The sequence below is a fragment of the Triturus cristatus genome, chromosome 2_1 (assembly GCF_964204655.1).
Source record: "Triturus cristatus chromosome 2_1, aTriCri1.1, whole genome shotgun sequence".
Taxonomy (NCBI): Eukaryota; Metazoa; Chordata; class Amphibia; order Caudata; family Salamandridae; genus Triturus; species Triturus cristatus.
The window spans coordinates 816,573,856-816,645,944 of NC_140581.1; positions in this window are offsets into that span (position 1 = coordinate 816,573,856).

The window sequence follows — 72,089 nt, forward strand, 5'->3', positions numbered from 1 at the left end:
GATCAGCTAGACTCTGCTCCTGGGAAAGCTCTTCTTCCGAATGTGTCTAAAGCGTGCATCCTGCAATATTAAAACCACTCGACTTTCAGGTATTTGCAGCTGCGTGCGTGTTATGGCTAAATAGTGGGCCGATCAACCTGAACCCAACAACATGCACCGTCTAGCGACCCAGACTGTTTCTTTACACAATGTTCAGACCAAGGTCGCTGCTCACTGTTAGGGATGTGAACAACAGACAGTTCTCATGTGAAGCAAAGGCGAGCAAGCATTTCTCAATTAATAACATGTAACAACAGTGTTGTGTGCAAAAGCAGCAAAAGTGTCAAGATGGCTTCCTAACATCTAACGCGGTTGTGCTAACTTAGCATCATACGTATATAAATAGCAGTCTTCACTACAGCCCAGCACTCCTGCCACCCCCATCCATAGGGGACCTGTTGCCCATCACCCCTGCCACCCCCACCCATAGGATGGGTGATGCGCCACACATCCATCATACTCCAACATTAGGTATGTCAGCAAAATACATCCCCCCTAACATCATGACAACAGTGTGTAGTCTGTGACAAATGCCCACAACAGTGATTATGACTTCGAACATACAATGTAACTAACAGCACATGTGTGACCAACAAATGAGTGTGCCCTACACAAGGCAAGCATCACTATAGCACTGTGTCAATGTAAAAAAAAACACCCCCTCACTGTGTAGAACAAAAATTAAGTGTGGGCTTCCAAACTGCAGCAGATGTTGAGCATTGTGGTGATGGGGTCTAAACCCCCCCTCATCACAGTGACCAAAAGGTAAGTGTCATTATGGTCAAAGCTGCAAATAACAAACAGCATGTATGATCCCTGCTCCCAACACATTAAACACTTCTGGGGCGAAGTAGTGGTTGTGTCGCATTCCCACAGAGATGTGGTGAGGCTAACAGTGCTGTGAAAACACACTCTCTGCAATGTGCAGACAAGCACCACACATGGGGGCTGACAATGCATACAGTGTACAATGACACAAGAGTAGAAGTGACCATCACAAAGCATACACACATCTCAAAAATAGGCACACTAATCAAAACAACCTGTGTAGACTGTAGGTGTCAGCTCACAAACTCCCATTCCATGCCAGCAATGGCACCTAACAACCAGGATGAATGTGCACAATGATGTGATATGACTCACAGGGACAGCAGGGAAAATCACAGAAACAGCATCCAGACAAAGGCCCACAACAGCAATACCAATGCACTGATGCAGATGCATAATCACACACAGGTAAACTCACACTGCACATCTGACACAACATGTGTGTGTGTGTCTCAGTATCCCCAGGCAACTACACAACACATGAGGGGGGCTGAACCACAGTGACACAGATGTGGACACAGTGCCATACAAAAGTAAACCATCATTGGGACACCCTTAGTGGGCAATCAGGCATTGTGAGATGAGAGGGCGCACAACAGACATATGTGACACAAGCTTGAATGAACACCAACTAACACAGCAAGAGACTGACACACAACAGCACTACCCCCAGGGACCAGACATTGGGGTGACACAAGCATGCATGACACCTCCACTGTGATGACAAAGGCAGATGTCGTACAAACTGGGAAACCCAGACATGTGTCCTGTTCCACAAACACAAATCACTCAGCATGGCCCCTCATACATGGACAAACGGGAGCTAGGGAACCATCCATGCAAACATTTCCATCAGCCCACCCTCAACACCACACACCCTGAACTGCAGCAATGTGCATCTGGGAAGCCCACATGGACAGGTGACATTGCACATGCACCCATGACAAACGCAGGAATGTTGGGAGGAACTAAGGTGCACAGACTCATCACACAAGGACAGTTTACAACCCTGGGGAATGACAGACATACTGCACAGTATGTAGTACAAGGCCATGACGTCAAAGCTCACGTAACCTTCAGAATACCTGCCACAGTCCCAGGACAATGCAGAAGCCAAGGAGAACCACAAGGCACACATGCTGACACCTGCCAACATTGCAGCCCTGAACCCGACAAGTGGGAGCAGTCACACACACATACACATGTCTCAATCACTGAAAGGTACCACCTAGGGACAACTACATGAAATTGCCTATAAAGTGCCTTGGGGAACCCTGACTGTGTCCCATCTGTGTCTGACAACATCATCACCACTGACAAATCCCAATGATGATACACCAATTAACAGTAGTGTGTCATGCACCCACACATATGGTAGCCCAGGGCAAAGTAGTGGGATGAACACAGTACCACTCAGCAAGCATCAGCAACAGGAAGAAATCTAGGGAACACTGCCTGTGTATGAAAAGGGATGTGGACACACACACATGCTCATACAACACACACCATGGGCCCAGGCTATGTCACGGGACAACACACTTACTTCAGGGGACCCAACTCCTGTGGAAGCCCAGCTGTGCCAAACATATTCACAGCACGTCTCACTCATGTCAGCAGAACACTTGGTCAGTCAGCCATCAGTTACCACACAATGAAGGCTCTGGTTACAACAGCCTGGGTACGTGAGTCTCCCCTAAGTCATCTGCACATACTCAAAACATATGTCTAGCAAGTTGCACAGAGGACCCAGTTGCTCCTATACCAATGATGCCCACACCTGTAGGTCCAGTGGTGATGCGCACAAAGTCTGTGAAATTGACAAATTGGACAATGGGAAGCACCTCATATGTGCACGGGTGCAAGCCATAGATGTGACCATGCAAATGAAATGTACACAGAGATGTCCACAAATAGTTGATCATGACACACCCAGGTAGCTGCAAAGGATGACATGATACCCACCAGAATAGGATACATATCTAATGGACCACATGGAGTACCTCACATCAACACATCAGTATTCAACATTGGAAACCAAGCATTACAGGTGCAAGGGCATGTTAAACATCATCAACATAATGTACAGCTAAATCAAGTTCACAGGGATAAAGAAAAAAGCTTTATTCAGCATATTAAAATTTAAACGTCCGTTCAAACAAAAGGCCAATGGCCAGTCCATGTCCAAATGCCAAGGAGTGAACTAGAGTGACAACTGTCACACGTTGCTTGCCTGCACTGCTAAGGACCGGGGTCATCGCCTCGGAGGGGCATACATGGGGCAGCCCAGGCACCGCAGGGACAGGATCAGGGCGCAGCAGAAGGAGGCAGTGAAGAGGTGGTGGATGCAGGTAAGACACTTGCAACTGCAGTGGAGCTGACTGAAGTGGTGGGTGCAGTAACAACTGTGGGGCACAAGTCAGATGGGGTGGGTGCCGGCACAACTCCAGTGGGCAGGTCAGATGGAGTGGATTGGGTCGCCAATGCAGTGCCCAAGTCAGACGGGGTGGTCGTGGACTCCACTGCAGTGCCTACATCCATGGGAGCGAAATGGGGTGCAGGTGAGGTCTGCAGGATAGTGGGGGGGACACGGTTCCCACATCAGTGGCACTAACCGTCTGACCAGGTGTGGAGGAACAAGTGGTGGGGGAGGGCCTTAGCATTTTAGGGATGGTGTATCTGTGGGTGGGGTGGGGGAACCTGGGGAGGGAGTGGCGGGGGAACCTCTGGAGTGGTGGCCTGGGAGATGGAGGACGGAGATTTTGCCTTGGAGCTGCGTGGTGCGTGGGGGTGGGGGGGTCTTGCTCTTCCGGCTCCGGGGGGGCTTGCGGGCCAGGGTCTCAGTCTGACTGTGCCTGGGGGAGGGTGTCCGGGTGTGAGGGGCACTCCCCTCTGTGTGTGGGGACTTCCTCTTCCCCTTGTAATCAGGATCTGCTGGGTCGGTGGGGAAGAGGCCAAGGTCACAGAGGAAGAGATTCTGGAGAGATGGGGTTGCAGGTGAGGCAAGGGAAGGGGGCTGGGAGGGAGAGGTTTTGGAGGACTGCGGAGTGGTTGTGGATGACTGTGTGTGTGTGTGTCTGCAAACCAGCCCCTGTGAGTGTGGTATCAATCCCCTGCGCTTGCTTGTGTGCACGTCTAGATCTTGGTTTGGGTGTTTGTGTGCTTGGGACAGGTAGGCTGGAAAGAATCGTGGGTGGTGCAGGGGTAGGAGGGGTGCAGGACTGTTGGAGGAGGGACACTGCTGCCGTCAGGGAAGAGGCCATGGACTGATTGGTCCTCTGTGAAATGCCCTCCATGAAGCACACCAGTTGCGTCAACAGACTTGTGTGTGCATGGAGGACCTTCAGCATCGACGTCTGCCCTACATGGATCTGTCTAAGTAAGTCCACAGACTCTACACTCAGGGCAGCAGGGGACACAGGGGTAGGGGGTGCGGTGCCTGGCACAAAGGAGACATGCTCACGAACGCGGGAGCCTACAGGGACCTCTGGGATGGGAGCCGATGGGAGGGTGGTGATGGTGGTGGTGGTGGTGGTGGTGGTGGCGGGGACAGCCTCACTAGCTGGGGTTTGGTGGCTGCTGACACCCGCCTCCACAAGGGAGTCATCCTCAGAGCTGCTGTGGCCCTCAGCTGGGGGTGATGGTGCTGACGACTCCTCTGTGTGGCTCCACTCACCCTCCATGCCACTGGGTCCCCCCAACTCCTCTCCTTCTGTCCCTGTCAGGCTCTGTGGCTCCTCCTGGTCCGTGGAGCTGTCCCCTCCTGTGGCCGTGGATGTATCTGGATAGGAATAGGCAGTAAGAGAACAACATCAGTCACCTGCACTGACTGCACACACCACAGTGAGTACATCACATCACAGGGCAAGCCCTGGCATCATCAGCTGAACACAGCTCAAAGTGCCAACACTGTCCAACACTGTTTAGAATAACCAAATTGTCATTCTCAACATCAACCATGGCACACATATCCCTCCTTGACTTGCACACATATGTCTGTTGCATGTTTATTTATTTCTTTATTTGAAGGTTTTATATCGCGAACAAGACCCTTGCGAGTATCAGGGTGCTTTACAAGTAACATGTAGAAAACAAGGAGTAACCATAGCAAACAAACGTACAATACTCATAAAAGTAATAAAGCAGCTAACGATAGCAGAGAGAAGAAAGAATGGAGCATAAAAACGGAACGGGGAGAACAAAAATACAGTAATAAGTCAGTAAATTCACGTGAATTTCGCCATGAGGATCGCTTTCACTTCTTTTTTGAAGAAGGCAGTGGAGGGGTTAATTCTTGTTTCAATGGGCAACGCGTTCCAGATCCTAGGAGCCATACCAGAGAAGGATCGGTTGTAGGTTTTTTTCTTGGCAAATCGTTGTGGTTTCAGAAGAAGAGTCTTGGCACTCCTTGAGGCTCTGAAGCTGGCTGAGAGCACCAGTTTCTGATTCTGAGCTAGGTAGTACGGGGAGTTATGGTGAAGGGCCTTGTGTGTCATGCACGCGATTTTCAGATGAATTCTTGCTTCAAATGGTAGCCAGTTGAGGTCTCTCAGGACTGGGGAGATGTGAGAGGCTCTCTTAGAGCCCGTGATGAGTCTTGCAGCGGAGTTGATGGTGGCTCTTAGCGGGGCTATTGACGACCTTGGGAGGCCGCATAAGGGTACCGCCCCATATTCCACTCTAGGGATTACTAGGGCTTGACCTGCTTGTTTGAAATCGAAGGATGGCAGAAAGGGTGTTTGGATGCTAATACCCAAATGTGCCGACAAGCACCACCCACACATTAGTTGGACATGCAAGTGAACATGTAGGAGTATGTCACTATAAACACAGCACATCTCTTGCTACTGACTCAGTACAGGTGTCTGGATGAAGGGATGGGCAGACACTCATTTCACATGTTTGTGATGCATGCCAGCAACACACACTATGATGTTCTCATGTCCTGATGGGCAATGCCACAATGGGGTGCATGGTGCACACTTGAACACAATGCAGGATCACTCATAGCAAGTTAAATGCCATGGCACTGGCATGCCTGGAAAGTCAGTCAACACCGTCTCCTGTCACAGGGGCAGGGCATCCAGACAACAAAAATATGCACTGACTCACAATCCTAGCTCAGGGGTAAAGCTAACTATGCTTGCCCATCCCTTGCAAACAACATATCCAGGACCCAGAAGACCCCACATCATGCAAATCTGACATATGAGTCTCTGCAAACACAACTCCCTGTACATTAACACATCACAGTCTGCCATGCATGTAACCCAGCTGCATGAAGGACACAGTTGCATACACTATTGTGCGCTGTCAGATGATCACACACCTATATGTCACACATGTCTTGTCTCTCACAGTCACATCTCAGATGTCCTGCTGACCCTCTGAATCATGGACACCCCAGTTGTACGTAACAACAAGCCACACCATAATGACACCTGAGAGCACATGTCACCAAGCACAACCTGTAATTTAATACACAGGAGTGGGATTACAGAGTGTTTCTAAATGCCCTTGAGGAGGCATGACTGCCCAGGTCTACATGAAACAGTGTTTGGCCCTGGATAGTAGTCAGGTGGCTAAGCAAGTGTGACATACTTGATAAACATCCTCCTCAGGCCCCAAAATTGGAGTCCCCTCTGCATGGGTTTGTTTGGAATACCCCAGCCACATGTGGAGAGTCAGACCAGCAATTGGAACACATCTCAAGGGCACACACAGATCACATGTCAGATCTCAGGCATTGGGCAAACAATTTAACCACCCATGAAACACACAACAGAGTCACGGGAACAGATGCTGTCCGGTAGATGAAGCATAGCTGACTGCAGGGACACAGTGCCCTAGTGTCACAAGAAACAGACTGTAGGGGCCACACCTGTGGAACAGATGAGGAGGGTGCATCACACAATTGAAGGACCTGAGTATTGCACTACAAGACCTACGTAATGTGGAAGTGTGACCAGGCCAAAAGACTGCAATTAGCATGTCAGACATAGTACACAGATTAGGCATGGACTTACCCCCTTCCTGCTGCTGTCTGGCCTTCAGCTGCCTATCCAGGTCCGGGAAGACCACAGCCAGTATCCGGAGCATGTGGGGGGTCAGGGTCCGGTGTCCGCCCCTCCTGCGTGGAGGTGACAGTTCCAGTTGAACTTTAGCTATCCTCCGGGTCCAGCCCCGAAGGTCCTGCCACCTCTTCTGGCAGTTGCGGATCCGGCGCTTGTAGACCCCCACCGAACGAACTGCCTGGGCGATGGTCAGCCAGATCTCCTGCTTCTGGTGGGCATCAACCTGTGAGGATGACAAAGTTAAAAGTCCATTAACACACATGCCCCAGATTTGTGCTGCACACATTTGGATATACATATCATCATCACAAAGGGAAATGAGTTACACAGGTAGTGCAGCCATGGGGAAGGACAAATCACCTGCATGTCTGACATGTTAACAATGCCTGGATAGTTTAAGCTTGCACTAATGCTCTTTAGCAGCAGAACACCTGTTCATTACATGTACCTACACACTTTGGGGGATGAAAGTAGTCAGTGAGAATGCTTGCCACTGGTGTACACACTGCTAGTCCTGCTAGTCAGACAACATGCATAATTAGGAAGGCAGTGGACTGCACACCCACCTGCTCCCCTGGTTTCCCATAGAGCTTGCTGTACTGTGGAAGGAGCCCGTCCAGCAGGGCCTGGTTCTCCTCCTCTCCAGAGTACGTGCCATAGCAGGAGCCAGAGGATGCAGAGACAGCAGCAGTGGTAGCAGGGATGTGGTCCAGTAGCATGTAGTGCAGACAAGTGAGCTCCCTGGGGTCCTGCCAGCCTTATATCTGTGCTGCAGAGGCAGAATCTGTGCCATGTGTCCCAAGTGATAGGTCCAACACGGTTGCATTCTATGAATCTGGCCAATCCATGGAATCATATAACTCGTACACGCCTTCCGCATCGTTCAAATCTTCACCTTCATGAAACACTTGAAATTGCAACATTGTTGTAGGCATCCAACTGAATTTCCAGTGCACAACTCGTACAAGTTTTGAATCCGCGGCTGTCTCCATGACAGTCCAGAGCCAATGGGTGTGCCCGGTTCGGTCAACTGACTGTACAACGCGTATCTTGAAAATACACATGCACACGTCTCCATACGATTCAATGGCCAAGACGTACGCCTGTTTCGGACCATACCTGCCCGATGCGTATGCATGATAATCACCCGCGTCGGACCTCATTGCATTCAATGGCAAAGCATACGCACGGCTTGGTCATGAACCGTGCAATGCGTACGCTTTGTCACCCGAGTCGGACCTCATTGCATTCAATGGCAAAGCGTACGCACGGCTCGGTCATGAACCGTGCAATGCGTACGCATTGTCACCCGCGTCGGACCTCATTGCATTCAATGGAAAAGCGTACGCACTGCTCGGTCATGAACCGTGCAATGCGTACGCATTATCAACCACGTCAGACCTCATTGGTGTGACTATTCTACGGATTCAACACACAATTACTAGCCAGGGACACCTGTGCACACCTACCACACTACAGCATTGGCCACACAGTGCCCCATGGCATGTAAGGCTGCATTCCCAGGGTGCTTGGGGGGGGGGCACATTTGGTTTGTTGGGTGGCACTTTTGTGCAGCCACTGCCAGGCTGTGCATGTGTACATGGGGCAGAATCCTTTGTGTGTCGTGCACATTACCACTGTGATGTGCAATTGTACAGTAATGGGCATGAGTCACGGACACAGTTTCATGTTGGATATGTTTGGGGCATGTCACATACACCCTGAGTCCAGGGGTGATGGCATGTACGTCACAATGAGACCTGTAGCCACAATGCTGATGTGCACCTACAGTCTGTGTGCATGTTGTGTCTCAGATGTGTATGATCAAATGTGCCCAATGGGTGACAGTCTCCACATCCATGTGGTATATGCATCAACCTTGATGGTGTGTGTGTGTCTAAGAGACGTACATGTAGGGCCTGCAGGAACAACAGTGGCCACTACCTGTGGGACTTACGCTTGCCTTGTGGTGTTTATGTGATACGCTATGTCCATGCCAGTGTCGATGTGGCAATACAGGTACCCTGGGTTTCTGCATGGCAAAGATCTGTGATGCCTGCGAGACATCAGGCCTCACTTGTCACTGTGGTGTGTGTTTGGAACGTCACAGCAGTACATAGGTTGGGTGACACAGCCAGATGATTGGCCATTGCACTACATGGGACTCATGTGGACATGTGGAATTGAGATGTGAGGTGATGGTCATGTAGGTGACATATGTGTCCATGCCCAACAGCACACACCTCAGTTCATTGTGTAATGTCATGGTCTATCATGTGATATTGAGTCTGGTCATGGCCACATGGGTGGATGAACTGACAATCTTCCTTTGTGCATCTCTGTACTGCAGGGCACCAGCTGTCCATAGACCATTCCCAGACCTTGCGACCATGCAGGAACACGACTGCATCAGACGGTACCGCGTCACCAGGCCACTGATTGAGGAGTTGGCGGAGCAGTTGGCGCCACATCTGCTACCTGGCCGGACATACCCTACAGCACTGAACCCAAAGGTGAAGGTGATGGCAGCCCTACACTTCTTTGCTACTGGTACCTTCCAGTACACTGTGGCTACTGCTGGTGGTATATCGCAAACGATGTTTAGTCGGGTGCTACGCGATGTCTTGGAGGGGATGTTGCATTTCCTAGACCTGTACATCAAGTTCCCTAGCCCAGCTGAACTCCCTGAAATAAAGGATGCCTTTTATACACTGGGGAGGATGCCGAACATCATTGGTTCTAATGATGGGACACATGTGGCCCTGATACCACCACAGGCACATGAGCAGGCATACCGGAAGAGGAAGCACTACCACTCCATCCGTGCTCTGGTGGTATAACTTGCTGACATGTCTATCACACATGTGTGTGCACGGTTCCCTGGTTCTGTGTACGATGCCTACATAATGAGGAGTAGTCGCATTGCAACGCTGATGTCACAGATGCTAGCTCAGCATGCATGGCTTGTCAGTGTGTACTGACTGTTTCTCATTGTGTGTGTTTGTCAATGTTGTATTACGCACCCCTACAAAACTCAGCTACTTGTTCATTTTTGTGTGTGTAGGTGACTACGGATACCCCAACATGCCGTGGTTGCTGACACCCCTCCGGAACCCTGTGACACCAGCCGAGATGCGCTACAATGAGGCACATGGTCGGAGCAGGAGGGTGATTGAGCAGACATTCGGCCTCCTGAAAAGCCGCTTTCGCTGACTGGATAAGACTGGAGGGGCCATCCCATATGAGCCTGCAAAGGTGTGCAAAATTATCCTTTTATGCTGCATGCTACACAACATGGCAGTGCGGAAGGAGGTGCCTCTCATCCAGGATGACGATGACCTACCTCCGGCTCCTGTGGAGGATCTCGGCCTGGGCGAAGATGCCAGTGATGATGAGGATGAGGGTGACGTCCGCTCACAGCTCATCAACAACTTCTTCACCTGAATGTGAGTTTCCAGGGTTGTTATGTCAATGTATGGAGTTAGCCTGGAATGTGTTGTTGCTGCTCTGTTGCTGTCGGAGTGTGTCTGTGTGCCACTTGACTGGATGCGTGCAGTGATGTGTCCATTCAGGTGTTGTGTACTCCACAATAGGTAAGTACTGCTAACTTGTGTTTGTGTAGGTTTCTTGCGACATGTTTTGTGCATGTGTATTGCATTTCTCTCCTGTTCTGCTGCGCTTTTGACTGTGTCTTGTGTCTGTCCTTCCAACGGTACTTTGCCTGTTGTTTGGTCAACATTGACGCCCAACACCCAGAATTCAACACCAGTGTGGAAGTTGTCAATTCCCATCAACTGATGTACCACACATCCCTGGACATCAATTCTCCAACACTTTGTGAGCGTTTGTCCACTGTTACGTAGAATTACCATGCAACTATTGTGGAATAAACATGTTGCTGATGTGTAATGAACCTGTGCTACGCTTTTTTATGTGCGTTTTCTGTCTTCCCACATCTGACTGACATCTGCTTACCTCACCTGTGGACTTGTTACCACTGACTGTGCTTGGTGTTTTGTCTGTGCATGCCAATGTGTTTCAGGTCAACATCATTGTGTGTGATGAGTAACAGGGCCATGGTGAGTATGTGTTGTCGTCCCATAGTGGTGTGTTTCCCTCACATGTGTCACATCACTATGACTCACCTTACGTTGGTCCCATTGTTGCAGTATTTGGCATGCACTGTGTTGTGTAGTGGATCGACATCTCCATGACACATGACAAGTTAGAATCACAACAGAGGCAAGTATGGTGTACTGGTGAGTTTATTTTTAAACATGTGTGAGGAAAGTGCACAGGATGGTGGGTGCTGTACATTGGTTTTGGAATCCAAAGTTCACATTAGAGTTGGATGTGCTGGTAGCTGAAATGTCCAAAGTAAAGTCCACAGTCATCTGCTACATTGACCCAACATGAACCCTCCATGTCATGTGGCGAGTTGTGTGTGATTGGACAAGATGAACAGGATGTGCACAAAGAACATTGTCCAGAACAGGTTTAGAGGCCCTGGGGGATGTGCTGGGATATCTGCTCTCACATGTCCTTCTTCGGACGACCCCTCTTCTTCCTGGGGGGGATCCTCAGGTGCAGGCCTCTGCGGTGCAGGGAACTCTCCACCAGAGTCCTCCTCCCTCCCTGTGGCGCTGGCAGATGGTGTTGCAACAGATGTTGTGGCCACACAGGGAGGTGTGGACAGGTTTGTGTTGATCTGGCGGAGGCATTGGAGTATGTCCCGATGCACCGCAGTAAGGGCATCCCACTTGGCCTCCATGCGGGCATGGTGGGCAGCCTGCTCCTGTTGCATGTCCTTGAGGAGCCCCACTACCTGGCCAAATCCTCCGGTGCTATCCTGGTACGCATCTATGATGCGTGCCAGGTGGGAGTCACCATGCAGTCCAGACCCCTCTACAAGGCGCGCCCTCTGCCTCCCACCCCTCCCAGCACCCCTATCCACATGGGCAGGACCAGCGGCAGGACGCACAGGTGACACTGGGACCCCTTGGGTGGCGTTGCTGGTGGTGTTTGCTGTAGCTTCCGGGGGGTCCTGTGTCCCTGTGCTGTGGGTGTTCAGTGATCAGAAGAGGACAGAGACAGAGTCAAACCAGAGAGCTCAGTGTCCGCCAAAGTCTGGGACTGGGAATCCTCTTCATTTGGTGCTGGGTTACCAGCACCACCTGTGTTTGGAAGAGACACACGATGTGAGTTATGTTTCTACATGCATCAATGGTTCACAAACATGACATTTTCTACTTTACGAACAGATGCCTGCCTGTACACTGCTTTTTCCCAGCTTGTCATGGACAGAGTCTGATATTGTTGTTGCCCATTTCCCACCATGGCCTTGTGCTCCCCACAACAGAGCCCAGTGTCAGACATCTTGTCAGTCTTTTCCCACTCCCTGTGGGGCGAGTATGGTTCAGTTAAAACTTGCTGGGCCATGTGGACGGGTGTAGATTGTCTGTGACTGCGACTCCCATCATATTCTTGGCTACACCCCCCTTCCCAGCATGCCCATACTTCCTTCCTCTTGACTCTGCTTCCCTGTGAGGGGGGAGTGACAGCAAGGGCAAGATGGCTGACTGTGAAATACTGGTATTTGTTTGGCTACAAGTCCAAAAAGAGCCCCTGTGCTTCACACAGCAGCACCCAGTATGGTGTATCTTTTGCTGATATTTCACAGAGGTGTGGGTCAATGCATTCTACCCGGTGAGTTGTGTGGAGTTTGTGTTGAGGGGTATGTGTGTCTCCACATGCTGGTAAGTATGGTCAGAGCTGTCAGTCCTCCTTGCCACCTGGCCAGACATCCCACCATGAAACGTGCTTCCATTGTGGGGCGTGCAAGTTGTCTTTCAGGATGTCAGCCAGTGGTGTCCTGCTTCTGATATGCGCACATGCCCTAGCAGGGCCTTGTGCTCCTCACAGTGGGAGCCAGTGTCAGCCATCTTGTCAGTCATTTTCCACTCCCTGTGATGTGGGCATGTTTCAGAGAGGTCTTGATGGATAAATCAGGAGGTGGAGCATTATCTTTGACTACAGGCCCCATCATGCTTTTGGATACACTCACTTCACCTGCATCCCCACAATTCCTTCCTGTCAGTCAGCTGCACTGTGAGGTAGTGTGTTTTTGGTGGCAAACTCTCTGGCAGTGTCTATTTAGCTTTCTGCCACTGCCTTACTCTATTTGTTTGTAGGTCGGTGCATGTCATGACACAGTTCCAAGTCACTATGAGATGGCAGGTATTGTGTTTGTCTTACTGGCATACACATCTTGGTATGATTATCTATTGGTTACTGTAGCTTTGCTTGCGGTGCATGGTTTCACTGTCCCCTTACCACACAATCTTGAATATGTCTGTTAGGCCATGGACGCTCTCTGGTGGTAGGATGTCCCGCACCTTCTCCTCCCAGGTCCTGAAGTAGACTGGTTTGACAGGAGGGCCACCGCCGGTGCACTGACTCAGGGCGTGATCTTTTTCGATGACTTTCTTGACCCTCCTGCGCACGTCATACCACCTGTTCTGGATATCGTCCTTTGTGCACCTTGCTGGTGCTTGTGCGTTCACCTTGTCCACAATCCTCGCCCACATCTTGGTTTTCTGTGACATGGGGGTCCTTTGGACCAATGTACCAAACAAATGTGGCTCTACTCTGATGATCTCGTCTACCAGCACTTCTAACTCACTATCTGTGAACTTTGGATTCTTCTTTGGGGGCATGGTGATGGGTGGTGGTGGTGAGGGATGTGTGTGTGAAGGTGCAAGTGAAGGTGGGTTGGTGTTGGTTTTTCTGGGTGTATGTGTGTGTGCTTTTGGATATGGTGCTGATGGTGTGTGGGTTGTGTGATGGATGAGATGTGAGTGTATCTGTGGTTGCTGTGTAATGGTGTTTGCTGCTGACTGTGTCTCCTGTTTGCAAGGGATGATGGTAGTGATTGTAGTCCTTTATATAGTTGGAATTGTGGGTGTGCCCTTGTCCCAGTTTTTTTGTATTTGCTTTTTATTGGCTTTGTCATTGCTTGTTTGATCCTTTTTTTGTCTTTTTTCCTTTGGGTTTTGTAGGCATGAAGGAGACGTTCATCTGACGGAAACGGACGCTGATGTTGGCTTGTGCGGGCTTCTCCTCCTCATTCACGCTGCCTATCTTCTGTGTTTCATACACGTCGGTCGCAAAGGTCTCTATTGCTTGTGGGCCCGGTTGTCTGTGCCTGTCGGTCGTGCGGCTTGGTCTCCGTGTGAGTCGGTCTGGTTTTACACGCATTGAATCGTACTGCCCGGATCGGACATCGTGGGTACGGGTCGGTCGGGTTCATTCCGGGTTCGTGTCCGACGGTGAAATTTGCGTCGGTTTTCCAGCCAGTTCACTATTTTCCCTACGGCTCCGTCGTACGGCTTGTATTCCGTACGTGTCGGTTGTAATTCACACGCGTTGCATCGTACTGCACGGGTCGTACGGCGCCGGTCCGTGTCGGTCGGTATCCGGTCCGGGTCCTTGTCGGTCGGTTCGTTTTGCGGCCGGAAACGGAATCGGCCCCATCGTAATAAAAAGCAAGCATTCCAGCATACTGTTTGATACTGGCTGCTTTTTCTGTGGGAAGAGATCTTATTGTGGCAGTGAATGGGGCTTAAACAGTTTGAACAGCTTTAGTGGAAGTATCATAAATTATTGCAGCCAGGTGAAGTTAACAAAAAAGGAAAAGTTCCACACAAAAGTGAATGAACACAGTAATTTGGCATTAGAAATTGATAAGAGCCCCCTTCTATGATATATTAAATACAAGAGATTTCACAAGTACAGCGCAAACGCTGTGCAAGCAAACCCTAAAAAGTGCTGGGCGGACTTGTGCAAAGTGCTTATCTGTAAACAATGGTATGATAAAAGACCTCAGGCTTCTGTAAAAAGTGCAAAACATAATAATGTTCATTGTTGTCCTGAGATGAAGAATTAATGCAAGTACCAGGTCTGGGGTAGATCCATAGGAGCTGCCACGGGTAACTGCTAGTATATGATGTATTAGATGCAATTAAAAATGTGTCAAAACAAATCTATGGTAGTCAAACATGTTATACATGAGGTACGGTTTGATTAAAAGTGCGGTCTGAAGTAGTAAATAAAATCTAACTGCTGATTTGCTGATGACCCGTGATGCTCTCCATGCCGCAAAAGCTTTCTTGGTCCAGAAATAATCCTCCGCAACTAAAGCCTCAGGGTGATTAAACATTTATGATGACCCAGCCTAGTAAAACAAGCTTAATGTAACTGATCCACGGAATACTAGTCGCTTTGATATAGAGCAATTAAAGTTCTTAATGGGGTGCACCCACACCAAGATCCAGAGGAATAAGGGATGTGCCATCAGTATGTCCTCTAGTTAACCAATCCCTAGTTCCTCATGGATAATTACGAAGGATATACTTTGGGAGAGAGAAAGGAGCTTTCTTAAAAATGTATTTTCAAGGACTTGCAGTGAAGAGCACCCGTGTCATAAATAAATCAAGGATTAAGGTGTAGCCTCACAGAAGTAGATGGTGCTCTGCATGCGTATGTACCTACCACATAATTTTGGGGACTGAAGACAACCTCCTAAAAATTACAACAGGTGCTTCCTGTTCCTGAGCACCAAATGTCAAACAGTGAGGATTGAATAACATCCTCTGTAGGGTGCATTGTCCTATTATACCCTCAGAAATGAAGATGTATTTACCAGTGGTTTGCCTGTTCGTTGCACAGGAACAACAGCTGTCTCAAATCAATTCTATCCTGCCTCCATTTCTATGTTCCACAATCTTCCATCCATGAGTCACTCACTTTCATCCACTCCATCTTTCACTCACTATTACTCCATACTTAATCAATAATTCCTTCCATCACCCATCCCTGTCTGTGGCACGGCCCTAGTCATTCTCACTTCTCTCTGTCAATCTGTTCTGCACTTCCTCAAACATGCCTTGATCTGTCAACCACTCACTTACTCACTCTCACTCACTCGATTTTAGCTAACAATCATCACCCTTAGTCTATCAGGCCTACGCTCTCTAAATCATTCCTGCGCTATATCAGTCCTTTCGTCTATCAACCCCTCTCACCATCCATCACTCACTCTATCCATCAAATCATCCATCCATCAGATGCTCTATTCCTCCACAGCTCCCTATTTTGGCCTACAGAGACCAATGACACCTTGATTCGGGGCATAACCTGTGAGGGAAAATCAAGTCTGCAAAGTCCACAAACATATCTGTAAAGCTTATGGGTCATCCAGGTGTCACGTGGGTCCATTAGGCCCGGTTAAGAAGTGCCATATTTACTTACTCATGTTCTTAAGGTACCTTCTTTCACTAAACGCAATGACATTTGACACACATTCATTTGCATGCATTATTAGAATGATATTCTTCGAACTCAGTTTTGCTTGCACTACCATTTCGTAGGCAATCTATCAGAACACCTTGACCATTCTGTACAAGAGCTAAGTTAATCACACAAGATGCTGATATTTGTGTTGGCCGCTCACTGACCAGGCTATCAGAATAAACAATATCGGCCTCATTTGGGCTTTGGCATAGTAACATTGAGGGGGTTATTATGTATGACACCAGGCCTTTGTTTAAACAGAGGAGCATTTCACTGACACTAAGAGGTCGCTGCATGCCGTAATTCCAGCCCAGCTGATTCCTGTTTACCTCTACAAGGGAAGTCCTAATCTACACCAAGACGAACAGCCTGATGATACTTACCCATAGTAATAGGGAGTTAGACCACTTTACAGTGATTTAGCAGATCACCCATCTTAGATATACTAGGTTAGAAAGCGCTAGGTAGGAGTACAATATAATACAGTACCTATATGCCCACATATGTTCACTGTTTTAGGACAATGGATGAGTTTTTCATTTTCTTCACCATTCTTAAAATGCTAATGACGGTATGCATCAGTAACCGAACAAAAAGGTTCTAGATCTGTTACCACGATTGCCTTCTACCACCCCTTTCTGGCTGCAGAAACAAGACATTTGTGACAATAGAGCTCATGAAACCCCAGTATGTGGCCGGTTCTACACAGTAGGCCAAGAGGAATCCTTAGTAGTTACCTGTCTCTTCTCACTAATCTACAGGAAGTCACTATGGAAGCTCTGACCAGTGATAAAGCTTCTTTTCCTCTGCTGGGGACAGCTAACAATGAAGTATCCCATCTACCTGTTGCATCAACAACTACCATACAATAAACTTGTGTGAAAACACATATTTCACTTCTGAAAACTGACAAAGAGGGTCTCTACCATAATTTGCCACCCTTTCAGTCTTCTCTCAGTTCTACACAACCACCAAAGCTGCCAAAAATAGATCAAACAGCCTCTGGAAACTTCATTGACTTTGATGACTTCTCGTCGGAGTCATCTGCTCCACCATCACTATCACCGTAAATGCTTTAAAGTAGCACTTTAAAACCTGTCTCAGGCCTCAGGCCTGTGTGCAGCTTTGAACTGCCAATTCAGTCTGGCAAAATAACCCTTTCCTCAAGCATGCACCTTCCTTTTTAATTCCTACATGTCACCCCGAAAGTTGGCCCTAAAAAACCCACATGGTGGGGTGCATTGGATTTAAACTGTATGACATGTGTATAGTTGTACATGTCCTGGTAGTCAAAAACCCCTGGATTCATTTTTCACTACAGTAAAGGTTACCTGTTCCATAGGATTACAATATGTTACCTTAATACATGTAAAAAGTGCTAGAATTTGATTGAGAACCAGTAGCAATGTCATGTTTGGTCTCAAATGAATTTCAATTTAAAATTCACATTAATGGTGTTAAAAAAAGATTCATTTTTCATTAAAATGTGGCCTTAGAATAAGGGTGGGCGGACAACTCCGTTCCGCCCACTGAATGTGCGGAGATTTACTCTTCCACCTTCTGCGATAATAGGCGGAGAAACAGGGCAAATCTCAGCACACTCGGGGCATAACGGAAGTTGGCCGCCCGCCTCCCGCCCATCTTAAATACATTACAAAAGCAATTGTTAAGTTACCTTACCTTATCGCCAGCGTCCCCCGGCTTCGATCCTTCTCCAGCGCGTCTTCTTCTGGGAACTGTGAATGCGCGGGAGCCTGTGCATGCGCATTCCTTGGCAGGAATGCGCATGCGCGGGCTCCCGCGCAGTTCCCAGATGAAGACATGCTGGAGAAGGATCGAATCTCGGGGACACCGCCGATAAGGTAAGGTTACTTAACAATTGCTTTTGTAATGTTTTTTAAGACTACGGGCGGGAGGCGGGCTGGAGGCAGGTGGGAGGCGGGATGTGCGTAAGGAAACTATGCAGAAAGTGCGGAGATTGGTTTCATCTCCATGCCTCTCCGTGTAGGTCCCTTATGCACATTACGCCCACCACTAACTTAGAACTCATAGATGGAGGGGACCTGCCTGCTCACTGATCATCTCAAGGTGCATCGCCAGTTGGCATGACTCTGCGGTAATTCCCACTATGTCCTGCTTCACAGCAGCAGATCGCATTCAGCGGGACCTCTCACTGAAGCTATCCAGCCTTGCTGAGCCCATGTCAGCTGAAGCTTGCAACTTTGACCCGCAGAAGATTTTTGAGTTAAAGAAAAAATTATGAAGTCCGAAAGTAGAAATCTTCACAGCATTTCAATCCAGCAGTTCCCCAACTACGGCCCTTCCTCCACCTCGGACACATCCAGCTACCTTGCCCCACTAAACTTTACCTCCTCAGGGACTTTTCCTCAACATTTCTTCTGGGTCTGAAGGTAAACTGAGGCTGGGCCCAATCCACCTTGTGTAGCCGAAACGTGTTCCATCACGATCGGCCTTAACTTTGGACTCTACCCAGGGTCTTGTGCATCCAGATATCCACGGTTGGCGCTCTGATCTTTTTGGTGCTATTTTTTCACTTCACAATATGAAAAACCTATAATTCTGGTTCTACAGCTTTTAGTTCAGCGCCGGGACACCCCCGTCGGGGGTAGCTGAGCGCTTTATAAATTTCTAAATAAAATAAATAAATACAATTTTACTTGTTTTGTTGTCATTTATATATTGAAGTTTCATTATTTTTCTAAATTGGTGAGAGATTTTTCTTATGTTGTGTTTTCACTTTATTACTGTTTAAGTGCTGCATAAGTACTTTTCACATTGCCTCTAAGTTAAGCCTGACTGCTATTGTTCTAAGCTACCAGAGTGTTAGGCACAGGCTAATTTAGTGATTAAATTAGAATGGTTCACTGCCCCCTCAACCAAAAACCAGTTGCTAACAGTAGGCTTCTGGCAGTCCTTAAACGTAGTTAATCATGCTGTGACAGTTGTTCTTTAAATAGAGTACCTCAGGTAAGGGTGAAATAACCTTATAACTGGGACCTGATGGATATCCGGAAGGAGGGATGACACCAAGTGCCCATCCGTTCCTCCCATAACCATTTAATTTTACCTCATGTGTCACTCGAGGGTAAACATGGCAAATTCTATTGCAATATTTATTTGTCACACCATTTGTGCATCCTTTGTACAACTGAAATTATATCTATAAGAGTTTAAACAGTTGGACACTTTGAAATCTGCCCATTCCTTTTACAATAGATTAAAATGTGCATGTGTGCATATTAATGACCCTTGCTTTAGCACCTGAAGCCAAAGAACTGATTGCTGTATTCAGAAAATACATTTGATTGATTAAGTTATCATAAAAAAACAATTGCACTGAATTGGAATAGGTTGCTCATATTATTTTCTCATGAATTAAAAATATAGTTCTGCAATTGATGAAGTTCACTCGCGTTTAGCAACCATGCAGCTTTTCTTCATTTCATGCCAATTCTTCTGAAAATCTCAAGGCCATTAGCAATAGTAGTCAGGTCGGTTTTAAAACATGGAAGTCTGGATTTCTTTGAGGAAGAAAGTTTTGCCCAATTTATTTACAGCCGAGCGTAAACCCAGTATCACTCCAGATTTCCTCCAGGTGAAGCCCGCCTATCATAAAACTGAATCTGTGCGCAAGATTTGTAGGCGGGCCTCGTGCAAAAGCTGGCTTGGGGTTCAAAGCGGCAGTGTTGATGGACGGCAGCACCTTCACTGTCACTGATGGTATCTCACTCCTAGCCTTCCTCCGGGCTTCGAGTGGAGATCGTAGTGTGGGCCTTGTAAAGATGAGTAAAACGATATATAACAGTTAACAGTTCTTTATTGGCAACCTCGTACAGGCCTCTATTGTGTTTGCTGTTTAGGTCCTTGTTGGTTACCTCAGAGCACTGACTGGCCTGGGTGGGAACACATGTTCCCCCATCTCCCTCCTCACCTGAATCACCCTTATGCCATACTTGAGTTCATCCCTCCTCCCTCCATGTCCCTGTAGCGCGAAACTGAAGCTGTGCGCTAGCGAAGGGGGTGGGGGGTGTTGGGAAGAGGGTGAATGTGTGTGGGGGCAGAGCAGGAGAGTAAGGGGAACAGAGGACGCCGAGGAAAGAAACAATGACATTTACGGAAAGCCTCGAAAGAATGAGCGGGTGCTGGTGGCCTGGAATAAAATAATTGGTTATCAGCAAATGTTAGGTCTGCAACCTCTGAATCTAGGCTCCATGGACCCGTCTCCAGCTCGCCCATACCTCAGGCCAGTCATGCCCCTCTCAGAACAAGTGACTTGCAGGTAGAGCATGTTGTTGGAGTTTTGCGGTCTACTCACATTGTCATAGTTGTAATGGTTTCAGCATATATAAATTACCCTTATGCTGAACTGCCATGATCGAATGCCTGTGTGTTTTACAGCTTTACATTGGAAAGAAAGCAGAATTAAACAAATCGTGGATGTACTTGAAATACTTTCAGCACGACAATATAGACAATGACACGACTTCTGCATCAAATGTTCAAATTGAGGAGGAGAAGGACCTGGCTGCAACAGAAACCCTCTTTGCTGTCAGATAACATATTTCTAGGGATTTCCATAGCAGAATTTTTGTGATAGATGACGATCCAGAGTGTATGCAACTGGTGACCTTGAGGCCTATTCCCAAAAGTATTTTGTGCCCTAAACATGTGTTTCTGGCTAAAAATACCTCCATTCGTGTCTGCTAGCAATTCTCAAAGGGATTCTTGGCTGGCATAATTGCATTTGCTACTAGGGATTTATCTGCAAAAAGTCAGAAATTGTGCAGTAGAAACCCCAACTCAAGGGTTGGGAAGTGGCCTCTAAGACATGTACATTCATGGACATTCCCAAACTCCAACCTGACTGCTTGCTATCTTGAAAATCGAAGTAAAACATGACGCTTGTTCTTACTGTACTGTTAGTGATGCAGGGTATCAGGAGTTGAGAGCAACATATGGAATGATTAGGTTCTTGAGCAGAGGAGGAGAAATAGTGAGGGGTGTGTGCCTGTGTGTATGTGCATATGTGTGTGGGTCTGTGAAACCGTATGCCTGTACTGTGGTGTATAGCTGGACATCTCTTTGTGAAAGATTAATGAATGCGCATGTTTGTGAACTTGTATGATTCAGTTCTTGTCAGATGCCTTCATGTCTACCTGTATTTATACCTGTCATTCTCATTAAACTTAGGTGTTCGGCTGTGTGCCTTTCTGAGTGGCTACATTAGTCAATTTTCTTCTGTACATTTCTTTGCATCCTCGCCTGTGTATATCTATCTGTGTGTCTGAAAGTGCCGGTCTCTTTGTGTCTGCTCGTGTATTTCTCTCCTTAAGGATGCCTTACAAGTTTGTGCATTTCTTAATGGCTTTTGTCAAAACAGGAAATTACATCAATTTTTTGAGTTATGGTAACTTGATAAATAAGTCAATTATTGCAATATTGGGAGAACTAGCCAAAAAATCGTATTTTTATTTATGTGAAAACTGGGCATATCTCTTAAAAATTAAAAGTTTGTATCATTGGACAAATTGTATATTTTTTGATTTTGGAAAACTGTAGCTTTTATTAACATTTAATGCCCATATGTGAGTGGTATTTTTCTAATTCGTGGATATATAATAGTTCGTGATGGTATCAATATTAGGAAGCTAGAGGGCACTTGCATACTTGCCGTGGTGATTATTTTAATGTCTGAAATAATTAAATGGATGGTCCTTCAGAATTTCTCATAAAACCTAAGGCTTTGTGGCCATGTCTTTTAAAAATTGTGCTCTGTTATATAAAAATGAGCTCTGTTAATTTGAAAAACTTTCTTGCAGATAACTTCTGCAGGTCTTACCAGGGCGTATGGACTATTTGTTTTGTGCTATAACAGACACATCATTGTCCACTACCAGTGCAACTCTCATGACGTTTATGATCTTATGATTACACAGGTTACTTGCCTGGCAGAAGCGACTCAGTGCACTGGACCCGATCTAATATTGGTTTACTTAGTCTGGAAGAGGTTTAAGGCAACATGGCTGCTTACTTATTGTAACTGCATTTGCCAGCGTTTACTGCTCTATGAGAAAGCATGTGCATAGTCATGATTCTCTTATGCAGAAAATTCTAATGCCCTGCATAGCAGAAACACCCTGTGATGTCATCCTTGGGATCTAAGAGCTAGTGCTTGGGTCAAGGAGAATGTATAACAAAAGATGTTCAGGTAGAGCTGAAGAAGAGTGAAAAACGACTGGAATTCATGAGACGGTAGTGCAGGAATAGGAAGCTACATAGCGCCAACTACTAAATAGGTTAGGGAAATGTAATGGTTCTGTTGCGTAAGCTTAGTCTTTGGCTTAGCTCTACAAGATTTCAGTTTCTCACTCACCAGTGCCTGAACTTAGGGGCCGATTATGTTGGTGGGCGGATCACCACCGCCCGCATGGCAGTGGCGATCCACCCCACACAATGCAGAGTAGATGTGGTTTTTCTCTTAGCTACTAACAGTCCCTTAACAAGCATTGGCATAGCTAATAGGTCTCGCTTTTGGGACCTTATAAGTATTTAGTTATGCAGCACATTATCCTTGGTGCAACAACATCAACTGTTGCATGGCTAAACACTTAGAAGGTCCCAAAGGCGAGACCTATTGGCTATGCCAAAGCTTGTTATGTTAGCGCCTTAGGAGGACTTTTAGGTCATAGGCTGCATCCTATCTCACCCTCCTCCCAGTCGTAGTTATTTTGTTTACTCCAAGAATTTGTGGTCATAAAAAGTGTATTAAAATATATTATAAATGTGGTGAAATCTTTACTTTATTCCTTTAGTGACTTATTGTAAAACCATTACTGCATAATTTAAACTACTCTGGTAACATGGACAATTTGCTATAATTGTCTCCTGATACTTGTGCTTTCCAGAGCCTATAACAAACACGGGTCTCACCCATGTTTTAACCCTCAAATTACTTTCTTTCATTTGTCATGGGAAAACTGTCAAAGAGAGAAAGTGAGAGAAAGAAAGGGTGGCAAATACATTCTTACTATAAAGTGTACCCCGACTGGTCCCGGATTAATAAGACAAAAAATAATAATTAAACATGAAAACACGTTAACTTCAAAATACATATTTCAGAATAAGAAACTTACTACAGCATACAACAATATGTACAGCTATAGTGACAGCACTATGGCACTCAGCTAGACGCATGCTGCACCCCAGTCATAGACGTTATGCTCAGTCACTTCGCGCCTATGGGAAATGCACATTCCTACAACCCCCCTGTTGGGCCCCATAGCTTGTTGAAGCACTTCCGAGCTATGGAGCTGCAGGGGAGCTCCCAGCGCGATGGCCAAGGACTGCCCTTTCTGATGACATTGCAAAGGGGCGGAGCACTTAAAATGACACTGACACTGGTGGTGCAGCAGAATTACCGTTCATATGAAGTATGGGAAATCTTATATAGAGAACTGAGTAAAATGGTGTCTGAGGTTTATACCGTGCGTATAACTCAGCAGTGTACTAGATTTTCATGACAATTGGGCAGAATTCCCCTTTTGGTAAATGGAATCCCTACAACAGCGATAATATATGGACCACAGGTTGCAAGGTGGCCCAGGTCACAGACAGCAAAAATAACTTATCTTGCAGGGCAACAGGAAGCCAGCGACAGATTCTGGAAAGTATTCCAAGAGATACATAACAGCGAATGATAGTTTCTCAGTCTTACTTGCCTGAACGCAGAAGGGGATTCATTGTGGCTAAACCCCTAACTTGGCCTGACAGTACAGCAGTGAGAAATACAAATACATGTCTAATTCAAAGAAAGATGCCATATAGCTATGAATACCTCAAAGTAGATCTGTGCACCATGCTGAGGAAGGGCAAAGGAGAGGCAGACTCTTAGATAAACAATTATAAACAATTTGTTTTCAGTAAAAATAAATAGTGGTATGAGTCATGGTATATCTTGATGATGATGATGATGAGTCATGGTATATAAATGTTGAAACAAAAATACACACACCTTGGCCGCGCGGCCCTAAAAGTAACGCCGCGCGGCCGTGAAATCGAAAGTCATCGCGATCGCGGTGAAAGCAAAAGTGATCGTGATCACGATGACACGCTCTGTGCAAAGCTCGCGAGGGATGCGCGCACAGCAGTTAGAGGCGGAGTGTGGCACGCACGCTTGTGCACGTGATCGCAAGCTGGTGGCTTCTTTGGTAGCACTTCAAAAAGCCGCTTACTAAATGTCGCGCCAGTGCAGCGCATGCGCTGGCTCAGGCGAGACCTAAAAAGGGGACAGGATGCAGTGGTAATTCAAACCCAATTTCGTTCTTTGGAATATCACACATAAGTTCTGCACTAAGAGAAAATACACTTTACATGTAAACATGTTTTATTTCAGTAGGCACATCCTGTTGCTTAGCAAGTGTTCTGACATACCCTCTATGCATCAATAAGCTACTATTGAGGTCACACTAGTATGAAGTCACACTAGTATAGACCCGTATGTAAAAAATATGCCAATTCAGACTACTTTAGTTATGTTATATTTATTATCTGGCTTTGAAATAGAGATCAGAAGGCACTTGTACCAGACCGATTTTGCATTATGTGTCTTGATGTCATTGTCTTGATGACATGATACTTTCACAGAACTTGAAAAGATAAGGACAGGCAGCATAGCATCTACACCATAGACATACTGATGATAAGGCAGAAAATTGAGTCTTGACCTGCTCAAAAGAAAGTCTCGCCCTAGGGTTTTTACCTCAGTTCTGCATAGTAATAACTGACATCAAGAATGGGTTTGGTTTCAGTCGCAGATATACTTCATTGCAGTAGTGAGTGAAAGGAAAATATTATTCTGAATAAGAGATTTGCGCAAATATGTAGCAATTGTTCAGATTCTAAATCTGCTTAGCATTGCAGTAAAGACCTTATAGGTACGTTTCACCTGATTGATGATATCATTTGGTTTACTTCCAAATGTGCGTAAAGTGATTATGGAATTCAGGACAGAATGCAGGAGTCCAAGAAGGACTAAAGCTTATGGTAGTATGAGCAAGTGATCCTAGTGTGCGTTAAGGTCACGCAGGGTATTTAACAAAATCTGATATTTAGGGGTCTATTAGGATGCAGGGCGGATCGCCACCGCCCGCATGGCGGTGGCGATCCACCCTACATCTTTCCCTGCCCGCCACCCATTTCCCCCGCCATATTAGTAAGGCGGGGGGGACCCAGGCGGAAAAGAGGCTATATATGGTGGCGGTGTCTGCTAGATACCACGATCCATATTAGCATGGGCAGCGGAGCATGGCTTTCCATGGCGGAGACTCTGCCATGGAAAGCCATGCGGAGAAAGGGTGGGTGGGTCGAAAGTTATGGTACCGGTAAGTTGTCTAAATATCAAATTTTATATATCGATATACAGAAATATCGAGTTTTATATATTGAGAGGATTAAATCTCAATGTTTTGTATGTTGATGTTAAAAATATAGTTTTTAAGTATAATCAAAAATATCGAATGAAAAAATATTGTAATGTAAAAATATCATCAAAGTATGATATTTGTGGTTTTTTAATGTGTTTGTAGTACTATATTATATAAAAAATGTTGAAAAAAGGTATATGTATAATATTTTTTAGGAGCGGGATGTAGGGTTTATAGGGGATAAGGGTGGGGTGTGTTTTAAAAATATGGGTAAAAATCCACCTGACCTTATCCCCCACCTGCCTTCCATTTCCCCCCGCGATATTATGATGGCAGGGGGTACCGCGGTGGACGGGAAGACCGTCTGCTGCTTTTCCGCCCAGTCGACATGTCGACTGGGCGGAAAAGGGTTGAATATGGTGGCGGTGTCTGGTAGACACCGCCATCCATATTACGATGTCAGCGGGAAGTGAATTCCTCAGTTGGGCTACTAGGATGTTAGGGGGCACATGGGGGGTACCATATGGATGACGTGACAGACACCGCGCGGTGCCTGCCACGTTGTGCATGCAAATGCACAAATGGCTTTTTTGTATTGCAGCGGGTGCTGCTGACAGCACCGCCCGCCGCAATGCAAAAAATGCAGAATGCGCCCGCCAGGGTATTTAACAAAATCTGATATTTAGGGGTCTATTAGGATGCAGGGTGGATCGCCACCGCCCGCATGGCGGTGGTGATCCACCCTACATCCTTCCCTGCCCGCCACCCATTTCCCCCGCCATATTAGTATGGCGGGGGGGGCCCAGGCGGAAAAGAGTCTATATATGGTGGCGGTGTCTGCTAGATACCACGATCCATATTAGCATGGGCAGCGGTGCATGGCTTTCCATGGCGGAGACTCTGCCATGGAAAGCCATGCGGAGTCTGCTTTCGGGGGCTGTTGCGGGCCCCCAGGGTATTAGGGGGTTGGGGGGTGCACATGGGGGGTACTTATGGTACCCCCTGCATTGTCATGGACATGGTGGCAGGCACCTCACGGTGCCTGTCACCTTGTGCATGACAATGCACACAGTGCATTCCCAGCATTGTGGTGGGCGGTGCTCTGAGCACCGCCCGCCACAATGCTGGGAATGGAAGATGCCACCGCCACGGTGGCATCCTAATTGCAGATGCGGGACCGCCGCACCACTGGCGGCAGGTCCCAGCACCGCTAGGGTGGGGGGCGGACTTTAGTCCTCCCGCCATCCTAATCAGCGCCTTAGTTCTGTACTTTTAAATTTTAATAAAATAAAAGGTTTTACACCTGGAGCACAGTGTTTAGTTCCAGAAAGGGTGGGTCGAAAGTTAGGTACCGGTAAGTTGTCTAAATATCAAATTTTATATATCGATATACAGAAATATCGAGTTTTATATATTGAGAAGATTAAATCTCAATGTTTTGTATGTTGATGTTAAAAATATCGTTTTTAAGTATAATCAAAAATATCGAATGAAAAAATATTGTTATGTAAAAATATCATCAAAGTATGATTTTTGTGTTTTTTTAATGTGCTTGTAGTACTATATTATCTAAAAAATGTTGAAAAAAGGTATATGTATAATATTTTTTAGGAGCGGGATGTAGGGTTTATAGGGGATAAGGGTGGGGAGTGTTTTAAAAATATGGGTAAAAATCCGCCTGACATCATCCCCCACCTGACTTCCATTTCCCCCCGCCATATTATGATGGCAGGGGGTACCGCGGTGGATGGGAAGACCGTCTGCTGCTTTTCCGCCCGGTCGACAAGTCGACTGGGCGGAAAAGGGTTGAATATGGTGGCGGTGTCTGCTAGACACCGCCATCCATATTACGATGTCAGCGGGAAGCGGATTCCTCAGTTTGGGGCCCGTTGCGGGCCACTAGGATGTTAGGGGGCACATGGGGGGTACCATATGGACGACGTGGCAGGCACCGCGCGGTGCCTGCCACGTTGTGCATGCAAATGCACAAATGGCTTTTTTGTATTGCAGCGGGTGCTGCTGACAGCACCGCCCGCCGCAATGCAAAAATGCAGAATGCGCCAGCCAGGGTGGCGGGCGCATCCTAACAGCACATGCGGGACCGCCGCACATATAGCGGGTGGTCCCGTTTCCCGGGGCGATCCGCCCGCCATCGTAATAGACCCCTACATTTTGTAAATATTATTTTATGAGTGGCATGTTGTGTTTATAGGGGATAAGTGTGGGGAGTGCTGTTAAATAATGTTTAAAAATAATATAATACGTGATAAATAACAAATTAAATATTTATAAATAAATTAAAAAAGTTTAATTTAATTTTAATGAGACTGAAGTTGTGTTTATAGGGAAGAAGGGTGTGCTGTTTTAAAATTAAATTCTAGAATATATTTAAAATTATTTTATACATTTTAAAATTTATTTTGGAAATATATTTTGCCATTTCAATATATGTTTTTAGGAGTGGAATGGTGGATAAAGGTGAGGAATGTTTAAAAAAATATATATAATATTAATACTTTGCTCAATTTAAAAAATATATGTATTTAATTAAAAGTTTTCATTACATTTTGATTTACATTTTTATAATAAAATAATGTTTGAGAGCAGTTTGGTTTTTATAGGGAATACGTGTGGGGAGTGATTACAAAAAAGGTAAATACAAAAAATACATTTAAATGTGAAAATAAAAATATTAGTAGTATAGATATCAAATGTTTAATACAATATCAGTTAGGAGTGGAATGTATATTTTATAGTTGTTAAATATGAGAAGTAATTTAACATTAAATAATTTATTCTAAGATATGTTTATTTTCCAGCAACTTTTGAAATGTAATAGTGTTTGTAGTGTTATTATTCGAATAATCCAGTTTATAGTTTAGTATATATATTAATTTTATATTTATTGTAGTGTGAATAGTAAGATAATTAACTTTAGTTTCCACACCTACCTAATTTAATACTGACTGGAGTGGGAATAGTAAATTAATTAAGTTTAGTCTCCAGTACCTACCCCGATTTAATCCTAACTGGAGTGGGAATAATAAATTAATTAAGTTTAGTGTCCAGCACCTACCCCAAATTAATAATAACTGGAGTGGGAATTGTAAATTAATTATGTTTAGTGTCCACCACCTACCCCAATTTAATACTGTCTGGAGTGGGTGTAGTAAATTAATTAAGTTTAATGTCCACCACCTATAACAATGTAACACTGACTGGAGTGGGAATAATAAATGAATTAACTTTAGTGTCCAGCACCTACCCCAATTTAATATTGTCTGGAGTGGGTATAGTAAATTAATTAAGTTTAATGTCCACCACCTATAACAATTTAATACTGACTAGAGTGGGAATAGTACATTTATTAAGTTTAGTGTCCAGCACCTATCCCAATTTAATACTGTCTGGAGTGGGAATAGTAAATTAATTAACTTTAGTGTCCAGCACCTACCCAATTTAATACTGTCTGGAGTGGGTATAGTAAATTAATTAAGTTTGATGTCCACCACCTATAACAATTTAATACTGACTGGAGTGGGAATAATAAACGAATTAACTTTAGTGTCCATCACCTACCCCAATTTAATACTGTCTGGGGTGAGTATAGTAAATTAATTAAGTTTAATGTCCACCACCTATAACAATTTAATACTGACTGGAGTGGGAATAGTAAATATATTAAGTTTAGTGTCCAGCACCTATCCCAATTTAATACTGTCTGGAGTGGGAATAGTAAATGAATTAACTTTAGTGTCCAGCACCTACCCCAATTTAATACTGTCTGGAGTGGGAATAGTAAATTAATTAAGTTGAATGTCCACCACCTATAACAATTTAATAGTGACTGGAGTGGGAATAGTAAATTAATTAAGTTTAGTGACAAGCACCTACCCCAATTTAATAGTGACTGGAGTTGGAATAGTAAATTAATTAAGTTTAGTGTCCAGCACCTACCCCAAATTAATATTAGCTGGAGAGGGAATTGGAAATTAATTAAGTTTAGTGTCCAGCAATTATCCCAACTTAGGGGCCTATTAGGATGGCGGGCGGACTGCCACCCTAGCGGTGCTGGGACCGGCCGCCAGTGGTGCAGCGGTCCCGCATCGGCAATTAGGATGCCACCACCACAGTGGCGGTGGCATCCCCCATCCACATCATTGTGGCGGGCGGTGCACACAGCACCGCCCGCCACAATGCTGTGGCTGCACATTGTGCATTTGCATGCACAACGTGGCAGGCACCGCAACCCAATGCAACGGAGCATGGGACCGACTGCCGAAGTCACGGCAGTCCCACAATGCACATGAGGATGCGCCCGCCACACTGGCAAACGCATTCTGGACATTTGACAGTGTGGGTGGATCTGCTGGCTGCAGACCTGCCCGCAATGCAAATGCAGTGCCTTTATCATTGCCATGCACTAAATGGCAATGAGGGGGGTACCATGGATACCCCCCATGTGCAACCCCCACCCCCCCCCGCAACGGGCCCCCAATGTCAGCCACTGCATGCCTTTCCATGGCGGCAATGCTGCCATGGAAAGGCCAATGACCGTATGCATCCTGATATGGATGGCGGTGTCTTGCAGACACCGCCACCATATCATGTCCCTTTTCCGCTCGGTCCACGAGTCAACCGGCGGAAAAGCAGCGGACGGTCTTCCCGTCCACCGCGGTGCCCCCCGCCATACTAATATGGCGGGGGAGTACCAGGGACATTCGGCGGGTGGATCGCCACCGCCGGCCCGGCAGTAGCCACCGCCGACCCAGCGGTGGCGATCTGCCCGACATGCTAATGGGGCCATTTGTTTCTATTTATTTAAATAAGTGGTAAATTGGACCGCTTTAGTTGTGCTGAATTCTGCCTGATGCACTGAATGCTCACACTCACATGCAGCAATATTTGCCCAAGAAAGATTAGGGCATGGTTCTTCCAGTGTTCTATTCCTGGGAAGCATGTGGTTTGTGCTTTGAAATTGGCCTAAGAAGACACCTGATACCATTTGGTAGTGTGCCTAGAGCAGCATAATTTTGTCTCCACCCTTTTTATGTTTGAGCAGGCCATATGGCCTCATGTACTCCTGTGATGATACAATATTATTGTGATATTGTGCACTAACAGGACAGAAAGTGCATTCACTGTGTAATTTTGACATATATATGTTTGTGCATAACTAATGTTTTCATTACAGTAACATCGGATTGCAGCTCCCATATATATCGGTATTGTGTGGTTTGAATAATATTGTTACCTCATATATAATCATGAATTCATTTGAATAGTACTCTGCATCTACATTGTAACTGTACACTTATTCATAATCATGCATTTAAAATGTGTGCTGAAATGCTTGCTATGTTAACTTGACCAAAGGCCTTAAGCATTAGGGGGCATATCAACAAGGGCTTTATCTCTGCTTTTTTGGCTTTAAAAGCCAAAAAAGCAGAGATAAAACTAGCACCCTATCAACAACAGGGTGCTAACATGCAAATTGGCATGTTAGCACCCTTTTACTCTACGCTTCCCCTTGCATCTCTAATGAGATGCAAAGGAGGCGTTCCAGAGTAAAATAATAGGAGAAATGTCGCTAAGCGACATTTCTCCTATTATCAAGAATATCGCTAACCCTGTTAGAGACAAAAAAAGCAGCGCTAACCTCGTTTAACGTTGCTTTTTTACGTCTGGTATTTTTCTGACTTAGCCATGATATCCTATGGAAGGAGGATATCATGGCTAAGTTTGTCTGTCCCTAGCAACAATCTAACGTGAGATTATCGCTGGGTTTCCAGCGATAATCTCACGTTAGCCACTTAGCGTGAGGATTTTTATCACTATTGAGATAAGCGTTGCTAATAGCACGCTATGTCAGCGATAAAAATCCACGCTAGCCCGCGATAATTATCCTAGCGCTAAGTGCGCTTAGCGATAATTATCGCCGGTTGTTGTTGATATGCCGCTTGGTTTCTCAATGTTTAACCTTCAATGAGTAGCTTGCTCGGGTTGCAATGTTTTGCTCTTCTCTGCAGGTGCACTTGCATGAGCTCATGCTTAAAGAAAGGCTCATTCTGCAACAGAGATCGTGAGGCTCGAAAGGAGTATCATCGGCAAGAACGAGGGAGGCTAACGAGCAAAGGGAGGAAGATGGTCCATGTTGTATCTGAAGGCTGAAGGAATGCAAGGACATTTCAGTGTGTGGGGATCAGAAGAAAGGAGTCTAAGGGGGTCATTAGCAAAGTCTGCCCACCATACCCCCGGGAAATGGGACCGCCCACAATGCATGCGGCGGTCCTGCACATCCGATTAGGATGCGCCCGCCACAATGGCGGGCGCATCCCGTATTTCTAACATTGCGGCAGGCGGTGCTGAAAGCACCGCCCGCCGCAATGTTCCATAATCCCATGTTCCATCTTAGAGTTTAACTGGGCGGCCAAATGGGTAACACAATCATTCTTAAATTGTAGTTGATCCTTATTCCTCAGGCAGCTAGAAAGTTCCATTGCAGGTAGCAAGGAAGAACAAGCTCAAATACTATTTGTGAGCAGATGGTAGCAGAGGATGGTTAGGCCCTGAGAAATGGGTGTCAGGAGAATTTATATGTGAATAGTGAATTCCCAGTCCCTGTCCAAGTCCTAGTCCCAGAGCCTATGTATCGAGTTAGAGAGGTAGTGGAGTTCCAGTGGTTTGTGACGTAGTGGTAATAGCGGAAGAGTGAGTATTAATAGGGTTGCACGTGAATGGCTTATGCTTAGATTGTGGTGTTATAGCAATTGTGTGGTGTTTGGCAGAAGTATTTTGAATGTAGTGTGAATGTAGTGTTTAATGTGGAGAAGTTGAAGTAATTAACAGTTCCAACATGGCCTAATATTCTGGGATGATGTTAAAAAGTGTAGAAGACACTGTATTGTAATTCTCATTCATGGTGTGGTGTCTGTCATGAGACTTCATCGACAGCTCAAGTGAGATAGAGACATTTATCTTCATGTGTAAAAGTGAGGTATGATTAGAATTTTGAAACTTTTATGCAGAGGGAAACTGTACTGATCAGGGTGATTCTCCTCAGGTCAAGGATTCATTCAAATGTGTGTCAGAGGAGATAGGAAAGCGTTGTGCTGAATTATTTCTTGCGCGATTTAATTCTAACTATTTCTTTAGCAAAGCAGACAATTGTTATTTGTTGCCATTTCATTGTATTTGTTTGCATGTGTATCGCTGAAGAGAGTGCATTCATGAAAATTGTAAAGGAGGGTGAACTGCTGCAAGGAGTGAGACTGATGTCACAGTAAAGCCAGACTGTTATTGGTTGTTGATTTCGAATGAGTACATTTTTGGGTCCTGCTTTGAAACAAACAATTCAAATTGTGATCGTTCACGTACTTATCTGAAAATTAAATGCGTTAAAGTTATATGAGATTTGATATGGGGAGATGTGACGATGATCATTGGAGAAGGGGAAGAGGCACCACCTGAAGATACTGCGGGTCATTATATGGTGATAAATGTAGGGCTACACACTTGTATTTGGCTTAAACAATGGCACAAGATCACTGAGATAGAAGGTGCACTGGTGCTTCTACACTGTGATACTTTCAAGGTGAGAATCATTGAGAACTTCAGAAGGATTTTATATAAGATAAAACCACAGCCTTGTCCTTCCTGTACAATTTGAAGCACTCAATGCTTGGGAGCAAGTGGCTCATGCCAGAGAGAAAAAGAGATATCAAGGAAGAGCTAGATAGACAGTGTGCACTTACGCTGTTTCGAGGTGGGATGCAGAACAGAGGAGGTGGAGAACTCATATGATAGAAGGTGTGAAACTATATCCAGCATTAACGAGAAATGAAGTGGAAAAAGGGAATGAGAGGAGAAGGAAAGCAAGGATAAAAGAAACTGAAGGGGTAGATCAAAACTGTGACAGTGACACTAGTGATAGTCTTTTTGATGTAGTGTTGTCAGAGTGATCATTTACGTTTATTGAGACTCTAACTGTGGGAGTTGGAAATGTTAATGCAAGTGGAACTACTGGGTTGGCTACTGAACCAGTAAATGTGAACCCTAATGAGATAGGGGGTTCTCCTGTGAATAAAGACCAGAATGTGGTGAGAGGAATTCCAGGGATTTTTGCCCCTGGTACCTCCACAGCTCTTAATGCCCCAGATGCACTTACTGTCCCAGGTGGAATTGGACCAGTGGTTCGATATACAACCCAAATTCTGCAGGAAATGGGACACACAGTTTGGCTGTTCCTACTCAACAACAAGTTTCAAGAAACTCGGCTACAAATTCAAGGGCGGGAGAATTTGTTGCTTTAATCCCAATTAATGCGGATTCTTCTTGTGGTGAGAGTGCAGACCCAACCGCAAAGCAGACTGGATTTGGACCTTTGAGGTCATTTTAGGGGTTGCCAGATTTGGGTTCGCTCACATGGAAGCCACCCCTGAATGCGCATCGTAGCACACCCAGAGTGAAGGAGGTATCTGAAGCTTCTGAGGTGCAATCTAGTCTTAATGTTCATAAATTAGATGAGTGGCTGAGAGCTCTTAATGCTACATTGAATGGGACGGGGAGTATGGAATTGAACCAAGAAACAATTTAGACTTCTTTGAAGGTAAACCTGATGGATGTGGGAAAATTGAAGTAAGAATTGGATGAAATGATAAATGGGAATCTTGAATTGGCCCAATAGATACTTATCAACAAATTTTACTTTGTTTTGTGAGCAAGAATGTTACTAGGAAAGCGAGACCAGCTTATGATAAATTGTCTGAAATAGCTCCAAAATATTAAGTTGATTTGGAGCTGACAAAGGCTTTTTAGACGCGGCACCGACTCTGCATTTGCAATCAGAATATAGAGAATAAGAGAATGCCAGGGATGAAGATGCAAATTCGGGTATTAATTCAAAGCATGCAAATTTTGAGTGTGCTGGATGAGTGAGAAGTCAAATGGTCTAAAAGGAAAGGCCCCAAAAGATCAATGGGAGAACCGCCTCCTTACGGAGAGGGAGGGGTGGGACCTACAAGTTTTTTTTTATGAGAGTTACCCAGTGGAGTATATGCTCATGTGCCTTGGAGTATGAGTGATCTTCCGTCATTCACTAATGATTTCCCTAGGTTAAGGGGGAAGCGGTGAAATGGTACTAACAAATTGAGCGATTTGTGAAAATCTTGGAAGTTTTATGGTCTGATTTGAATACTTTGGGGTCCATTATGATGTTCGGGCCGATCGCCACCGCCCAATCAACAGTGGCGATCCGCCCGATATCTTCCCCCGCCCGCCCTCCATTTACCCCCTGCCACATTACAATGGCGGGGGTGACAGCGACGGACGGAAAGACCATCTGCCACATTTCCGCTGGCAGGCAATCGTTCCAATTGCCTGCCGGGCGAAACTCGGGCTTTATATGGTGGCGGTGTCTGGAAGACACCGCCATCCATATCAGGCTGCCTAGCAGAGAAGGCCTTTCCATAGCGTTGATGCTGCCATGGAAAGGCATGCAGGAATTGCTTTGGGGGCCTGTTGCGGGCCCCTGGGGGTGGGGGGTGGGGGCTGCACTTGGGGGGTACCTATTGTATCCCCCTACATTGGCATGCACAAGGTGGCAGGCAGCGCGCGGTGGCTGTCACGTTGTGCATGCCAATGCACAACATGCACATTTAACATTGTGGCGGGTGCTGCTTACAGCACCTCCCGCCACAATGTAAAATGTGCGGGATGCGACTGCCAGGGTGGCAGCCGCATCCTAATGGGCATAGCAGGACCGCCGCACCTCTGGCGGTCGGTCCCGTTCGCCATTGTAATGGGCCCCCTTGTCTGATATTGTGGTCCCACGTGATTTATGGACAGCATGCAAGAAAGCTACAGAGGAGCCTGAGAGTAAATCATCAAGTGATCCTTTGACTAATGGGCCATCACCCATAGCAATGAGAAAGTACAACCAGGTGGTGATGTGGCTGAAGTTTAAAGTATTGCCCCAGGATATTGACTGGGTCAAGATTGAACGAACAACCCAGGAAACTAAGGAGACGATTCATGCATATCATGAGAGGCTGTTGCAGGCATTTAAAAAGTATAGTGGAATAGAAATGTTGGAGCCTAAGAACATGGAACATTTTGTGTCCACATTTGTGACAGGATTGAGGCCCGCAATCAGCATGATGATTCAACAGCATTCAGTTTGTTGGCAAAATAAGTTGGTTGATGAGATCTTGCAATACACCAAGCATTGCAGTGACAAAATTGACATGAGGCAGAAGAAATTGAAGGAGAAACTTATGGTGGCACTGATGAAAGCCGCTAGGTTGGGGGTCAAATTCAGCCGTTCTTAAGGAATGTCCCTCCAATGCAAGGATGAAAAGTGGAGTAGGATTTCAGTCGCTGGGTAGAGGTCGGGATGTGCCTATTGATTCAAGTACTGGGATCGATGTAGCCACATTGAAAAAAAACTAACCTGTGCCAATACTATAATTACTCAGGGCATTGGAAGCAAAAATATAGTCTTAAACCTGCAAATCAAGGTCAAAATATTGGGTTTGCCCAGCCTCAGAATAATAATTCCATGCAGCCACAGAATGTATCGAGACCAAGGTCTCAGAATTCTAATGTACCACAAGCCCCAGTGATGCAGGTTCCACAACCCCCAATGTTACAGCAAGATGCTAATGGTCCTAGATTCACTTTGAATCAGGTTCCGAATGTGAACCAGAATGCTTTCCTGAATAACAGTCCTTTCCACCAGTATCCCATGTTTGAGACAGTTCACCATTATGGCTCTGCTCAGTCCTCCTGACGGTGCCTGAGAGGGGAAGAAGATTGCCTGCTGGGCGCTGTCTTGTAAGTAGACTATAGAAGCCCATTTGTAGATAGTGAGGTAAATGGCCTCACCCTATAATTTTTGGTGGATACAGGTGCTACCCATTCTACTGTGAGAACAGTAGAAGTTCCAAACCTACACCTCTCAGAAAGAAGTATCCAAGTTGTTGGAGTTGCTAATCAACAAATGACGAATCCCATTACTGAAGATGACCCTGTAAGAATAGGCCATTTGTTAGGATAATCACCAATTTGTGGTCTGTGATGCGAGCCCTGTGGGTTTGGTAGGACGTGACATTTTGTGAAAATGAATTGCACCATTTACAGCACACCAAGAGGTGTGGAGTTTCAGACCGATGATGAGGATGTCGCCTTCAAATTGGTTAATCAAATTCCAGCTACCGCACTGTACCCTATGATGGCGAACGAAGAATTACCACTGGATATTAGAAATACTGTAAGGTTAGAAGTTTGGGGTTTTTCAGGAAGGGACATTGGACTTATGAAAGTAGTTGAGCGTGTCTTCATACAGATACTCCAGAACTCGCAGTGAACTTTGACACCTGAAACAGTTGCTCGAATAACCCCAGTAACAAAGGCAATGATCCAACAATGTATTCTGAAGGAGATTATGGGGAGTCCATGTTACTCACCCATTATCGGTTATCAGAAACCTAACATAAGTACTGCATAGTACAGGACCCGTAGAAGATAAACAACATTGTGATTCCTTGTTGTCCCATGGTACCGAATCCTGCTGTGATTTTATTTCAAATTCCATGTGAGGCTGAGTGGTTCTCTGTCATTGATTTGTGTCAGGCTTTTTCCTTTGTACCCTTGCATGAGGACTGTCAGTACCTTTTTGCGTTTTGCTTAGACAATTGGTTTTGGCATGGTGCTGAATCCCACCAGGGTATACAGAGATCCCATCTATTTTCAACCAGACCCTTAAGAAGAAACTGAATCTTTGGTTATGCCCTGCAACTCTGTCCTGGTACAGTATATTCATGACTTGCTGGTTGCGTCAAACACTCAGAAAGCTTGTAAGATGGACACTATTGCTCTGTGGAACCATTTGGCTGAGAATGGGCATACAGTGTCTCCAAATAAATTGCAGTTCTGTTTGAAGGAAGTTTTGTATCTTGGTTGACACATTGAGAAAGGAGTCAGAAAGGTGTCACAGGATTTAGGAGATTCTGCAAGTGAAACTTCCAACAACATAGAAAGAAGTTAGAATGTTTTTTGGGAATGGTGGGCTAATGTCTCCAGTGGATTCCCAGCTTTTTCTTAGTGGCCAAGCCTTTACAGAGGCTGACACGTAAGTATGTGTCAGATCTGGTGCCCTGGGACAATGATTGTATTGTCGCCTTCCTAGAGTTGAGAGAAAGCCTCTGCCATGTCCCAGCACTAGGAATGCCTGATTACAACAAACCCCTTTTGCTTTTTTTACAGTGAGAGGGAGGGCTGAACTCTCTCAATGCATACACAGACTCATAGAATTGCCCATAGGTCCGTGGCCTATTTCTCTGCTCCTGTTGTTCCAGGAGCTGCACAGTTGCCTTAAATCTGTGGCTGCAGTAGGTGTCAGCATGGAGCGATGTGAAGGCATTGTCATGGGTCATCTTTTAACACTATATGTGCTTCACTCTGTGGAAATATTATTGATGCATACTCAGTACTTAACAGACACTCAACTGAACCTGTATAAACAGATCGTACTGGTGGCTGACAATGTAACCTTAAAACGATGTTCTCTTTTGAACCCTGCCACCCTGTTGCCCCTTTGTGAGAATGAAAATGATGAAAATGAAGTGGAACATGACTGTCTCAATGTTACTGAACTGTGTACCAAGCCAAGACCAAATATACATGAGGAGCCACTGCCTGACTCTGATTTTGTCTTGTTTGTGGATGGCTCATGTTTGAGGAACCATGAAGGAAATTTATGAGCTGCCTATGCAGTTTGTACGGTTTCAAGAGCAAGAGTAGTTGAAGCCTTGTGGCTCAAATGAGTATTTTTTGCACAAGTGGTTGAATTGATTGCACTTTCCAGAGCATGCTGTGTCTCTGACCATTTTCACTGATAATCAGCATGGCTTTGGTGTTGTTCATTTTTTCAGATACTTATGTTCCCAAAGGAGGTTAATGACCTCCTCTGGTTCACCTATCTGAGATAGAGAGCAAGTTCGAAAGCTTCTTGAGGCATTGCAGATCCCTACCAAAATTGCAGTTGTAAAGACCTCTGCACATTAAAAGGGGGATGATTATGTGTCTGTTGGTAGCAGATATGGCGATGAGGTTGCAATGTAGTGTGCTCATAATGCTTTCACTTTCAATGGTGAATATACAAACGAGGGGCAGGCGAAACAAACTACAACCTTTTGTTAACAACAGTTGATACTTGAGAGGAAGTCAAGAGGTTATAGGAAGAACTGTCAGCGGCAGAACAGCAGAGTTGGGTTAATGCAGGTTGCGGTAAGAAAAATGAGGATAAGATCATGGTTTTGAGAGATGGCAGATCTGTGCTGCCACGTTGTCTTCTGTCACCAATGACTAGGCATTATCATGGTCCTACTCATGTAGAGAGAAATGCCATGGTCTGTTTGCACAGGCGGACTTGGTTTCATTCAATGTTTAGGTTGATGGCTGAATCATTGTGCCACAGATGTGTTGTGTGTCAACATAACAATGTAGGGGAAAGTACTGAGATGACATTGAGCCACAAGGGGAAGTCCGGTGAACCCTTTAATTGGATGCAGTTTGATTTCATTGGGATGCCTGTGTGCAATGGATTGAGGTATGTGTTGATTGTTGTGTGTATCTTTTCACAATGGTTTGAGGCATACCCCACAAGAAGGAATAAAAGTCTCACAGGTGCAAAGTTGTTGTAGATGGAGTTAATACCCAGAGTTGGCTACCCAATTTCTTTGCAATCTGACCGAGGCACATACTTCAACAATGAAATCCTGAGGTTGCTGTGGGGCGCTTCACAGGTTGAACAGAGACTACATTGCATCTAGAGACCTGAGGCTTCTGGTCTGGTGGAGCAGGTGATTGGGACTTTGAAATCCAGACTTGCTAAAGTGTGTGCTTCTGCCGCTTATGTTGATGAGTCTACACAGTGTACCTGATTGTAGGAAAGGATTGTTCCTCCATGAAATCATCACGGACAGGGCAATGAGGTTACCAGCTGTACCTGCAAATGAGCTTGTGAGCATTACTGATGATCTGATACTTGCAAAGGATGGTTGTTGTGGTTTGTTCTGTGTCTCATCAAGTTTAATCTGCCAAAGCCCTGCCTCATCGGGAGCAGTGCCATGACATTAGTCCAATGGACTGGGTTGTGGTGATAAATCATGTCAGAAAAAGCATGTCTGGAGCCTCTCTGGCATAGGCCTACCCAGGAGACCCTTGTCACCACAAATGCTGTGAAGTGAGGTGGTCTCCCTAACTGGATACATGCTGCCCATATTCATTGAGTGAGTTCTGTGTCCCCTTGATGATATAACAGCATCCCTCTGAGATGTGCCAGTAGTGGTCAAGACATCATGGGAGCAGACTAGTCAAGCAGTAGGGGACTGGCAAGAAACTGAAACATCACTTGTTCATCATGAGATGGGTCCTGAAGAGTTGCTTGTCAAAACTGAGGTGAGAGAAGCTAGTTCTGCAGTTGTGACTGAACCAGATTCGGGCCTCAATGGCCAAGAAGGCAGGAGAGGGGGAGACTGGTCTCGCAGGGAATAGGAGACCAATAGGCATCCCAGAGGATACTGAGGATTCTGATCTGAGTAACAGAAGAGGAGAGGAGAATGCACTCAGAAGTTCAAAACGTGCAAGAGTGCCCTGTCGGAGGTACTCTTCCCCTGAATGGACTTACTTCCCTGCAAATGACAGGGAGAAAGAGTTCTGGGGAATTTGGGTTCACTGTGAAAGTTCAACCTAAAATTCAGGGACTTGATTTTCAGTTCCATCTTACTTTTCAACTTCCTCTGTTAGTGAGCTTGAGTGCCTTGAGACATCTTATTCTAGATTTATTATTTATTTATCTATGAGTTTTGTAGAGCGCTAATATGACCCGAAGGTATTAAAGTGCTTTACAGAGTCCCAAGAGGTACATAGAGAGTAGATAAAAAAACAGTATAATAGCAGTAAAAGGACCAAACAGTATATGGTGTGATAAGTAAACAAAATATAAAAAATGATCCGAGTTACATAATGTGTAAATAAAAATACATAGCACAAGATAAGAATTTTTTTTTTTTAATATACGTACCTGCATTTTATTGACTTCTTGCTGCATCCTTTCCAGTTTTCTGAGTAGCTGGTACTTAAAGTTTCTCTGTCTGATCATTTTAATTTTCCTTTAGTAGTCAATTCAATTTTAATATATTAATTACTTATTTACTGCACTGATGTCTATTGTTCAATATAACATAATTGACATCGTGTTTTGCCTGTCTTTGATATAAATATTTTCCTATTTGAGGATTTTGATATAGACATACATGGGTCCTTTGTCGGCAGTTCAGGGAGGAGAGAAGAATGGTAAAAAATAGCCAGCAGCAAAAGCACATATCCCCCTTCCAATCCAGTAGATCTGTTTCCATGAGTAATTATGCCATCAAGTGGGACACTGACAAGTGTCTCAAGTATCCTGATAATCAAATGTAATTAATGAGCAAATCAATTCCCAAGCATTTTAGAGGCAACAGGATAATCAAGGAAGGGTATTTTCACCAATAAGAACAGACACCCCACAGTTATCATGCTCTTCTCAATCAGTAGTTTCCTCTTCTTGGTACTCTCCTAATTATGATAATAATTAAGAAAATATGGAATCAAGAGTTCCTAGAGGGAAATACATTCTAAAGGATGAGCTAAAATGATTAAGCTCCTATATCTCTTCTAACCTCCAGCTTCTTTTGCAAAATGGTCAACATTCAACTAATGGCGACTGTTTTAGGCAATTTAGCAAACCAATGATTCTTAAGTTTACAATTAATGTCACAGTTCAGGGTCTTCTGAGAAGGGAGTTGAAGAATCCTGAAAAAGCTTCTGTACCACCATTTATCTGGAGATTGTACCCTTTTGGAAAAAGAGACTTGCACCTACCACAGAAGCTTTCCATGGACCAGTTATTGGTAAATCATACTGGGGAGTCAACCGAACTTCCCTAGGAAGAACTTGTAAACTTGGATTCAACTGATCACAGGGCTGAAGCTACACTAAGGAGATCCTACACCTGATTGGCATATTTGATTTACATATAAGTCCCTAGTATAGTGGTGGACTATACTTGTAAATTAAATGTTATTATTCAGTATGCAAAAACCTATAGGGGTTAAGCCCAATGGACCGGGGCCAGGTAGGGCTATTCAAATTTCAGAACACAAAACAATTAACCCGGCTCCGTACTACCGTACACTCCTACTACTCATTGAGTAACGAACAGTCTACTCTTTTATCTGTCCGAATTGAACTTTTATTAGACCATTCCTGTTTCTTATTAATTGAAAAATTGATCAAAACAATTTTTTGGACTGAAAAAGAAACACAGACTTTTCAAATTCACACATGAACTTACACGTATATACAATTCACATTACCATACACTTAAAGACAAAAATGGACTTAGACACTGTGAAAAAATTATTGGCAACAGCTTGCAACATGACAAAAGCAGAAAATGAATTCATACAATAATCTGATGCAAAGCACATTTTTAGGAAAATTTACATCATATACAAAATTTAGTAATAAACATGAAAATATCCAATATTATGAACCACATGTGTTATTCCAACTCCTACGTCAAAATAGTGTCTGAATAGTATATCAATCCTTTATCCAATAATTTCCTTCAACGCTCGCACAATTCAGAATTAACTAAATGCCTCCCAAAATGCCAACGCGTTTCAAGACCCAGGCAAATAGTACTGGGACTATCATCAGGGCTTCATATAAATGGACCGGATATTCTGTTTTCTAGAGATGGAGCGGCCGCTTCAGCTTATTTACTCCAAGAGTTTTTGGCTTTTCTGCCACTGGACTCGTTTATGTTACTGCCTACGAGGCTCCCTTAACACTTTGCCAGAATGAATTTCTTTACTGCAGAGTATGGGCAGGACTGAGTTCCTTGAAGACTCTTTATTTTTACCGCATCTTCACCAATTCAAAACTCTGAATGTAATGGACTTTCCTTTTGCTCAAATACGGGCGTGCTTTCCTTCGTGGGTATTATTTTTCACTCAAAACGAGAAGGAATATTCAACTCGTGCAACATACTGGTTGTAACTCAACTCGGCATTTCAAACCCACAAAGAGCTGCAGTTCAACTAGTCGTTACTAGGTGTCCCTCACGAGTCAAATGCAAAAGCTTTGAAATTATTACATCAAGCTGCAGTTCCACTAGTCGTTACTAGGTGTCCCTCACGAGTCAAATGCAAAAGCATTGAAACCCTTATATGAAGCTGCAGTTCCACTAGTCGTTACTAGGTGTCCCTCATGAGTCAAATGCAAAAGCATTTGACTAGAGGGTCACCTAGCAACGACTAGTTGAACTGCATCTTAATGTAATATTTTCAATGCTTTTGCATTTGACTCGTGAGGGACACCTAGTAACGTCTAGTTGAACTGCAGCTCTTTGTAGAATTATTTTGATATTGGATTCTAAAATATTCACTGCCCACTGCTAATCTCGTCCCATAATGCTTTGCAGGGCCTTTGGTTGGGATTGTGTTTTTGCCCATAACTGTGCTTGGGTTGGTCCTAAGAGGATGGGACCAACACTGAATCGTTCAGCATGATATGCTCTTTGTATTCAAAGCATCTGCTTGGTCCTCCCCCTAGGTTAAGGGGTAACCCCAAATCATCACCTCTGTTATTGCCTGAATTTTTCATTTTAAAAGTTCACTTTTGTCAATTGGTTATATGCTTTTTAGCATGTATAGTTGCTTTATCAAAACGTTTGTTGAAGGAAGGAAATTTTGTGCCTGAATTCTGTGTTTTTCATAGAATGCGTAGTTAACAAATTTTGCGGAGCGGAGTTCATTGCCCAGAGTTACATATCTCATCCTTTAGGTAGGCCCTAAATAGCCAAAGGGCAGCATGCATTATAATTAAAAAGTTGGATATGTACTTTCATGTTTTACATGTCCTGGTAGTGATAACCTCACAAATTTGTTTTTCACTACTGTGTGGCCTGCCCATCATGCAGAATAACATTGTGTACCTTATAACATTTAATAAGCAATACCTTTCGATTGTGAGCAGGGATGAAAGTTATGTTTGGTGTCTGAGAAATTGTAATTTAAAATCCTCTTTAATTGTAAAGTCAGATTTTAAGTCACAATGCTGAAAATGCTAATTTTAGAAAGTTGGCATTTTTTGTCCTAACAATTTGCTGCCTGCAGCCTGTTCCTAGGTGACCTAACAAGGTGTAGTTGGCAGTTTTTTTTTATTTCGGTTCAAAATAAAACCATAAAAGATGCATCTTCAATATACACATACAATTGTAAATTACATAGGGCAAATCTGTATATTAATAGTAACACCTCAACATGGTAGGGGCTGCAATCTGAGTGACTAATACATTTTCCGTACCAATAAATACTATTAAAACAATAAATACATTAAAATTTAGGCATAAAGATTTTTTTTTTATCGTTTCTTAGTAAACTATACACAAGAGTAATTATTTATTATTCTAGTTTTAGCATGTGCATAATTATATGAAATTTCAATATTATTTCCACGTGGTCATACCAACTTAAAATACTTTTCTATGCAAGGATAAATCCATAATTTAATTTTAGCGTTAAGGCCATAAAGAGCATGTGCGTGGTTACAGTCTTAATCCAGCTTTAGCTCTTATACGACTCACATTAAATAAAAACCTACTAACACTAAAAACAATTTTTGGGGAAGTATCTGTTTTCAATATTCTTCCTGCCTCTATACAGACTCTAGTAGTCATGTTACGGCAGATGGATTTAATCCCTTTGTTCCTCGGTTTGCCGTATGCTGGGCAAAAGAATAGTACGTGTAAGTCATTCTCCTTTAATGCATTTTGACATAATTCACAAAATTCATTACTATTTCTATCACAGTTTATTGCCCATTTAGATGTGTTCGCATTGATGTGGAGCACACCATACCTAAACTTCATGTACAGGGCCTTGGCTAGTGGTGGGTATATCTCATCCAAGAAAGGTTCAAAACTGGCTGCTTCCTTAAAAAGCAGAAACTCAGTTGTTAATGTACCATTGCCTGCGTAATGTAACACGTTGTTTTGAATATGGGTCCAAAAAGTGGATTTTAACAGTTTTTTACTAGCCATAGTCAGCTGTGTCGGAGCTTCCCAAAAATGTTTCAAGCCCAATTTCTCGAACCAGGAAAAAACATGTTTGGTCCACGGAGTACCCCTGCTTATGTCAATTTCTAAAATCTCCTGTAAACCCTCCTTGTAACTGGTCAATTCAGGAGTTGACCAGAGCTGTACCCAATATAGCAGGGGTCTTAATATTGCATGGTGGTCCGTTCGTTTGACGTTTGAATCCATAAGAATTGGAATTAGGGGTGTTCTCACTGGCAAGCTTAAAACCCTTCTGAGAAACTTGTTTTCTCCTAATTCAAAGCACCTTTTGCAGCGTGGACCCCAAATTTCGGCACCATAAAGAGCGGCTGATTGTACTTTATATTTGTAAACCTCCAAAGCAGGAGTCAACGCCTTCGATATACTACTCCCATGCATCTTTATTATTGGCAACGAGTTTTGAAGTTGGATAATCTTATTTTTTTCCAATTGTTGCTTCCAGGGCAACTTTGTGTCCAAAGTTATACCTAAATAACTAAAATACTCTAATTCTTGGCCACTAACTGCTAGATTCTTTTTAAAAGATTTGTGTGGATTTATTGCCATGTACTTTGTTTTGCCGGAATTTATTTCAAGGCCCTTTTTTTACAGTAAGTATTAAAAGAATTCAATAGAGATTGTAGACCTTTAGGGGTTGGCGATATCAGTATGGTATCGTCAGCAAATAAAAGGGCTGGCATCAAATCCCCACCCAACTTGGGCGAGTCATGTGTGCACCCAAGTAAATGACTTGGAATATCATTGACATATATTGAAAATAGGGTGGGTGCCAGTACACAGCCCTGACGTACACCCCTTCTCACCGGAATGGCCTCAAATAGTTCACCCCTCGGGCCCCACCTTACTTTTGCAAAATTACCTCTGTGCAATCTTATTATTTGCATCAATAGTTCAACAGGGACGCCTTGGTGTTTCAATGATTCCCAAAGTAAGTTCTGGGGTACGAGGTCAAAAGCGGCCTTTAGGTCTACAAAAGCAATATACAAGTGGCCCTTTTTTATATTGATATATTTCCAGCAGAAGCATAAAAATCTAAAAACCTGATCGATTGTGCTGGTTTTTAAGCTAAAGTGAAGAATATTAATAGTAGGGTTGGGCACAGTTATTATAGTGCAAGGTGCCTCTACCACTTCTACATCCGCATAGAGTCTAGAAAAATTCTCCTCCCAAGTTTTTGCATCTAGGAAAAGGTCCTTATCTTCACAACTTGTCTTTCTGCCTTTTGCTATTAAACGCCAAAAGCCTGCTTGATCTTTGGATTTGGCCGCTTCAATTAAATCTGTCCAAGTATTATCATCCCACGTTTTTTTAGCATGGGCAAGGGTTTGCTTATATTTAATTCTTTTCTCCCTTGTAGCTGTTACATTGTTCTCTTTTATTGACAGTATGAGGTCAGCTTTTACCTCATGACACTCCCTATTATACCATGGGTTTGCTCCTATTTTTTTACCTTTTCCGCTATATTCCCCTGGTAATCTACTCAATACTGGTGCCAGTGCATCCTGCAAAGCTTGATGTACAGCCATTATTGGAAATTCCACTCCTGGTGAGTTTAAATGAAGAGAAACAGTATCAGCAAAGATGTTATAAATCTGTATCATGGATTCAGCCTTTCCAAGGCTGTGCGGCCATTTTAGAGCACGGCGATTGTTACTAACTATGTTAGCATCAATAGAGGTAAAGGTTTCTTCATTGTCCAAAATTTTACCAAGGAAAAGGTCAGGTATTAGTGACAAGTGCAATGGACGATGATCACTATCGGTTCTATCGTCAATTTTCAAATCTAATACATTAGGCCAAAACTCAACAGAAACCAATACATAATCGATGCTACTCCTATAATTACCTCTACAAAAGGTTGGAGTATTCGGTCTATCCGAGGGTAACCGACCATTGCAAGCTCTAAAACCTTGCCCTGTTGTTAGTTTCATGATCTGTGTGAATACTATAGTGCAGGCCACTGTCGGACTACTTTCTAGGGCGGGAATATTATTCATTGTGTCTTCATCTTCAAAAAGATTATCAAACCCCACCACCGGTTCAAACTTACAATTGAGATCGCCCCCGATAATTACCATTGCACCAGCCTCTAATAGATTAAAAAATGAATCAAGTTGATTTATTGTTAAAGATTCTTTCGAAGTTGGACTTGGTCTATTGTAAATATTAATTAAATATATTAATTTTTTATCCTGTGTTTTAATTTTTACAACCAAGTCCTGGGATGCTATGTGTAGTGCAATTGATTCAATTTTGAGGGTTATTTTAATCCATATAATGAGACCTCCAGAAGGCCTACCTCTCGTTGACGGAATGGCATTTACGCTGAAGGTCTTAAACCCTACCCTGTGGGGAGTTTGTAGAGCCCAAGTCTCTTGTAAGAGAAGAATATCACTTTGCTCTGTATATTCCACCCATTCCATATCTTTAAGGTTCCGGTTTAGTCCCGCTATATTCCAGGATGTAGTTGGAAGTTGATCTTTGTATATTGCTCCCAGACAGTAGCATAATAAAGGATCTGGGAGTTGGCAGGATGGGCCTTTTCCAGTAGGATAGGGGCAGAGCTGCCACCTACCACACTTGCACTGCAAAGGCACTGACCAATTCATATGCAAAGGACTTCACACTAACCTATTGTGCCCCCAGACAGACAGACTGGAACCAGGGCAGAGAAGCAGGCAATTCCAGACACCTCTGTACGATCAAACTCCAGAGGCTTCTCCCACTCGTAAGTGGGAACCAGGTATACAAACTTTATCCTCAGAACAAATCTTCTGATCACTTATAGACCTGTGGAAGACTCAGAAGAAGGTCTGCTCTGCTGTCCTGCTACAAGAAATACTGCCCAGCGTATCTGCTGTCCTGTTGGCCTGCCTGCAAGAGGGACTGCTCTGCTGCACTTCTACCTGAGAAATGACAGGACCCGCACCTTGAACTCAGGATCACCAGAGTGACTCCATGGACTATTTAGCTTGCCTCCTATTCTAGGCGACAGGGACACAATAAGCTCCAACACCCTTGAACCCTGCACCTTGACTCTGTCCGCTGTGAGTCCTAACACCCCAAGTGCTGCCTCCCCAGTCCTGGACCCTTAGAAGTGGGGAGATAATGCTCTGCCAGCCCAGTTGTGGTCCGACACAACATGAAACAACCTGACGCAGCCCTCCCAGCTCCACTTTGTAACCTATAAAGTACTAAGCAATATGATATGGACCGCCCATCGCAGTCCTCGCTGCTCCTCATCGGAACTGACATGCATCGACTCAACTCGACCCAGGACCCCACATCACACCCACTGAACCACTGCTGCGTGCTGCACTGCCTCGCATTAAGGACATAAGGTACAATTCTCAGTGGACTTAACCTGTTCTCTGTAACTGGTCCGCACTCCATCGCAGTTGGCCTGAATGTGTGACTTTGTCCTGGTCCGGTGCAGCCAGATAAGCACAATTGTCGCTTTGTGCGTTTAAGCACTTTTTTTTCCTAACCATTTAAAATTGAACATCTCCTGGTCAACTATTTGCTTTTTTTCATTTTGTTGTGAAATACTTTATTAAAATTGACTTCACTTTTTCCAAATTGGTTTGGGGTTTTTCTTGCGATGTGTTTTCCCTTTATAACTGTTTGTGTGCTGCATAAATACTTTACACATTGCCTCCAAGTGAAGCCTGGCAGCCTTTGAGCACCATATTTACAAGAATGTGGTGCAGCCTTGCGTTTTCCCCTGCGCTGGTGCTAAGTTTAGCAGCTTAGCACCAACGCAGACACCCTTGCACCATAGTGCAAAGCTGTTTCCATGCAGGGGAAGGTTGTTTATGTGTAGGAAGGTGTCCCTTCCTGTACCTAAACAATCTTTAAACGCTGTTTATCACTTCTATGTGTGCTACTTAATGCAGCACACATGGAAGTTACAAAATGCAATTTTTTTAAAGATTGTTTATGTGCAGGAAGGGACACCTTCCTCCAAATAAACAATCCAAGGTGTTTTGATTTTTCCATGTGTGCAGCACAAGGCAGCACCCATGGAAAAAGCAAAAACAAGGAGAAATAAAGCATTTCTCCTCATTTCACCAAGTTAAGACCAGGTTTTCCCTAGTCTTAATTTTGGTGATGCCTCCTATTTACTTGACCCTTGTAAATAAAGGGCAGCGTCAAAATCAATGGGAGTTGCTGTGGAACGCCCACTGCAACACCCACTGCCCACCCCTTTCACGCTAAGTAAAGTGTGAAAGGGTTACAAGGCAGCGTAAAGCCACGTTAAGTGGCTTAACACTGCCTTGTAAATAAGGTGACAGGACATTGTTCTCGCTGTGTTGCATAGTCCCAGGTGTAATTTCCACTCCTTTAGATGAAAAGAGGGAAGGAGGGAAGGAAGAGCAAACTATTTTACTGAGGTCCTACACCTATGCTCCTCCCAAAGAACAGCTCAATAATTATCAAACTTGGGGTAGTTCCTCATATGTCAGGTGGTCACAAGGGTTAAAGAAGGGGAGCAAGGTGAAGCATGACACCTGAATAGGTGTGTGAGGGCACCATGATCTGACTTTCAGGTCTTCCTGCGACAGTAGGAGCAGCCACCTGGGTCGCATATGAGGAACTACACCAACGTTGATAATTATTGAGTAAATTCAACTATGCTAGAGTAATCGGAGTAATTTTGGTAATTCCACGTTACTCTTTGACATAGAATTATGGATTATTACATAATTACTTCTGCTCAGGTAACTATGAGTAATTGCGTGAACAAAAATCTCACAGCGAGAACACATTTAGCGAGATCAAGCTGCTCTTCATTCTCACTATTTGTGTTCTACTGTATTTACCACTATTTCTTAGCACAAAATACATACTTCTACTTCTGTCCATTTTGGACGCAAGGGTGTATCTTTCACTAAACAATTAGCATTAAGCACCGGAAGTAAGTTGGGGGAAACTCCTACCCCAAGAGCACATTTAGCACTATTCCTTAGCACAAATGCATTCTCATGCCCATATTGGATGTGAGGGGGCATTTTGTACTAAGAAAATAGCGCTAAATGCTGGGAGAAAATTGGGGGAAAATCCTACCCCCAGAGCACATTTAGCACCTGCAAGAGGCTGCTTGTGCTCGCTATTTGTATGTTATTGTATTTAGTGCTGTTTCTTAGCACTAAATTGATTCTCGCACTCATTTTGGGAGGCATTTTTGCACTAAGAAATAGCGCTAAATTCAGAATTACTCTTCTCACTAATTCTGCATGATTACGCTACACTGATTTACGGGAGTTACACCCACCCTAGTGTTATGAACTCATCCCTTCAACAGAACAAGAACATTTGTTGTGTTTGTTGGATTTATCGTGTAACATCTGCTGAGTTCAGAGGATGTGAGTCCTTGGTAATTATGGTCATTAATTACCTACGGGACCTGCGTGATATCCCTACTACCATAGCAGATACACTTCAAGAGTTTGAGAGGGTATCAGGTCTCCGGGTAAATTGGCCAAAATCGGGCCTGTATCCATTTTGCGACGGCATTGCTGAAACACATTTACATATGAATAATTCTTCTCTCCGTTAGTACCTGTGAACGTTTCAATACCTGGGCATCTTTATACATCGGAACCCCACTGATGTGCTGGAGGGAAACCTGATCAGGGCTGTGTCTGCGGTTGGGCTCAGATTCAATTCTGGAAGTCACTCCCTCTGAACGTGATGGGAAGAATCACATCGACCAAGATGATAATACTACCAAAATGATTGTATTATTTCTCGTACCTCCCAGTCTATGTTCCGGACAGAATCTTCTGTGATCTAAAGCAGTTGATTCGTAACCTCATTTGGAACAAGGGCCGGACCCGTATTGCGGTTCCCAGTATGAAATTATACTATCTGGCAGCACAATTACAATGGGTGACAAGATGGTTTGCAGGTAGGAGTTTAGAGGATACGACTACGATGCAACCACCCTGGTCCCAATCCCAAATATATCACATGTTTCACCCTATAGCCCAAACACTGCGCCCATCTCAGACCTGCCTGGCCCTGGCGCACCGTTGCTATAAGAGAAGCTTGTGTCTTACTAAAGATACAATCCCTTATGCCCCATCACTGCCGCTCCTAGGGACACCTAAGGGCAGGATGGGTACCTCTAACTGGGCGCTTACATGCTGGCATGAAGTGGAACTGTATACATTGGGCGATCTCTATGCAGAGGGCGCATTGATAATGTTCGAGACTCTGGCGGAGGAAAACGACCTACCCGCAGGTCAATTACTACTACATAATTCAATTACGAGTTCGCTCTCCAAGGCATTGGGCGATATCACCATCGAACCGGAGACACATCTCCTGGTATAATACTTACATGTTATAGGCAACTGATCACACATTGGACTTTGGCTGGTTGAGGCACTCCTCACTCACACAATGAAACCCATGATGGCCCCCCGATTGCGGTGGGAAGCAGATAGGGAACAACAATGGCCGGACCATGAATGGGATACATTGCTAGCTAACCACACTAACATTCTGAGAAATTCCATGTTTAAGCTTATACAGACATATATATAACTCAAAGAGCATACATCTCCTCGGACAAATTAAACAAATACTTTCATAATAACTATTCAGCATGCCTGTGCCATCTACAAACAGTTGCAGACTTCCTACATATGCTCTGGTCCTGCACCTCCCGACATACTTATTAGCAAGAAGTCACCGTGGCACTTGCAACATGTGCTAGCAGGCCAACAACACACACATGGGAGGTATGCATATTAGGCCTTTATCCCAGATCAAAGATGAATAGGGTCACATCCAGATTTATCTATTTAGACCTGATCGTGGAAGAGAGGCTAATAACTAAGAGATGGAAGCATGCTGACCCCCCTGTCACCAACAGTTGGAAAAAATTAATTCTAGTATGGGCACGATCAGAAAGAACATCGTTACACAGAGAGGATATAGCCAGATTGCGCAAATACCCCATTGCGCAATACTGGGACACCATGCTCATGGAATAAACACAAATGGATAGGTATGGGGGAAATAGTCCCTTGCAAGTAGCTGATGTAAGAGGTGAAGTCGAGGACTTACAGATACATCACTCCTTCGGCTCCAGATAAGGTCAGGGGTTTTCACAGGGAGGTAGGCTATATCTGCTATAGGCGAATGACACTAATAGGGAAGCCTAGTCATCCATCACAATGGATTTAATTAGCTAGGAAAGAGTGGAAAGCCCGACATGGATGTACTGGGAATGAAACATACACAATACGCACATACCGACCCAGGCGTGACGAGTAGACAATGGCCCTGTTGGTTTGTCTGTTTTATAAAATAAAAAGTATCATACTTTGCCTCATCCTTCTACTGCAATTGTATGCTTAGGTACAGACATTAATAAATTGTATCAATGGGGCACATGGTTAAAAGGAAATGCCATGAAGGAAAAGAATAACATCCTGTTAGTGCAACTCCTTGGACACTAGCATGCGACTCAGAGCATCAGAGCTACTATGTGTAGACATTTTCTTGCAATGTGGAACTGATATCCACCTCAGTGGAACATGACTTAGCAGTAAAAATGTCACTCCTAATCACATTTAACACAGTTAACTGTCTCCTATTGCACATGTATATATTGTTATCTGTAACTTTGGGAAAAGATAAAAAATGCAAAATAAAAATATTAAAAAAAAAATAATGGGTCATTGGATTAAAGAATGTATTTCCCTTGCTTATACCAAATCAGAAAGTGATCTTCCAAGCTTTGCTCAGACTTGCTCTATTAGGGGGATGCCTGCCTTGTGGACAGAGTGGGTTCAAGGCTTGATTACTAACATTTTCTGGAGCAGCAACCTTGGCTACTCCTTCAACCTTTATTAATCGCTATAAAAGTAATGTGGCTCAAGGAACTGAGCTGGAGTTTGGAAAAAAGGTTCTTACTAATTTGGAATGTCACAAATAATTGTAATGTATAGAGCAGAGTCATGTTTCCTTACAAACAAACATCATTGTTTACAGCATGATTTCTGCTCCAGTGTTGCTTAGTATACAAGACACTCCTTTGATTTGGCATTCCTGCTGAGTAAGCACTGGGATGAGGAATAGGATGAAGAGATATTGCTGGGATTACTTACCAGTGATCTTAATTACTTCTTCCTTATTCCTCATTCCAGTACTTATGTTACCCCCATCATACCCTGATTATGGTGGAGGGCTTTTAGGAAGCTTGATTAGTAACAGGAAGTGAGGTAGAATTCATCCCATTTAATAGTTTAAAGAGAGTAGTACTTTTTTTAGGGTTGAGCCTGCAAGTGAATGTGCTAGTGCATACGTCTCACTTGCCAGCCACTCTTGTATAAGAAAAAGGACTAGGAGTCCACCCATTGCTTACCATTTGTTGGTTTCCTGTCATTCTTCTTTACAGTCTCCTTAATTGGCCACTGCATGTAACATCATTACCAGTCACTTCTGTGAAGCAGGGACCAAGCGCAGATTAATTCAAGTTAATTTTGTACTCGTCCGCTGCCACTGGCGTGATTGAGGTTCTATTTCTCCCCTACTCCCATTGCCTGGTGTTCGCTTTTTCTGGTATTATATATCAACGACCATGACTGGACAGGAAGGCATTAAAGAGTTTTACATGAGTACCAGTCACCTTACACAAGTTCACATTAATTTAATTGTTTCTACTCTAAGTGATTCGGCCAGGATCATAGGACATTGAGCCGATGCTGAGACTTTAACCTTGTTCTCCAGTTCTGCAGCTCTGGTCAATGTGCCACATCCTTCGTCCTCCTTTCACCTACTCCTTCTCCACTTGACTTCTAGTCACTTTTCGACACTCCAGTGCCCACCTAGATGGCATGCAAAAGGCGGGGTGGACTCTGCTGTTCACTCGCTCACCTTCTTGCTCCTAATAAGCACATGTTAACTTACACAAGTTCACATTATTTGCATTCACTTTATGTGATATTCCTATGAGCACCACTTACATTACAGAAGTTAACATTTGATGAGCCGATACAGAGACTCTTAGCCTTTGAAACCCACTCAGAGAAAGTGGGACCTGGCTCAGTGCCCTAGCCTTTCAGGGGGTCACTGAGAGGAGTCAGCTCTGTCCTACGGAAACCTTCAATAATTCTGAAACATATAGGTCTTTATTATAGTTTCCCTTTAATTAATTCTTAATGTGGGGGTGTATGGGAGTCTATTAAAAATATTTTCAAGAGAGAACTGAGAAGCCAGAGCCATGGCTTAAAGGACCCTTTCTCTGGTAAGCACTGCAGCCTCTCTAGATTTTCTTCGGCATGACGTCATGACCTCGGCGTTATTGGTTTAGTAAATCAGGCTGGATTAGAATGAACTCTTTTCTTTGAAAAAAGTATTGGCAAAGCTAAAAGGTCTCACCTCTGCTCTGCCAATATTGTTTTAGACGTGGTGTACAGCAGCACAGCTAAAAGTAAAAACAAAGTGCTGTGACACGGTCAACGCAGTCAGTTTTTAAGGCCCTTTTTTGCCTTCACTTTTAACTATGCTACCCAGCAGATGTGCAGCTGTACAACATGGCAAAGAGAACATGAAGCCATGTTGTACAGTAACGTGGCTGCTGTGCAGCATTGCTGAAAGTAAAAAAAAAACCCTATGATGCCCCCACCATTGGCTACATCAAAGCACTTTTTTTTTACACTTTCATTCATGCTCGATAGCAGGTGGGCTGCTGTACAACATGGCTAAATAAACTGAACAAGCCAATTGCTCTCGCATAAGCACAACCTATTGACTTTGCCAATGCTCGTTTCACAAGTGGTGGTTGGGAGGGTGCGCCCCTGAGGGTGCAGAGCCACCAAACTACAGAAGTAGGCTATCCTGTTTTAGGTTAAACCTATAATAACTGATAAAACCCCACTGAAAGTAAAATAGCCCTCACCAGTGTAAACATATAAAAACTGAAAAAATACCTTTGCAACCACAAACTAAATTCTATTCAAAGAAAGGAAAAGGTGAGTGAAAGAGTAATTTTTATTTCTTCCTGAAGGTGCGAATACAATGTAACTTTGTTATTCAAGGCAGCAGCAAGAAAGACTGGCCTAAGATTATTCTGCTTGAGTTTTGTTGTTTAGGGATGTCACTAAAATACTGCTTCTTTTTCCTTTTTTCAGTTTTGTAGTCTTTGGTCTAAAGATGCAGGGTTTATACACATGTTTTAGGTCTTATTTAATTATTTTCATAAACTGTTAAGAATCAGGAAATATAAAAATATATTTGATAATTTCACTAAGTTTGATTCTTTAACGATTAGATAAAATGGCTGGTTTCATAGGAATCTTTCCCAATTCGTACAATAACATTTACCCACAGACAGAGAATGGGTGGAACCCTTTGATACATCAGGCCCCTTTCCTAGCGAGTCAGTATTGATAGAAGGTGAATTGCCAAACACCCCAGGATTCAAATATTCAATGCAAGGTGTTGTGCCAGATGTATGTGAAAAGAGTGCTGTCACCAAGCATCTGAGATAGTGGTGAAAACATGACACCAGCAGTTTGTAAAACATGGAACGCGGCGTCACTTGAAATGCTGCTGCAAAAAGTTCTTAATAAGTTCAACAAAGATTGGAATGATATTGTTTGTATTAGCAGTAATTCAGCTATGTATCTGAAAAAGTTGTGTGATGACCTGTCAAAATTGATACCTGAGCTGAAGTGCTTCCCTGTAAGAGATCCCTGTCACTTGCTAGATGGTATGCTGAAAGCATCTTTACAATTTTCAGTTAATGAAGAATGCTATTGACTTTGTAGTCCATTCTGGTGTACGTTTTTGTTATGCGCTGGAACTAAAACGGATATATTTCTCATTTTGTGATTAGTGTGGCATCAAAGAAAGAGTCATCCCAACTGTGTCATTTAGCCGGCGGTTCTCAGTTCTAAAGACCGTGAATGCTGTATTATCTATGTGGCAACTGTTTACAGAATTGTTGCTTAGTGATGATGCTAGGCAAACAATGTGAGGATCTTTGGTCGCATATTGATAGTGATGTGAAAAAAATGTGCACTGCATTCCTAAATTTTTACAGGAAAACATAACTGCTGTACTGAACAAAATAAAAAAACTAGAGTCTGGAAACACTCATGTCTACCAAGTGTTCAGCGTAATTGGTGTAGATGTGAAACATCTACTTGACAGTAGGCTGGCAATACATTTAGTGACTTTGGCACTGCAACATGTTCCATGTTAAAATTCTTGCCACTTGGTAAGCAAATAAATATTGAGGAGCAATTCAGGAAACTTTATTTTACAGTGCATGAGAAATGGCTTGCAATGATGCTTAGAAGTGTGCCTCCACCAACCATGGCATTTGAAGTCAATGAAGCCTCACTCTGCACATGTTCTAGATCTCTTCCGTAAAGGGAAATTTTCTCCAGACTTTGAAAACTACTGCTTCATTTTTGACCGCTTCAATAACTGAGGGCATATGCGCGCAGTTAATGAATATGCTGCAGAACCTGTCCCAGAGAATTGCAATCTTCAGGTGCACCAGTATTGGCATGGAAAGCTATGTCAGTGGCCAGAGTTAGCAAATTGTGTAACGGCTGTTTTGGTGCTGCCCGTCTCAAATGCCAATGTTGAAAAGGCCTTTTCACAGATAAACTTTTACATGGGAAGGAAAGCGCACATGACCAAAGACTCTCTGAAGAAGTATTGTATGGTGGACTACAAAATGTTTTATTTGTAAAGATGTATTTGGAGCACATATACCCTGTACGCACACAGTCCATAAACTGACTATCAGTGCAAAAAGCAAGCAATAATAAAAGTAAAACCTTCAATAAACACCAGAAAAACACTGTTTCTGTTATTTTTAATGGTGCGAAAATGTGTAATCACGGATAACCATTGTTTTTTAAGGTATTGAAAACACTGAAGAAGCTTCACCAGATTTTACCAAAAATAGAAGCTGAAAACAGGAAAGCCTATACATGAGTAAGGACTGGCATTAGGATTAAGGAATCATAATAATTAAGGTTGCAAGTAAGCAATCCAAGCATTATAGAGCCAGGGCAACATAATGTTGATGTTATTGTTACACATGGAGTTGGTTTCAGTAGCGGTTGGTCCCCGTGCTGAGTGGTTAAGGGGAGGGATGAGGGGGTCTAAGAGTACAAAAACAAAAAGATCAAAAGATAACTTACCTGTCCGTCCTGCTGCATCAACGCTCTTCTCCTCCTCATGAGCACAGACTCCCAGAATCCCCTGCAGCCAATCCTGATGCTGTTCTCATCAATGAGAGCAGCATCAGGATTGGCCTGAGCGCTGAGGATTTGCACTCCCTGGGAGACTGGGAGTCTGTGTCTGCTGTCTCCAACCCAAAAATGCACCTCGGTTGGAGAGAGTTTCAGTGCGCATGAGGCTTTGGCCGGCCTGAGACGGCAGGCCAAACAGCGGCAGCCAGCACAGGGAAACGCAGCGGGTGGAGGGGTGGGGCGGGGTGGGAGTGGGGGAAGTTGACTGACACGGAATAGTTATCATTAAATAAATAAATAATACCTAGTCCGACGTCTGTAGGCTCTCCACCCCTCCCTGCCACGTCCCGCCGCGTCCTGCCCTGCCTCACCCCGTTTAGCTGTGCCGGCCGCCGCTGAGGCCAAACTGTCATGTGCACTGATGACAGTGCCCACCACTTTCCCGCCTTGACTGCCCCCTCTCCCTGCCTCACACCGTCCCTAAGACTCGCTGGGGAGAGACAAATAAAATTCTAATAAACCTGGGGGCAGATTTATGTTTGACTTGCGCCTCATTTACGCCGCCGTTGCGTCACTTTTGTGACGCAGCAGCGGCGGAAATCCTGCGCCATGGTGCGGGGTATTTACAACGTGACGCATCTGGGAGATGCGTCACGTTGTAAAGCCCCGCGCCACATGTAGGTGTTCCAGGGCAGGTGGGGGCGTTCCGTCGCAGGAACGCCTCCTAAAAGTGGCTGAGTGAAATCTACAAGATTTCACTCAGTCACTTTTGAGCCCATGCTGCGTCAAAACCCTGCGCCTGCTTGAAGCAGGCGTAAGGATTGATGCAGCATTGTAAAGATAGGGCCCCCCAGAGCATTGCTGGAGCTGCGTCGCGCTTGTGACGCAACTCCAGCAATGCGCCACTTTTACGGCACAGATGCGTGACGCATCTGTGCCGTTTTTGCCCCATGGTGCGCCACATTATAAATGCGGCGCACCCATGATGGCGGAGCTGGGGCGCAAAATAACTGGCGCATCCCTGCTGATATGCAGGGATGCGTCAGTTATTATAAATATGCCCCTTGGTTCATTATCATTTTATTTTTCAATTTTTGTCGCTACTGGTGGTGGGGGGCCGCAGTGGGGATGGTTCACATGCCACTATACATTAATTTGCAGCTACTCTGCACAGCTTAATTTATTACTAAGCATAGCACATTCTGGCATTCACATTTGAAGCGTGTTTATTTGGACTCTATAAACTCATGGCAACGGCGCAAACATCTCTCATTCATTTCTGCGGGAAGGATGCATTCGGGGACAGCTATATAGACGGCTGATTTATTTATACAAATCGCACGAATCCGTTCAGTCACATTCATGCGGACAATCACTTCTAGCCTCGGCACGAGCTACGGCTGGGACTGGTTCTCATGCCCTGCTGTCGTTAACTAAAGGTCGCGAGAGAAATTGTATGCAGCCGGCCCCGCGGGGTGCTGCAACCTTAAATGTAACTTATTTGGTACTAGCTAGAAACGTCATGGCATATCAAATCGCCTGACATGAGCCTAATAACTGGCCTTTGAGACGAAAACTGCCGTCACCGCCAGCTACTAATGACGGAACGAGGGAACTCGATGAAACGTGTTTTTTACACCGAGGGAGTGTGAAAGCAACCGGAACAGGCTTCCAACCTAACACAAGGGTCACCGCTGATGAATGTGCGCTGTGAAGTAACAGGCACGACTTACCTCCCACCTACCAAAGTCTTCAGTGGAGGCTAAAAATGGCGTAAATAATTCAGCACAAGCTAAACATGATCGACTTTTCATGTCCGTCTGCTCTGCATGCCTTGATATTCCCCGATGGACAATTTGCCGCACCGCTGTGAGGTGTGAATTGAATGAGTGTGCCTGTTAGAAGTGAAGCGGAAACCGAGGATGCCAGGGTCTGCGCACCTAAGAAAGAAAAGCAAGGTGCCCACCTCTAGCCTGCACACCCAGATGGTGGCACACATTGCGAGCACCAAACGCAGCTGCCACAGCAGTCGATTGTTTTTAATTCGACACGTAATCGTGTTTTTTTTAGTCCTTTAAATGTTCAGTGGTAAGCAGGGCCCTGTAATCAGCATCACTCCTCTTCCCACCGGGCCACTGAAGGATGGAGTTCATTGAATGGCTGCTCTTGCGCTTCAAACACCAGCAGGGGTTCCTCTAATTGGTCCTTCATTTCTGATGAGGCCCAATTTTATGTTACAGATGGATTGATTTTCCGAGGGGCCTGATCTCCTAAGGAAAAGGGAAACACAAATCCAGGCTCGAGGGACACTACCCAAATTATAATTCACAGCACCTTCCTTCGTGCTGTACGCAGACCTGCGCCGACACACATTGATTTTTTCGCTTGCTATGGGCCCTGCTGATGTTTATTGTTGATGCTGCTTCAAAACCTAAGTGCAATCATCTCAGGAGAGTAACTCAAGTACATGCAACATCCGCCAGCACCTGTATACAAAAATAGCTGTGTGTAAATAATTGGCGATGAAATCGACTACAAGTGGATGGATGCAGCAACACCCAAAACAAATGACGTGCAGAGTCCTAGCTGTTGCACTTGGTTATTGGTACCAGACAATGAGGAAACAGTCATATCATGGCATTGAATTGCATCAAAATATGTTAAATATCTTCAGTGGCATAATTAGAAATGAAATTTAGTGGGGACACACATTGCGCCTGCTAGACCTGGCATCTTTTGGCGTGTTTTCCCTGTAATTTTGCTTTCTGACCTCCTGGTTTTCACTCTGTTTATGCTGGTTTAGTGATCAGAGTTAAAGTGCAAGTGTTCCTAAGGTAAATTGTGCTATGGATTGGTCTTTCCATGATTGGCCATTTGATTTACTGCTAAGTCCCTAGAACAGTGCAGTAGGAGTGCCCAGGGCCTGTAGGTCACATGCCTGCAGCAATGGTTGTGCCATCCACAGAAGTAGCCACATAACTGAATCTAAGACCTGCCACTGCAGTGTCTATGCACAGTTTTTAACTGCACTTTCCAGGCCCTAACCTTCCCTTTTCTTACATCTAAGGCACCACTCAGGTAGAACCAGGGTACCCCCATGGTCAGCGTGCAGTGTATGTGAAAGGTTGGACATGTTCTAGTATGTGTGGCATCCTGATAGTGAAATACAGTGTAACCTCTTTCAAGCATAACTTTCAATTGGGACAATATGGGAGAGTGGAATTTAGTATGCCTGAACTCAGAATTTAAAAATACATCTTTTAGTAAGGATATTTTTTAAATTGTGTGTTTGAAAATGCCACTTTTAGAACATAGGCATTTACTTACTTAACCATCCTGTGTGCCTCTGCTGGGTTGTGGATCACCTGTCTGGCTTTAGAGTGAGAGGGTCTGGGGATGTGTATTCACTGTAGATAGCCACTGGCGGGTTGAGGTGAGTCCTGCCTTTCCTGGATGAGCTAGGACTGGGCTGAAGAGACCTGGGCTGCATTCAGAGTAGTGGTAGGAAATTTCCTTTCACCTGAATAGGCCTGGTCTGCCTTACACAATGCTGTCTCCACCTCTTGCCAGGAAGCTGGGCCGGAGAGGACAGAACTGGTTAGGACTAAGCACAGATACTCTCTGCCACAAGAGAACAAAGGGACAAATATTGAGACCCATACCCCGGGACTTTAGTACTTTTGTTGGACCCAGAAACCTGCCAAGAAAAAGAGCTGGAGAAGCTGTTAGGAGGAACCATCACTTTGCTGTGTGCTTTGTTATGTTGGCATGCAGTGGGTGCTTCTGTCTGGGATAGAGAAAGGACTAGACTTAACTTTCTGCAACTTCTTTGTTTGAGTTTCTCCAAGGGCTTGAGGTAGAGCTTGCCCCCTGTTCAAGAAGTCTCAGGAACAGCAAATGCTTCAAGTTTATCTGCTACAAGCACTGGGAACCGTGTGTTTTGTGCTGCAACAGAAGAAAAAACAACCTGATGCCATCACTGATGCCACTGCTGGCTCCGTGACCTGAAGGCACTGCAAAGGTCAACGCCGCACTTCGCACCGCAATCCTGATCTCACCGATGACGCTGTTTGTGGCCGCCACTGAGCTGCTGCTTGCACCGTAACCTGTGGGCACTGCACTTTGCATTTCCTCACTTCACCACACCGACTTGGTATCTCTGACGATGCCGCTCCAAGTCGACATCGACGCCGCTGCTTGCATCATGGTTCGAGGGCACCGCTCGTAAGTTACATGACGCAACGCCCTCATCCTGCACCGTAGCCATGGCCTACCTACGCCGGCACCATTGACTCCAGTTCGTCAGCCGTTGACAACACTTCAACAACGACAATGCCGCTGCCTGTACCATGACCTGCGCGCACCACGATGAGCACTGCACCACTTTGCACCGCAGCCCTGGTCTCACCGACACCACTGGACGACCATCAGCAAACTGCTGCTTGCACCACGACCTGAGGGCACCGCACAGCGCACCGCTGCACTTTGCACCGCAGCCCTGACGCCTTCCGATGCTGGCGCTACCTACTTCAACCGCAAGGAGTTTGATCTGCAACAGGTGTGACTTTTCATGGACCCGGCGACTCCTGCACCAACCTCGGGAACAAACGCTAGCTCTTCAGAGCTCAACGAGAGGTCACCAAAGCCCTACATTGCTAAACGTACTGTTTTGCAGGTCTTCCTGATGCCGTAGCTGGCTCGCGATGCCGCAGTCAGCCAGAACTGTTTGGATTTGTTATTCAAACACCGTGATAGTCCCGGACAGAGCTATCGACTTCAAGGAACTGTATTTTGAGTATATTTTTGCTTGTTGATCTTTCTAAGATTCTAAGACCTGTATGGTGGATTTTTGGTTTTGGTCTTCTTTGCACAGATAAAATATTGATTATTTTTCTAAAAGTTGTGTGGTTCCTTTTGTAGTGTTTTCACTGAATTACTGTTGGTTATGTGCAAATACTTTACACACTACCTCTGAGATTAAGCCTGACTGCTCATGCCAAGCTACCAAGGGGGTGAGCATGGGTTATTTTAGAAATGTATCCCCTTTATCCTGAATAGGATTAAGTGTCCCTACTTGGACAGGGTAACAACCTGCGAACTAGAAACCCCCATGTCTAACATCGCCACTAATAAAACTATTAGGGCCCTCTACAAATAAAAATCTGGTAGGGGCATATCTATCTATCAACTGGTCACCACTGTGTAGTATAGTATAGTATAGTAGTGTAGCGTAGTGTAGTGTAGTGTAGTGTAGTATAGTGTAGTATAGTTAAGTAAGAGTTTCAATAGGATAAGCAGTTTTTATTTTACTAATAACATGGCACAGTTTGACAAATGTTCACAAAACGTTCCAACAATAGTTCATCCACCCTAGAAACTTCCTGGAAAGTGGTGAGGTGATCCTTCAAGCATGGGAAGAGAAAAAGAGGGGGGTCTAAAAATGCTTGTCTGCATGCAATTTCTATAGGGAAAATTAGAAAATACTTTAAAATGGGGAAACGGAATGACACCATATTTGGCAGAACACTAGGGGGGATATTCACAAGAACGTGTGATAACTACCGCAAGAGTAGAGTAACTCATCTTCTAATATCGCAGCCCATTGCAGGAAAATAATCCCATGTCAACATGGAATTCACAACAAGGCGGTACCATGCGATAGTCCGCCGACACCGCGGACAATGTCCACGATACAACCACCACGACGGAGATAAAAACACAAACCACAACACCAAAAAACACGCGATTGGCCAAAGCGCAATAAGGAAATCAGCGATAAGCAGCACCAGGCCTGCAAAACACACCTGGCAGTCAGAAAAAATCACCATAAAAGTAGAAAAAAACACCCACACCCAAACTGACTAATAGCCAAGCACGATGGAGGCAGCCGGAGCAGGTGCAGAGGACGAGCGCAACTCCACCAGCACCCCGGACGACCAGCCCAGGACATCGGGGACAGGGAAGGGCAAGGACAAGAAGACAAGGAAGATGAAGTTCAGTCCGCAGGCGAACAGGATCATAGTCACGGAGGTGATGAAACACTATCAACAACTCTTCGTCACCTCCAACGTATCATTGGGCACCAAAACTGCAATATGGCGGTACATCGTCGACAAGGTGAATGCCGTCAGAGAGCACAAGCGGACAATGGATGAGGTCAAGAGGCGATGGAATTACATCAAGCGGAAGACCAAGGAGAAACTCTCTGCCAACAAGAAGGCAGCAATGCAGACTGGAGGTGGGGGCCCAGCGCCACAGCTCGAGCTGGATGACATGGAGGAGCTGGTGTCAACAGTCATCAGTGTGGATACTGTAGCCGGAGTCGGGGGACCGGACACTGCTCAACAGGACACACCACAACCGCAACAGGGTGTGCGACCTCCAGGTACTGGGGCGGCGGGTGGAGATGGCCACGATGGCACACATGCACAATCAAGCAGGGCACAGTACACACCCACAATGACCCTGGCTCCTCACACAGACTCACAGACTGTCACATTGTACAATGCCATGCTGTCAGAATGTCAACCTGTACTATGTGGCCACATACATGTGGACACATTGTAATACACCATCTCCCCTTCACATCGCAGGGGCATCGTCAACACCTCCTGCAGAGCAGTCCCAGCCACTCTTCACTGACGATGAGGAGGACAACACCAGCATCGATGCACAATCCCTCCTAGACGACCTAATCCGAGACTCACCTCCAGGATCAGCTACATCGAGGAGACCCCACCCACCACCCAAACCACCCAGCAGGAGACACCCACAGCCCCGGCACCCTCCCAAATCCTCCAGGAACAACAAATGGCCTTCCAACGCCATATGCTGGAGGGCCAGAGGGATACGGCTGAGCAGGTGTGGGTGGGGTTCGAACTCATGGCTGCCAAACTGGACACCATCCTTGGGTGTCTATGTCCGCCCCATGGTCTCCAATGAGCCCTGACTGACATCGCTGGAGTCATGATGCGGAGAGTAGAACAGCTGTCTGCTCAGAGTGGCTCCAGTGATACCAGCCGTGAGCTGGCACACATGCGGAGGCTCATGGAGGACATTGTGCGTATGGAGGCGGAAAGGATGGCAGCCACCGCTGCACATCATCGAAATGTAGCTGGGATCTATCATGCCCTGCAGACCTCCATCATGGCATTGCCACCACAAGGCGTGGCGCTGATGAATGCTGCTGCCCACACACAATCCAGCCCCCCGCCCCCTGGTGTGTCAGTGCCTCCTAATGTGGCAGGCGTATCTACTCAGGCACCTGATGTGCCAGTGGCACACAGTGCTGCTGACAATCCCCGTCCGGCCCCTGATGTGTCAGTGGCACACAGTGTCGCAGCCGGTACTGCAACACCCACAGGGGGGCAGGGCACATATTGGGGGATGAGTACGTGGATGGGTTTGTGATCAGGAGGCACTAGCATTCATTTATGCCACCTGGCCTGTTTCTGCTTGGTGCCGCACATGGCCTTATGAACTTCCACTGACCCCCGATACACTCCAATGCACTCACCTTGGACAGCGACATGGACTGCCACATCCTGTTCGACGATCAATGACACGGAGGACAGACTGCGGACTGTACCCTTCCTCTTCCGCAGTACTTGTCATCACCAACTGGACTCTGGCTGGCCCTCCACGGACCCATATTGTGTAATGTGCTCGGCATTGCCCTGTACTGCTCCAGCTACATAACTGCACTGGATGTGCAAATAAACATCCAGTGACGCACTGCTGTGTCATGTCTTACATCATTCAGGTATGGATGTGTGGATGAATGTGGGGACAGTGCCTTCCCTTGCGTCAATGATGTTCATCCTGTGGGATGCGAGTCAGGGGTTGCGACATTTTATTTTGTGTAGCTGGTCCATGAACACTACAACAGGGACAAACGCATCAGTCACTTCCTTGTCCGGACATGGACATGAGTCATTGGGGCAAGCCCTGCGCTGGTCCTGGGTACAGCAGGCCAGACCACTCCGATTACACACCGAGGGAGGGCCATCTTTGCTACCCGTCGCAGGCATACTCGCTGGTGGTGTGCAGGTCACTGGTCTAGTCGCCGGCATGTCACAGCCACTCCCTGAGGGCAGGTTTGCGCACACACCACACCCATCCGGCACAGGATTCACTGGCCATGTGACTCTGCCAACATAAGGGGCCGACAACATCACATTCCCCTCTTCTGGTGGTGACTGGATGGCGGCCGCTCCACGCTTCACATTCATAAAGGGCCCATGAGTTGTTGCACACAGGGTTGGTGGCATCTGAAGCTTGGTGCACGACACAGGCCTACTGCCACGTGGCACTCACTGGGCTTGCACAGGGTTAGTGGCACTCGAGGCCTTGCGGCCAGCACTGGCCTGCCACCACGTGGCGCTGACTGGGGTTGCAGAGGGTTGGTGGCACTCTGAGCATTGCGGCCGGCACAGGCACCCCGCCACAGGATGGTGACTTTGGGTGCACTGAGTCAGTGGCACCTTAAGCTGCTGAGCGGGTGTGCAGCCTGTGATGAAGCCCCGTCCCGTTGCTCCGGACAGCTCAGGTTTTGTGTGCCCTGCTGGACCGCAGTGTAGGCCAGAGCCAGCGGGCAGCGCGGGCCTACCGCCACCTGGCGTCGCTTCCGGGATCTGAGAGTTAGTGGCACCAATTGGGCTGAGTGGGTGTGCAGCCTGCGATGGTGTCGGGAGCACTGGTTGTCCTCTGTCATGGAGTAATCAAGACCCAGCACCAAACGTGAGTCCTGTTGGCCTGCGGAGCGTGGCTGCATGGTGTGGAGTGCCATGTCTGTGGACCCTGGTCTTGTGGCTTACAGCGGCACGCGGTGGGACCTCCCGTCTATGCGCCGGTGGCGGAAGGTGAGCAGTGAGGCCTGGGTGTGCATGGGCGGGCATGCTCCAATGGGCGGTGGGAGGGGTTGGGGTACCTCTGCCTGGGTGTGCATGGGCGGGCAGGCGATGTTGTCTTGTGCAGGTGTGTTTACTGTGCCAGTCATGTATCTGGACTCTGTTTCAGATAGCAGCTCTGAATCAGATGTGAGACCTGGTGAACTGCGATACATACCTGCACGTGGTTGGAGACACACCGGTGGCAGCAGGTGAGCAGTGTGGCCTGGGTGCGCAGGGGCAGCACGGTCTCTCTCTCCCCCTCTCTTCTTCTCTCCCTCCCCCTCTCTTCTTCTCTCTCTCCCCCCTCTTCTTCTCTCTCTCTCCCTTTCTTCTTCTATCTCTCCCCCTCTCTTCTTCTCTCTCTCTCTCCCCCTTTCTTCTTCCCTCTCTCCCCCTCTCTTCTTCTCTCTCTCTCTCTCTCTTTCTCTCTCTCTCTCTCTCTACCCCCTCTTCTCTCTCTCTCTCCCCCTCTCTTCTTCTCTCTCTCTCTCTCCCCCTCTCTTCTTCTCTCTCTCTCTCTCTCTCTTTGTCCTTTGATGTGCGGAGGACACACCTTCTCATCATGATTTTTGTCTTGCAGGCTGGGACCTACGGATTGTCCTGAGGGGAGCGGCCATGTGTCTTCATTTCATTTCAGTGTTCATTTTAATAAAGTTTCATTTGTTGCTTCGAAAGTGAATGTGTGCTGCTCTTTTCTGTGTCGACACATGTATGTCACCTGTTGTGATCATGCGACGTCAGGCGGATTATTTTGTACATGTTTAGGTGTAGCTGATGTGACATGTCTTTTGTGGGGGGTGCAAGGGAGGGGTGGTCCTGGGCATGGTGTTGGTGGGTGTTGAGGCCCTCTTGGGTGTCCGGGCTGCATGATGGGTGGCTCCATGGCATCTGTTGCCCTTCCGATGTGGCCCTGGGCTGGTCTCCCTGTTGTGGTGCGGGTTGCTGTCCGACTTTACTCCAGGTCAGAGCAGGTGTAGATTTCCTTGTGCTAATGCGCCTTATCGCCTGTTTTGTGTTTTTATCGCAGTTCTGTCTGGTCGTTGAGAATGTTGTGGTGTGATGTTGTTGCGGATTTTGGCACGGGAACGCCCACTCTGCATCTCATTAGCGATAGTTGTGCGGGTCCTCTGTGGCAATGTTTTTAGCGGCTGCTATTGTGGATAAACTGGTGCTGTGGGCTGTTAACACCAGCTTGTGAATGGGGCGATGGATTTATCTCAACTTTGGCTGTGATAAAGTGCTGTTGACTCGGCAATAGTTTCTTGTGAATATGCCCCTAGATCTTCCTCGGAAAGCATGCCCTTAGTCATTTGGTGCAATTTGGTTCAGCCACTTTAGAGAAATTAAAGTAAAAACAAAATAGATATCTGTTGCAGCTGAACTCCTGTAGGACCAGATAAACAAAAGATGAGGATCGTATTGGCTGCCATTAGCATTAACAGAGATGCTGTGCAGCCATTTTAGGAATCAGTGACTCAGTCCCCTTGTCCTGAGAAAAATGAAAAGATATCTGGGGGAGGGTAGGAGCACCTTTGCCACCTAGCCCTTGTGCATGGGTCCCAGAAGGACCGTCAAAGGATAAAATTGAAAGAAATGTTTTCCATGTGTCTTGATCCCACAGGAGTACCGCAATACTCAGTGTGGAATCTCACAGTCCAGCAAACATCCAGAAGGACCTGTGACTGTTTTTTTTTTTAAGAAAAAAAGCCAATTTCCATAAAATCCACTGGAGTGATCCCAGGACAGGGGGTCACCATAATACTAAATGTATAAAAAAGGAGAGGGGAGCATGTGATGACCATCTGCTCTAGCCAAACTTTGGCCCCAGTGATCCCATTCCCAGGGGCAATAAACAGTATTTTATTTTAAATTGGGCAGAGGAAAACATCTCACACCCCTTTCCAGAGCCAGCCATTGGTCACGCGGACCACATCCTCCCGGGTCACAAATAGTATTATTTTCTTTTAATTGGAAAGAGGTGGGGAGACACCCCCTCTCTGAACCAACCTTTGGCGCTGCGGATCACATCTCCCAGGGCCACAAACAAAACAGGGAAGGCACTTTACTCAACCCCTGTGCTTGTGTTTTTGGGTGTGTCATCTGGTGGGCCAAATCTCTGGCCACAAACCTCACATGCAGGGGCTAATGGATAGCTCCCATCATGGACATGAGCACAGAAAAGGAATGCTCCCTCTTTGTGGGAACAGAAACACCAGCTTACCTCAGGAAGGACTTGTGAGCCAGCAGAAGCTGTCTGGGGTTGTGGGGGCTTTGCAGCTCTCCCTGTAGCTCCCAACAAGCCCATCAGATGGTGTGTGCCTGAGTGGGGCCAGAGCACCCACAAAAATGGATTAAATACCTGGCTGGAATGGAAAATGAAGTGGAACAGTCGCTCATTTCATATTCAAAGCTCCCATTCCGGGAGCATCCCATAATGCCCCGCAAAGGGGTTATTCTACATATTTAATCATTTTAAATCAATCCCAAACCTGAAGCTATTGCTCCTGGCTCTGTAGTGAGAGGACTTCTAGTGGTTGGTCCTATAGCTACATTATGTGGCCTGAATGTGTAAAATAAAGACTAACACATGTGATTCAGTTCTTTGGCTCTCAGGTTAAACACACAAATATCTGCAGTGATCTCATTAACCAATATTGGTTTTACAATATAGAATAGTGCACCTCTCACTGATTAGTTTAACTAGCATTTATTTTTCATTTAAGGTGTGTGTTATTTTATATGCACTTACTTGAAGGTGAAAGACCAACAAAAGAGTTACAGAATATTTTGTTCTATTGAGCCATGCCTTTGGTCCCGCACCCACACTCACTGACCCCACCCCCATTGGACTCAGGATCACAGTTCCCATTCCTTTTTTAATGCACTTTGGTACTGAAACACATACATAATCAGATTGAAACATTTTAATCAAACAGCACTCCTTTACAATAAAAGATAGTTGGACAGATTAATGTGTGGCCAAAATGCAGAGTCTGTTAGTTTTTTTCTGAGCCATTTTCCAGCACATTTATTAGCTGTGGTGTTGGGGATCAAGGGGGTGGCAATACAAATTGTGGCTGCATTTATTTACTGACTGCAAATGCTGAGAATTGTTCATACTACACAAAATATTGTTGCACATAGACATATCCTTGGACAATTAATTTCAAGCTATAAATTTTAGTAGGCATGATTCCAGCAATGCAAGAAAACAATAAACAAAAAAGGCTTTGGGCCCTTGATAGCTGCCATAACTCACTAAAGTAACTGGTGTGCGTGTTACTCCCTAGTAGCTAAACCGGAAGGGATGAAGCCCACTACTCTCACACGAACGTCATCCTTGACCAGGTATGGAAGTTGTACACCATCAGAGAGAAAAAGTATCACTGAGTCACAGCTTGACAAACCTAATGACAAATTGCAAACAATGAGCGCTCAGACCTTGTTATATACATCTAATCACAGGCCATGGCTCCACCATTCACATCCTTTCCCTGTAACCATAAGGGATCAGACCAAAAGAGCACCTAACCGTACTCAGCATGGCCTCCGAACCGGGCTCCTTAGATGTTCCATGTTGAACCCTCCATGGTCAAGAACAACAGTTAGGGGGAAGTAAAACTTCTACATGACCAGTATCTGAAACTGTTCCAGTGATGGGTTAACTGTGTCTCCTATGACCAGACCACCAGTGACACTATTCCTGGCAGAATGTCACCTGCTGCGTTACTGTTCTGCAATTGTGCCAGATCTTCCTATCAGCAGCAACAAAAATCCAGAGAGAGCACCCACCACTGCCATGCTGAACATTCCCTTTCCAGAAGTGCAAAGAAAATAATAGATTGAACACTGAACCGGACCTTTAAGTGGCTCTAGAATGACAGATCCAGACCTCCAAGCATCACAGACACTCATGGTAGCAAGGAGGGCACAAATGACAGTGGTATAGTGAAATAAACTTCATATTTTAATACTGGTGCCACAGATACCCTCCTACATTTAGCAGAATCCCAAAAGAAACACCAAGGACTACAAAAAAGAACATTGCTGCAGCATAGTATGTGCAATAATAGGTGATTTCCTTAAGTGAAATCATTACCAACCCACTGGGACCGGTCACAAGAACACACCCTAACCATGGTTTCAACTTAATGGTGATAAAGTGTAAGATCCAAATGAGCAAGATTTTGCAGTTCACCCCAAAACATTAGACAAGCTTAAGGGATCACAACATTTAGGGGCCTATTAGGATGGCGGGCGGACACCCTTGCGGTGCTGGGACCGGCCCCCAGTGGTGCGGCGGTCCCGCACCACCAATTATGATGCCACCGCCACAGTGGCATCCCCCATCCACATCATTGTGGTGGGCGGTGCACACAGCACCGCCAGCCACAATGCTGTGGCTGCACACTGTGCATTTGCATGCACAACGTGACAGGCACCGCGCTGTGCCTGCCATGTTGTGCATGCAAATGCGTACCCATGTGACTCCCCCCACATCCTGGGGGCCCGCAACGGGCCCCCAACTGCAAAATTTGCATGCCTTTCCGTGGCGGAAAGACTGATCCCTGCATGCATAGTAATATGGATGGCGGTGTCTAACAGACACCGCCACCATATTCAAACCTTTTCCGCCCGGTCGACCCATCAACCAGGTGAAAAAGCGGCTGACGGTCTTGCCGCCCGCCGCGGTACCCCCCGCCAACATAATCAGGCGGTGGATAAATTGAATGCGGGCGGTGGATAATGGCGGGCGGATTGCCACCGTCCGCCATTATAATAGACCCCTTAGTGTGCACTGGATCTAACCCTCCAATGAACCCGAATTGTGTGTTTAACCAAAAAGCCTTCCCCTAGTTTCTACGGGTGACGAGGACGAACTTTCAACCCCTCTCTCTCATTATGATAGATTTGTAACCCTGATTAGTCAGAATGTCGCAGGTTTAAAGACACAGCTGGGTGACGAAAATTTGGGGATGTTGATAAATTCTTTTGATATGTGTACATTTAAAAAAACATGGGCCACTAGTGAGGTACATCATCAATGCTATAGAAATTATAAAACGTCAGCAAAAAATCCACTGCCGGACAGCCATCGGGTGGCATAATTACATGGATTGAGATGACCTTGGCTTGCAGTGTAAAACTAATTGCCACTGGGTCTCCTAGCACACTTTCCCTAACAGTCTGCCCTAAATGCAAGTCAATGATTTTCTTACTCATTATGTACAAGAAACGTTCTCCACACTTTACTAAATCTGTCACTTTAAATTGTTTGAGGAATGTTATTAGCACCCATAGAGGGGACTCTGCTCTTATAATGCAAATAATTTTAAAACTACATTTAAACCATCAAGGTTCCTCATGGAGGTGATAGGGAAGAAACAAATTATTGACATAGCCTGCATCAGCTAGCTTCTCTGAGGAAAAAAATTTCCTCTAAATTTGATCTGCAAATAGTAGATATTTCTTTATCATTTGGAGTTTGTGTTTGTAATGGTCATACTCCCTTAGATCGCTTGGAGACTCCAATTTTCAGGAGAGGAACCCACCAAAGCATCATTGAATATATACATATATTGATTTTTTTTATGGCATGCAGTGAAGGATATGAAGGTATTAGAGAGACAAGAGAGTGACCATAATCTCTTAGCCTTATATTTAAATGTATTGTTAATTATTGTTTTGCTTATGGCTTCAGGTCCACTAACAGATGCCCTTGTTGTTTGCAACAACTGCAAAAATGCCAAATGGTCCACCATCTACAGCAACACAGCTGTCATGAGTTCCATGAATGATGTAGTAAGTAAGAATCGGAAATTGTTACTACTAATTTACATAATCCTGTGTTTTTAATGCTTGTGCATGAACTATTATTCCAGGATCTAAACATTTAAACAAAAAAAGAATACTAAGACAGCTAGTGTTCCTAAGTCTGCCAAAGAATGGTTTAATACAGCTTTCTTAGGAAGCTCAGTCTCATTGCTGCTATTAGATTGGGCGGTAAAGGCAAAATAATATGTTCTAGCTTTACATATAATAAAATTCCT